This window comes from Oncorhynchus nerka, unplaced genomic scaffold, assembly GCF_034236695.1.
Source record: "Oncorhynchus nerka isolate Pitt River unplaced genomic scaffold, Oner_Uvic_2.0 unplaced_scaffold_4___fragment_4___debris, whole genome shotgun sequence".
In the NCBI taxonomy this organism is placed as follows: domain Eukaryota; kingdom Metazoa; phylum Chordata; class Actinopteri; order Salmoniformes; family Salmonidae; genus Oncorhynchus; species Oncorhynchus nerka.
Window position 1 is genome coordinate 1 of NW_027039947.1, and position 72,089 is coordinate 72,089.

The 72,089-nt window shown below is 45.3% G+C and overlaps 2 protein-coding genes across 3 annotated transcripts; both read right to left on the minus strand.

The window, feature by feature from the left end:
* Positions 1–11: 11 nt before the first annotated feature.
* Positions 12–45,819, minus strand: si:ch211-106h4.4 (MAM and LDL-receptor class A domain-containing protein 1). 2 transcript variants are annotated; one of them, XM_029642376.2, is made up of 50 exons: positions 45,666–45,819; positions 45,094–45,222; positions 44,567–44,695; positions 44,259–44,358; positions 43,689–43,824; positions 43,427–43,569; positions 43,237–43,304; positions 41,792–41,923; positions 41,426–41,550; positions 38,751–38,991; positions 38,388–38,656; positions 34,561–34,651; positions 34,232–34,372; positions 33,809–33,943; positions 33,349–33,476; positions 33,035–33,203; positions 32,648–32,767; positions 32,100–32,254; positions 31,519–31,614; positions 30,518–30,608; positions 30,115–30,237; positions 29,755–29,857; positions 29,432–29,582; positions 29,018–29,237; positions 28,591–28,714; positions 28,007–28,136; positions 27,834–27,912; positions 27,495–27,656; positions 26,949–27,074; positions 25,905–26,120; positions 25,519–25,638; positions 25,195–25,356; positions 24,878–24,969; positions 24,531–24,698; positions 22,469–22,769; positions 22,082–22,175; positions 21,722–21,881; positions 21,372–21,477; positions 21,051–21,194; positions 20,495–20,682; positions 20,193–20,358; positions 18,668–18,886; positions 18,129–18,307; positions 4,402–4,639; positions 2,398–2,557; positions 2,147–2,258; positions 1,695–1,812; positions 1,305–1,401; positions 1,038–1,083; positions 12–851 (listed from the first exon to the last, which is right to left on the minus strand). In XM_029642376.2, exons 1-50 carry the CDS (start codon positions 45,691–45,693, stop codon positions 750–752), a joined length of 7,032 nt encoding a protein of 2,343 aa, XP_029498236.2. In that variant the 5' UTR covers positions 45,694–45,819; the 3' UTR covers positions 12–749. The 2 variants fall into 2 exon arrangements, with proteins under 2 accessions (XP_029498236.2, XP_029498235.2); XM_029642375.2 differs by having other exon boundaries at positions 43,689–43,854.
* A 5,065-nt stretch (positions 45,820–50,884) lies between these two features.
* LOC115114276 (actin-related protein 2/3 complex subunit 5-like) lies at positions 50,885–58,184 on the minus strand. The gene is made up of 4 exons (XM_065015572.1): positions 57,915–58,184; positions 57,308–57,379; positions 56,910–57,086; positions 50,885–51,838 (listed from the first exon to the last, which is right to left on the minus strand). Exons 1-4 carry the CDS (start codon positions 58,053–58,055, stop codon positions 51,776–51,778), a joined length of 453 nt encoding a protein of 150 aa, XP_064871644.1. The 5' UTR covers positions 58,056–58,184; the 3' UTR covers positions 50,885–51,775.
* Positions 58,185–72,089: the final 13,905 nt, after the last annotated feature.

The following is a 72,089-nucleotide window of genomic DNA, read 5'->3' on the forward strand; positions in this document are numbered from 1 at the left end:
TCATTCAAGGCTTTTTCTTTATATTGACTATTTTCTACATTGTAAAATAATATTGAAGACACCAAAACTATGAAATAACACATATGGAATCATGTAGTAACCAAAAAAAGTGTTAAACAAATCAAAGTTGCCACCCTTTGCCTTGATTACAGCTTTGCACACTTTTCTCAACCCGCTTCATGAGGTAGTCACCTGGAATGAATTTCAATTAACAGGTGTGCCTTGTTAAAAGTTAATTTGTGGAATTTCTTTCCTTCGTTAATGTGTTTGAGCCAATCAGTCGAATTGTGACAAGGTAGGGGTGGTATACAGAAGATAGCCCTATTTGATAAAAGACCAAGTTCATATTATGGCAAGAACAGCTGAAATAAGAAAAGAGAAACGACAGTCCATCATTACTGTAATCTACAATGTAAAAAAATGAAAAAAATAAAGAAAAAACCTTGAATGAGTAGGTGTCTCCAAACTTTTGACTGGTACTGTATATCAATCAAGCTTTCCTAAGGCTATAATATGAATACTGTTCGATACAAACTGTAGCTTATTCACTTCAGTTGACACTGTACTGAGTAGTGTTTGAGTTTATTACATTTGTTACAGGGATAGTGCACATTAATCAATGTTTCTGTAAAAGGGATGGTTTTAGCCGGCCAGCTAATTTTCAACCGCTCTCCCTAGTGTATATGGCAACTTTGTGTTGTTATGAGCTCATGAGAACAGTTATGAGAACGGTTTAGAGATATTCCTCCTCAAGCATCAGAGTTAACCTCTCTGAACTCTGCAGGGTCTGAAGAGGGATCAAACAAGGTGTTGAAGAATGACAGCTCAGATTCCCTTCCGACTTCTAAACCCTAGAAATAAAAATGGAGTCTCTTCATTACAGTCCTAGACAGAGCACAACTTGGCCAATATGGCTCTCAAACACACGTTTTCACGATGGCATTGACTGTCATAACTTTTAACAGTATAGAATATGATTTTGGGATGATGTTCGCTATTTTATTTTATTTAAAGTAATTTCATGTAATTCTACTTACGCTGCTAAGATCGAAAACGTGGACATTTTCCAGAGGTTCAGGTAGGCTGTGGGGGAGACATCACTGAATTATTTCTACCACTGTTGTGATCAGATATCATTGGATCTGTTTTTACATTGGAATCACAAATACTGCCATTGTCATTGTCATCGTCACTGCTATCATCATCATCAGCAGCAGCAGCAGCAGCAGCAGCATTCTCATCACCACGAAAGACATCACCAACTCATCATTAACAACTTGATCATAATTCTCATCGTGACATACTTGGTGGAGCGTTTCCGTGGGAGGACAAAGAGAACAGCGGTGATGACAGCCACCGCCAGCAGAGAGAGAACCACTCCCAACCACATGGCCCACGAATCTGTCAGCACAGGAACACATTAGAGAGTTCAAAAGTCCGTGAACACTGTAACATTGTGTACATCAGTGTAACACCCTCGTCAAAACGGGGTTGTTAGTAAACTCATTCTAATACCATCCTGCCGACCACACCAAATGTCTAAACCTGGGGGGCTGAGGGACCATTGATCAGACGTTCCAGTCCAGAACAAGTCCAGCCCAGTCCAGTACAGGACAGTACAATACAATACAGCTCAGTGCAGTGTGGTCCAGTCTAGTGCAGTGCAGTCCAGTACAACACAGAGATAGGCCTACTATCTGGATTTGGAGTGTCCGTGGGTACGGTGTTGTAGCAGTGACCAGGATGGATGATGATGTCATCGAGAGCCACGTCACCGCCGGGGGCCCGGCCCCTCCAGTACATGAACACAAACTGTGGAGGGGACAGGACACAGCCTTTATATAAATCACAGACATATAGAGTATAATTAGTGACACATCAGTCTCACATGACCGTGCTTACAAGTCTTGTTAATGATTTGGCTTGGAAGCCTGGGAATTGTGGTTTCTGACACAGGTAGTCACACACTAATACGGTAGTCCAGTGATGTTTAATCAAACCAGGGACAAAACGTACATGGAGAACACAAGTATAAAATGTAAGAAGATCCTTGTATGCTTTCCTGGCCACTACAACGACCGCTTCATATAAAGCCTCCCTGAAGAGTTAAATGAGTTACTTAATACGTATGACTGTAGACACTTACCCAGAATGGCTGTGTATCATCCACGTATACGCTGCCCTTCAACCACACGTCTCCCTGGCTGCCTGACTCCGTCCACAAGACATCAGCAGCACCTCCACTAGCATGCTGTTTCCTGGGGGAATGAAAGAATCAACCAATCAATAAGCCAATCAATCTACCATTCATACACCCCATCCATCAATCTATCCATCCACCCACTGTCCAAACTGTCCGTCCCTCTATCCTTCCGAAGACAACACGATCGTACCCACCTGTCATTGCGGTAGAGGTTGAGGGTCCCGATGTGAGGGCCATACATGTGAAACCAGAAAGTCAGACAGTAGCCCCTGCTGTCCGCCTGCAGTATCTCACTGACCAGCATGGATCTGTCCCCCCATTGGCCAACAGAACTGTCCACATACAGGTAGTAACCTGGGAGGAGACAGGACAGGGAGAAACTAACGGGCCTTTTCTGACCAGCATCCCATTGACAGCCAGACTATCCAAAATATAGAACTGACACTTACCCGGGGCGGCAGGGTAGCCTAGTGGTTAGAGCGTTGGACTAGTAACCGGAAGGCTGCGAGTTCAAACCCCCGAGCTGACAAGGTACAAATCTGTCGTTCTGCCCCTGAACAGGCAGTTAACCCACTGTTCCTAGGCCGTCATTGAAAATAAGAATTTGTTCTTAACTGACTTGCTTGGTTAAATCAAGGTAAAATAAATAAAAACCTTAAAGGGATAGTTTGGGATTTTGGCAAGTTCCATTTATCTACTCCCCAAGAGTCAGATGGCTAGTTAGCATTGGCTTGCGAATCTACGTCCGACTTCCTTTATACTGGAGGCAGATACATAAAAATGGTATTCACTAGTTCGTCTGACTCTTGGGGAAGTAGATAAATGGAACTTGCCAAAATCCCAAACTATCCATTTAATGTTAGGGTTAAGGTAAGTGTCAGTTATATATTTTGGTTAGTCGGGCTGTCCCTTTAACCAAACCCCTAACCTAGGATTGTCAAACTCAATCAGTGAAAAAAAGCCTATTATGTTTGTTAAAAACACATTTTTTTTTAAATCATACAACTATGACCTAAACCGGTCATTGTTCTATTAAAAAATATATGGCCTTTTATAATGTACACAGGATGCTGTATATAGCATATTGGACATGTAAAAAAAAAAAAAGAAGTAATAAATACAATTTGTCTAGCCTTTGCTGCTTGCAGATGTGCATTAGGCTATATGCTGCGACCCTAATCAAAAACAATTGAATAACTCAAAATAACAAAAACATAGCTAGGTTGTTGTAACATTTAAACCTAAAACAAAGTTTTTCCGTTTTTTTGCACTGCATGGATCACCGGTGAGGTTGAATGCAGATTTGCTGTTTGGCAGTGGAGGCTGGTGGGAGGAGCTATAGGAGGACAGGTAATGGTTGTAATGGAATAAATGAAACGGAGTCAAACATGTGGTTTCCATATGTTTGACACTTTTCCATTCCATCCAATATAATAAGCATGTCCTCCTAAAGCTTCTCCCACCAGCCTCCTCTGCTGAATGGTGCACTCAAAGGGCCGGTTTCCCGGACACAGATTAACCCTAGTCCTGGACTAAAGAGTACTTTCAATGGAGATTTTACATTGATCTTGCTTTTTAGTCCAGGATTAGGTTTATTTCTGTACCTAGGAAACCGCCCCATTATGTCTTGTAGTTGTAGGCTACAGAAAAGGGCCCGTTGGAACCCAAACTTGGCATGACCATTTAGCCTACAACAAGTTTACACTTTCAGTCCGGTAAAAGATTCGGTCAGTGCCATTAGTGATGATATGACAGCGCACTGGCTGGCTCGTGTGTAGGTCTGGGAGGAGGGGTGTTGTGTGTGGCCATTTGGCGTGCAGCACATTGGCTGTGACTTGTAGTGCAATGCATCGCGGGCTGTATGGAAGCGGGCCAAAATTAATTGACAACCTAAATCGTTGCGTGGGTCGGATAGAAATGTGTCATGGGCCGGATTCGGCCCGCGGGCCTTGTGTTTCACACGTGCCCTAACCCTAACCGAATTGTAACAAATTATCTAATTAAATAGCTGTTTGCACGTCAGCAACGTCCCCTGTGTTTTCCCCCACAGGACAGGTACACGTAACACAAAAACTTTCAAAATGTTTGGAAAACAGAGACAATCATACCAGAACGTTAACATTAAGAACGCTAATTTGATTTCTCTGTTTGAAAACATTTTGCTACGTTGTGCCCTACTGAACATAACACATGCTCACCTAGGGAGGAGTTGGTGGTGTGGTCCACACTGGGTCCAGTGTTAGGGTTTGGTGAGGCCCCTCTGCCCCTCAGCCAGTCCCCCTCATCCACCCCTGCCATGGCCATGTTGGTCCAGCCACACAGGTTGGTCTGGAAGTCACAGCGTCCAGGGGGAGGACAGGGGCTGTTGGTCACCAGGATGTCATCAAAGGCCATGTCTCCCTCATCACTGCTCCCCTTCACCCCCTCCACAATGATCTGAAACCGCATAATAGCTATGAGAACCACCAGGAACAAAATCACCGTCATGTATAGCGACCTTCAAACGAATCCTTGTGGACCCCCAGATGTTTCAAAATTGTGTTGTGGCCCTGAAATAACTCACCTGGTTCACATATTCAAGAGCTTGATGGTTAAATCAAATCAAATTGTGTTCATCACACACGCTGAATACAACTGGTGTAGACTTTCACAGTGAAATGCACCAGGTCAATGTGGAGCTATTTACAGGGAGTACCAGGTCAATGTGGAGCTATATACAGGGAGTACCAGGTCAATGTGGAGTTATATACAGGGAGTACCAGGTCAATGTGGAGCTATATACAGGGAGTACTACGTCAATGTGGCGCTATATACAGGGAGTACCAGGTCAATGTGGAGGAAATATACAGGAAGTACCAGGTCAATGTGGAGCTATATACAGGAAGTACCAGGTCAATGTGGAGTTATATACAAGGAGTACCAGGTCAATGTGGAGCAATATACAGGGAGTATAAGGTCAATGTGGAGTTAAATACAGGGAGTACCAGGTCAATGTGGAGCTATATACAGGGAGTATAAGGTCATTGTGGAGCTATATACAGGGAGCACCAGGTCAATGTGGAGCTATATACAGGGAGTATCAGCACCAGGTCAATGTGGAGCTATATACAGGGAGTACCAGGTCAATGTGGAGCTATATACAGGGATTACCAGGTCAATGTGGAGTTATATACAGGGAGTACCAGGTCAATGTGGAGCTATATACAGGGAGTACCAGGTCAATGTGGAGCTATATACAGGGAGTACAAGGTCAATGTGGAGCTATATACAGGGATTACCAGTACCAGGTCAATGTGGAGCTTTATACAGGGATTACCAGTACCAGGTCAATGTGGAGCTATATACAGGGATTACCAGTACCAGATCAATGTGGAGCTATATACAGGGAGTACCAGGTCAATGTGGAGCTATATACAGGGATTACCAGGTCAATGTGGAGCTATATGCAGGGAGTACCAGGTCAATGTGGAGCTATATACAGGGAGTATCAGCACCAGGTCAATGTGGAGCTATATACAGGGAGTACCAGGTCAATGTGGAGCTTTATACAGGGAGTACCAGGTCAATGTGGAGCTATATACAGGGAGTACCAGGTCAATGTGGAGCTATGTACAGGGAGTACCAGGTCAATGTGGAGCTATATACAGGGATTACCAGTACCAGGTCAATGTGGAGCTATATACAGGGATTACCAGTACCAGATCAATGTGGAGCTATACACAGGGAGTACCAGGTCAATGTGGAGCTATACACTGGGATTACCAGTACCAGGTCAATGTGGAGCTATACACTGGGATTACCAGTACCAGGTCAATGTGGAGCTATATACTGGGAGTACCAGGTCAATGTGGAGCTATACACTGGGATTACCAGTACCAGATCAATGTTGAGCTATATACAGTGAGTATTAGCACCAGGTCAATGTGGAGCTATATACAGGGAGTATCAGCACCAGGTCAATGTGGAGTTATATACAGTGAGTACCAGGTCAATGTGAGGCTATATACAGGGAGTATCAGCACCAGGTCAATGTGGAGTTATATACAGGGAGTACCACGTCAATGTGGAGCTATATACAGGGAGTACCAGGTCAATGTGGAGTTATATACAGGGAATACCAGGTCAATGTGGAGCAATATACAGGGAGTACCAGGTCAATGTGGAGCTATATACAGGGAGTATAAGGTCATTGTGGAGCTATATACAGGGAGCACCAGGTCAATGTGGAGCTATATACAGGGAGTATCAGCACCAGGTCAATGTGGAGCTATATACAGGGAGTACCAGGTCAATGTGGAGCTATATACAGGGATTACCAGGTCAATGTGGAGTTATATACAGGGAGTACCAGGTCAATGTGGAGCTATATACAGGGAGTACCAGGTCAATGTGGAGCTATATACAGGGAGTACAAGGTCAATGTGGAGCTATATACAGGGATTACCAGTACCAGGTCAATGTGGAGCTTTATACAGGGATTACCAGTACCAGGTCAATGTGGAGCTATATACAGGGATTACCAGTACCAGATCAATGTGGAGCTATATACAGGAGTACCAGGTCAATGTGGAGCTATATACAGGGATTACCAGTACCAGGTCAATGTGGAGCTATATACAGGGAGTACCAGGTCAATGTGGAGCTATATACAGGGAGTACCAGGTCAATGTGGAGCTATATACAGGGAGTACCAGGTCAATGTGGAGCTATATACAGGGAGTATCAGCACCAGGTCAATGTGGAGCTATATACAGGGAGTACCAGGTCAATGTGGAGCTTTATACAGGGAGTACCAGGTCAATGTGGAGCTATATACAGGGAGTACCAGGTCAATGTGGAGCTATATACAGGGAGCACCAGGTCAATGTGGAGTTATGTACAGGGAGTACCAGGTCAATGTGGAGCTATGTACAGGGAGTACCAGGTCAATGTGGAGCTATATACAGGGAGTACCAGGTCAATGTGGAGCTATATACAGGGAGTACAAGGTCAATGTGGAGCTATATACAGGGATTACCAGTACCAGGTCAATGTGGAGCTTTATACAGGGATTACCAGTACCAGGTCAATGTGGAGCTATATACAGGGATTACCAGTACCAGATCAATGTGGAGCTATATACAGGGAGTACCAGGTCAATGTGGAGCTATATACAGGGATTACCAGTACCAGGTCAATGTGGAGCTATATACAGGGAGTACCAGGTCAATGTGGAGCTATATACAGGGAGTACCAGGTCAATGTGGAGCTATATACAGGAGTACCAGGTCAATGTGGAGCTATATACAGGGAGTATCAGCACCAGGTCAATGTGGAGCTATATACAGGAGTACCAGGTCAATGTGGAGCTTTATACAGGGAGTACCAGGTCAATGTGGAGCTATATACAGGGAGTACCAGGTCAATGTGGAGCTATATACAGGGAGCACCAGGTCAATGTGGAGTTATATACAGGGAGTACCAGGTCAATGTGGAGCTATGTACAGGGAGTACCAGGTCAATGTGGAGCTATATACAGGGATTACCAGTACCAGGTCAATGTGGAGCTATATACAGGGATTACCAGTACCAGATCAATGTGGAGCTATACACAGGGAGTACCAGGTCAATGTGGAGCTATATACAGGGAGTACCAGGTCAATGTGGAGCTATATACAGGGAGTATCAGCACCAGGTCAATGTGGAGCTATATACAGGGAGTACAAGGTCAATGTGGAGCTATATACAGGGATTACCAGTACCAGGTCAATGTGGAGCTTTATACAGGGATTACCAGTACCAGGTCAATGTGGAGCTATATACAGGGATTACCAGTACCAGATCAATGTGGAGCTATATACAGGGAGTACCAGGTCAATGTGGAGCTATATACAGGGATTACCAGTACCAGGTCAATGTGGAGCTATATACAGGGAGTACCAGGTCAATGTGGAGCTATATACAGGGAGTACCAGGTCAATGTGGAGCTATATACAGGGAGTACCAGGTCAATGTGGAGCTATATACAGGGAGTATCAGCACCAGGTCAATGTGGAGCTATATACAGGGAGTACCAGGTCAATGTGGAGCTTTATACAGGGAGTACCAGGTCAATGTGGAGCTATATACAGGGAGTACCAGGTCAATGTGGAGCTATATACAGGGAGCACCAGGTCAATGTGGAGTTATATACAGGGAGTACCAGGTCAATGTGGAGCTATGTACAGGGAGTACCAGGTCAATGTGGAGCTATATACAGGGATTACCAGTACCAGGTCAATGTGGAGCTATATACAGGGATTACCAGTACCAGATCAATGTGGAGCTATACACAGGGAGTACCAGGTCAATGTGGAGCTATACACTGGGATTACCAGTACCAGGTCAATGTGGAGCTATACACTGGGATTACCAGTACCAGGTCAATGTGGAGCTATATACTGGGAGTGCCAGGTCAATGTGGAGCTATACACTGGGATTACCAGTACCAGATCAATGTTGAGCTATATACAGTGAGTATTAGCACCAGGTCAATGTGGAGCTATATACAGGGAGTATCAGCACCAGGTCAATGTGGAGTTATATACAGTGAGTACCAGGTCAATGTGGAGCTATATACAGGGAGTATCAGCACCAGGTCAATGTGGAGTTATATACAGGGAGTACCACGTCAATGTGGAGCTATATACAGGGAGTACCAGGTCAATGTGGAGCTATATACAGGGATTACCAGGTCAATGTGGAGTTATATACAGGGAGTACCAGGTCAATGTGGAGCTATATACAGGGAGTACCAGGTCAATGTGGAGCTATATACAGGGAGTACAAGGTCAATGTGGAGCTATATACAGGGATTACCAGTACCAGGTCAATGTGGAGCTTTATACAGGGATTACCAGTACCAGGTCAATGTGGAGCTATATACAGGGATTACCAGTACCAGATCAATGTGGAGCTATATACAGGGAGTACCAGGTCAATGTGGAGCTATATACAGGGATTACCAGTACCAGGTCAATGTGGAGCTATATACAGGGAGTACCAGGTCAATGTGGAGCTATATACAGGGAGTACCAGGTCAATGTGGAGCTATATACAGGGAGTACCAGGTCAATGTGGAGCTATATACAGGGAGTATCAGCACCAGGTCAATGTGGAGCTATATACAGGGAGTACCAGGTCAATGTGGAGCTTTATACAGGGAGTACCAGGTCAATGTGGAGCTATATACAGGAGTACCAGGTCAATGTGGAGCTATATACAGGGAGCACCAGGTCAATGTGGAGTTATGTACAGGGAGTACCAGGTCAATGTGGAGCTATGTACAGGGAGTACCAGGTCAATGTGGAGCTATATACAGGGAGTACCAGGTCAATGTGGAGCTATATACAGGGAGTACAAGGTCAATGTGGAGCTATATACAGGGATTACCAGTACCAGGTCAATGTGGAGCTTTATACAGGGATTACCAGTACCAGGTCAATGTGGAGCTATATACAGGGATTACCAGTACCAGATCAATGTGGAGCTATATACAGGGAGTACCAGGTCAATGTGGAGCTATATACAGGGATTACCAGTACCAGGTCAATGTGGAGCTATATACAGGGAGTACCAGGTCAATGTGGAGCTATATACAGGGAGTACCAGGTCAATGTGGAGCTATATACAGGGAGTACCAGGTCAATGTGGAGCTATATACAGGGAGTATCAGCACCAGGTCAATGTGGAGCTATATACAGGGAGTACCAGGTCAATGTGGAGCTTTATACAGGGAGTACCAGGTCAATGTGGAGCTATATACAGGGAGTACCAGGTCAATGTGGAGCTATATACAGGGAGCACCAGGTCAATGTGGAGTTATATACAGGGAGTACCAGGTCAATGTGGAGCTATGTACAGGGAGTACCAGGTCAATGTGGAGCTATATACAGGGATTACCAGTACCAGGTCAATGTGGAGCTATATACAGGGATTACCAGTACCAGATCAATGTGGAGCTATACACAGGGAGTACCAGGTCAATGTGGAGCTATATACAGGGAGTACCAGGTCAATGTGGAGCTATATACAGGGAGTATCAGCACCAGGTCAATGTGGAGCTATATACAGGGAGTACCAGGTCAATGTGGAGCTTTATACAGGGAGTACCAGGTCAATGTGGAGCTATATACAGGAGTACCAGGTCAATGTGGAGCTATATACAGGAGCACCAGGTCAATGTGGAGCTATATACAGGAGTACCAGGTCAATGTGGAGCTATGTACAGGAGTACCAGGTCAATGTGGAGCTATATACAGGGATTACCAGTACCAGGTCAATGTGGAGCTATATACAGGGATTACCAGTACCAGATCAATGTGGAGCTATACACAGGAGTACCAGGTCAATGTGGAGCTATACACTGGGATTACCAGTACCAGGTCAATGTGGAGCTATACACTGGGATTACCAGTACCAGGTCAATGTGGAGCTATATACTGGGAGTGCCAGGTCAATGTGGAGCTATACACTGGGATTACCAGTACCAGATCAATGTTGAGCTATATACAGTGAGTATTAGCACCAGGTCAATGTGGAGCTATATACAGGGAGTATCAGCACCAGGTCAATGTGGAGTTATATACAGTGAGTACCAGGTCAATGTGGAGCTATATACAGGGAGTATCAGCACCAGGTCAATGTGGAGTTATATACAGGGAGTACCACGTCAATGTGGAGCTATATACAGGGAGTACCAGGTCAATGTGGAGTTATATACAGGGAATACCAGGTCAATGTGGAGCAATATACAGGGAGTACCAGGTCAATGTGGAGCTATATACAGGGAGTATCAGCACCAGGTCAATGTGGAGCTATATACAGGGAGTATCAGCACCAGGTCAATGTGGAGTTATATACAGGGAGTACCACGTCAATGTGGAGCTATATACAGGGAGTACCAGGTCAATGTGGAGTTATATACAGGGAATACCAGGTCAATGTGGAGCAATATACAGGGAGTACCAGGTCAATGTGGAGCTATATACAGGGAGTATCAGCACCAGGTCAATGTGGAGCTATATACAGGGAGTACCAGGTCAATGTGGAGCTATATACAGGGAGTACCAGGTCAATGTGGAGCTATATACAGGGGTTACCAGGTCAATGTGGAGCTATATACAGGGAGTACCAGGTCAATGTGCAGCTATATATAGGGAGTACCAGGTCAATGTGGAGCTATATACAGGGAATACCAGGTCAATGTGGAGCTATATACAGGGAGTAGCAGGTCAATGTGGAGCTATATACAGGGAGTACCAGCACCAGGTCAATGTGAAGCTATATACAGGGAGTACCAGCACCAGGTCAATGTGAAGCTATATACAGGGAGTACCAGCACCAGGTCAATGTGGAGCTATAATCAGGGAGTACCAGGTCAATGTGGAGCTAAATACAGGGAGAACCAGAACCAGGTCAATGTGGAGCTATATACAGGGAGTACCAAGTCAATGTGGAGCTACATACAGGGATTACCAGCACCAGGTCAATGTGGAGCTATATACAGGGATTACCAGTACCAGGTCAATGTGGAGCTATATACAGGGAGTACCAGTACCAGGTCACTGTGGAGCTATATACAGGGATTACCAGTACCAGGTCAATGTGGAGCTATATACAGGGAGTACCAGTACCAGGTCACTGTTGAGCTATATACAGGGAGTACCAGCACCAGGTCAATGTGGAGCTATAAATAGGGAGTCCCAGTACCAGGTCAATGTGGAGCTATATACAGGAGTACCAGTACCAGGTCAATGTGGAGCTATATACAGGGAGTACCAGCACCAGGTCAATGTGGAGCTATATACAGGGAGTACCAGCACCAGGTCAATGTGGAGCTATACAGAGAGTACCAGCACCAGGTCAATGTGGAGCTATATACAGGGAGTACCAGCACCAGGTCAATGTGGAGCTATATACAGGGAGTACCAGTACCAGGTCAATGTGGAGCTATAAATAGGGAGTCCCAGTACCAGGTCAATGTGGAGCTATATACAGGGAGTACCAGCACCAGGTCAATGTGGAGCTATATACAGGGAGTACCAGCACCAGGTCAATGTGGAGCTATACAGAGAGTACCAGCACCAGGTCAATGTGGATCTATATACAGGGAGTACCAGCACCAGGTCAATGTGGAGCTATATACAGGGAGTACCAGTACCAGGTCAATGTGAAGCTATAAATAGGGAGTCCCAGTACCAGGTCAATGTGGAGCTATATACAGGGAGTACCAGCACCAGGTCAATGTGGAGCTATATACAGGGAGTACCAGCACCAGGTCAATGTTGAGCTATATACAGGGAGTATCAGCACCAGGTCAATGTGGAGCTATATACAGTGAGTACCAGGTCAATGTGGAGCTATATACAGGGAGTATCAGCACCAGGTCAATGTGGAGCTATATACAGTGAGTACCAGGTCAATGTGGAGCTATATACAGGGAGTATCAGCACCAGGTCAATGTGGAGTTATATACAGGGAGTACCAGGTCAATGTGGAGTTATATACAGGGAATACCAGGTCAATGTGGAGCAATATATAGGGAGTACCAGGTCAATGTGGAGCTATATACAGGGAGTATCAGCACCAGGTCAATGTGGAGCTATATACAGGGAGTACCAGGTCAATGTGGAGCTATATACAGGGAGTACCAGGTCAATGTGCAGCTATATATAGGGAGTACCAGGTCAATGTGGAGCTATATACAGGGAATACCAGGTCAATGTGGAGCTATATACAGGGATTACCAGGTCAAAGTGGAGCTATATACAGGGAGTAGCAGGTCAATGTGAAGCTATATACAGGGAGTACCAGCACCAGGTCAATGTGAAGCTATATACAGGGAGTACCAGCACCAGGTCAATGTGGAGCTATAATCAGGGAGTACCAGGTCAATGTGGAGCTAAATACAGGGAGAACCAGAACCAGGTCAATGTGGAGCTATATACAGGGAGTACCAAGTCAATGTGGAGCTACATACAGGGATTACCAGCACCAGGTCAATGTGGAGCTATATACAGGGATTACCAGTACCAGGTCAATGTGGAGCTATATACAGGGAGTACCAGTACCAGGTCACTGTGGAGCTATATACAGGGATTACCAGTACCAGGTCAATGTGGAGCTATATACAGGGAGTACCAGTACCAGGTCACTGTTGAGCTATATACAGGGAGTACCAGCACCAGGTCAATGTGGAGCTATAAATAGGGAGTCCCAGTACCAGGTCAATGTGGAGCTATATACAGGGAGTACCAGTACCAGGTCAATGTGGAGCTATATACAGGGAGTACCAGCACCAGGTCAATGTGGAGCTATATACAGGGAGTACCAGCACCAGGTCAATGTGGAGCTATACAGAGAGTACCAGCACCAGGTCAATGTGGAGCTATATACAGGGAGTACCAGCACCAGGTCAATGTGGAGCTATATACAGGGAGTACCAGTACCAGGTCAATGTGGAGCTATAAATAGGGAGTCCCAGTACCAGGTCAATGTGGAGCTATATACAGGGAGTACCAGCACCAGGTCAATGTGGAGCTATATACAGGGAGTACCAGCACCAGGTCAATGTGGAGCTATACAGAGAGTACCAGCACCAGGTCAATGTGGATCTATATACAGGGAGTACCAGCACCAGGTCAATGTGGAGCTATATACAGGGAGTACCAGTACCAGGTCAATGTGAAGCTATAAATAGGGAGTCCCAGTACCAGGTCAATGTGGAGCTATATACAGGGAGTACCAGCACCAGGTCAATGTGGAGCTATATACAGGGAGTACCAGCACCAGGTCAATGTTGAGCTATATACAGGGAGTATCAGCACCAGGTCAATGTGGAGCTATATACAGTGAGTACCAGGTCAATGTGGAGCTATATACAGGGAGTATCAGCACCAGGTCAATGTGGAGCTATATACAGTGAGTACCAGGTCAATGTGGAGCTATATACAGGGAGTATCAGCACCAGGTCAATGTGGAGTTATATACAGGGAGTACCAGGTCAATGTGGAGTTATATACAGGGAATACCAGGTCAATGTGGAGCAATATATAGGGAGTACCAGGTCAATGTGGAGCTATATACAGGGAGTATCAGCACCAGGTCAATGTGGAGCTATATACAGGGAGTACCAGGTCAATGTGGAGTTATATACAGGGAATACCAGGTCAATGTGGAGCTATATACAGGGATTACCAGGTCAAAGTGGAGCTATATACAGGGAGTAGCAGTTCAATGTGGAGCTATATACAGGGAGTACCAGGTCAATGTAGAGCTATATACAGGGAGTACCAGCACCAGGTCAATGTGAAGCTATATACAGGGATTACCAGTACCAGGTGAATGTGGAGCTATAATCAGGGAGTACCTGGTCAATGTGGAGCTATATACAGGGAGTACCAGAACCAGGTCAATGTGGAGCTATATACAGGGAGTACCAAGTCAATGTGGAGCTACATACAGGGATTACCAGCACCAGGTCAATGTGGAGCTATATACAGGGATTACCAGTACCAGGTCAATGTGGAGCTATATACAGGGAGTACCAGTACCAGGTCACTGTGGAGCTATATACAGAGATTACCAGTACCAGGTCAATGTGGAGCTATATACAGGGAGTCCCAGTACCAGGTCAATGTGGAGCTATATACAGGGAGTACCAGCACCAGGTCAATGTGGAGCTATATACAGGGAGTACCAGTACCAGGTCAATGTGGAGCTATATACAGGGAGTACCAGCACCAGGTCAATGTGGACCTATATACAGGGAGTACCAGCACCAGGTCAATGTGGAGCTATCTACAGGGAGTACCAGCACCAGGTCAATGTGGAGCTAAATACAGGGAGTACCAGCACCAGGTCGATATGGAGCTATATACAGGGAGGACCAGCACCAGGTCAATGTGGAGCTATCTACAGAGAGTACCAGCACCAGGTCAATGTGGAGCTATATACAGGGATTACCAGGTCAATGTGGAGCTATATACAGGGATTACCAGGTCAATGTGGAGCTATATACAGGGATTACCAGGTCAATGTGGTGCTATATACAGGGATTACCAGGTCAATGTGGAGCTATATACAGGGATTACCAGGTCAATGTGGAGCTATATACAGGGATTACCAGGTCAATGTGGAGCTATCTACAGGGAGTACCAGCACCAGGTCAATGTGGAGCTATATACAGGGAGTACCTGGTCAATGTGGAGCTATATACAGGGAGTACCAGCACCAGGTCAATGTGGAGCTATATACAGGGAGTACCAGGTCAATGTGGAGCTATATACAGGAAGTACCAGCACCAGGTCAATGTGGAGCTATATACAGGGATTACCAGGTCAATGTGGAGCTATATACAGGGATTACCAGGTCAATGTGGAGCTATATACAGGGATTACCAGGTCAATGTGGTGCTATATACAGGGATTGCCAGGTCAATGTGGAGCTATATACAGGGATTACCAGGTCAATGTGGAGCTATATACAGGGAGTACCATGTCAATGTGGAGCTATATACAGGAAGTACCAGCACCAGGTCAATGTGGAGCTATATACAGGGATTACCAGGTCAATGTGGAGCTATATACAGGGATTACCAGGTCAATGTGGAGCTATATACAGGGATTACCAGGTCAATGTGGTGCTATATACAGGGATTGCCAGGTCAATGTGGAGCTATATACAGGGATTACCAGGTCAATGTGGAGCTATATACAGGAGTACCATGTCAATGTGGAGCTATATACAGGAAGTACCAGCACCAGGTCAATGTGGAGCTATATACAGGGATTACCAGGTCAATGTGGAGCTATATACAGGGATTACCAGGTCAATGTGGAGCTATATACAGGGATTACCAGGTCAATGTGGTGCTATATACAGGGATTGCCAGGTCAATGTGGAGCTATATACAGGGATTACCAGGTCAATGTGGAGCTATATACAGGGATTACCAGGTCAATGTGGAGCTATATACAGGGATTACCAGGTCAATGTGGAGCTACAGTGCCTTGCGAAAGTATTCGGCCCCCTTGAACTTTGCGACCTTTTGCCACATTTCAGGCTTCAAACATAAAGATATAAAACTGTATTTTTTTTGTGAAGAATCAACAACAAGTGGGACACAATCATGAAGTGGAACGACATTTATTGGATATTTTAAAAAACAAAAACAAATCAAAAACTGAAAAATTGGGCGTGCAAATTATTCAGCCCCCTTAAGTTAATACTTTGTAGCGCCACCTTTTGCTGCGATTACAGCTGTAAGTCGCTTGGGGTATGTCTCTATCAGACTATTTTGCAGTTTATTTAGAAGTTGTCTCGGAGACTGTTGGTCCGAGAGCCGATGCTCTGGTACTGTTTGCCAGACGGGCCTTCCTCTGACACCACCTGATATAGAGGTCCTGGATGGCAGGGAGCTCGGCCTCAGTAACGTACTGGGCTGTCCGCACCACCCTTTGTAGCGCTTTACGGTCAAGGGTGGTGAAATGACCATACCAAGCTCTGATGCAGCCAGTCAAGATGCTCTCGATGGTGTCGCTGTAGAACTTTGAGGATCTGAGGGCTCATGCCAAATATTTTCAGACTCCTGAGGGAGAAGATGCACTGCCGTGCCCTCTTCACAACTGAGTGGGTGTGTGCGGATCAAGTTCTTAGTGATGTGGACACCAAGGAACTTAAAGCTCTTGAACCACTCCACAATAGTCCTGTCGATGTGGATGGGGGCCTGCTCTCCCATCTTTCTCCTTTAGTCCACGATTAGCTCCTTGGTCTTACTTTGTGGGAGAGGTTGTTGTCCTGGCACCACACTGCTAAGTCTCTTACCTCCTCCCTGTGGGCTGACTCATCACCGTCGGTGATCAGACCTACCACCATCGTGTCATCAGAAAACTTGATTTTGGTGTTGGAGTCGTGCGCGGCCACACAGTCATGGGTGAACAGGGAATAGAGGAGAGGACTAAGCACACCCCTGAAGAGCCCTCGTGTTGAGGGCCAGCATGGCAGGGGTGTTGTTGCCTAACCTCACCACCTGGGGCTGACCCATCAGGAAGTCCAGGATCCAGTTGCAGGTGGAGGGGTTGAGTCCCAGGGTCCCTAACTTGGTGATAAACTTGGAGGGGACTATGATGTTGAACGCTGAGCTGTAGTCTATGAACAGCATTCTCACATAGTTATTTCCCCTTTTGTACAAGTGGGAGAGGGCAGCGTGAAATGTAATTTCGATTGCGTCATCTGTGGATCTTCTGTGGAGGTATGCAAATTGGAATGGGTACAGGGTGTCAGGGATGATGGTGTTGATGTGTGTCATGACCAGCCTTTCAGAGTACTTCATAATTACATTTAGGCTGATTACCTTGGAGCTCTTGGGAACAGGGACAATGGTGGTCAGTTTGAAACATGTTGGGATTACAGACTGGGACAAGGAGAGATTGAAAATGTCTGAAGATACCTACCATCTGGTCTGCACATGCTGTGAGAACGCGCCCTGATATTCCATCTGTCCTGGCAGCCTTGTGATTGTTAACCTGTTTAAACATTTAGCTCACATTGGCCACAGAGAGCGGTATCATATAGTTATCCGGAAAAGCATGGGCTTTCGCGCGAGGCACAGTGTTATATTCCTCGAAGCGAGCATAAAAGACATTCAGCTCGTTTGGGAGTTCTGTGTTGCAGGGCAGCTCATGGCTGGGTTTCCCTTTGTAATCCGTTATCGTCTGAAAGCCCTACCACACAAGACAAGTGTAGAACAAGTAGTAGGATTCCACCTTAAACAGGATTATTTACAGTAAATGTTAGGCTGGAGAAGTATGGGAATAGAAACTAAAAACATTGGGTTTCGACACATAGCAATCATCAGTGTGTTTGGTCTAGGACGGCTTCCCACAGCGTCAAGACAGTGGCTCACCCTGTAATCGTCCCTGTCCAGCTGCAGCGTTGCCTGGGCAAACCTCCACAGAGCCCCCTGGTCCCCTGAGCGGGACAGCAGCATTACCAGGGCCCCTTGTTCACTCCACTGGTACACATTCAGCGTCCCCATGCCCCTCCCGGACATGTGGTACCACAGCTGAAGACACACCCCTTTACCTGCGCCACAAACAGACACGTAACAAATATTCTTATTAGTTTTTTTTAGGATCTGCTCAAAAGTAGTACACTATATGCAAGTGAAATAATTGGCTATCATTTAAGACTGAACCTCTGTCATCTCTAGGAGATGGTTGCCAGTCTATGATTGCGTTCTGATTCTCTCAGTGTGCACTGATTCTCTCAGTGTGCACAAGTGTGCACTTGTCCACTCTTCCCCACGCAATGAACAGCATTGGGGATGGCATGGGTTCATACCAATCTTCCACCAGCCCTTTCCTTTTAATTCCATGAAGGGAAGTGAACAAGTGCACATAGAGCAGAAGGGTAGAGCAATGGGACGCAGAATATCCCTTTCACCTGCAGGGAAAAGTGGGGAGGCCATCCTGGCTGTCTGTCCAGGCTGGTCAACCCCCGATGAGGGCAGGTAGAAGTAGTGTCCAGTGGCGGTGTTGGTGGTGTGGTCGTAGTCCGGACCGGTGTTAGGGTTAGGTGTGGACCCGGACCCCCTGACCCAGTCACCGTCATCATCAGTCTGCTGAAGCCAGTTACAACTGCTCTCCTCAAAGTCACACAGGTCTAAAAGCAAAAAAATATTTTAAGACATACAAAATATACACAAAATATGCAAAGGTATGTGGACGTCAAATTAGTGGATTTAGCTATTTTAGCCACACACAGCCATGCAGTCTCCATAGACAAACATTGTCATTAGAATGGTGTTACTGAAGAGCTCAATGACTTTCAATGTGGCAGCGTCATAGGATGCCACCTGTCCAACAAGTCAGTTGGTCAAATTGCAAAGTGGTAGGCCACACAAGGTCACAGAACGGGACCGCCGAGTGTTGAAGCGCGAAGTGCGTAAATATCTTCTGTCCTCGGTTGCAACACTTAATACTGAATTCCAAACTGCCTCTGGAAGCAACGTCAGCACAAGAACTGTGAGTTGGGAGATCATGAAATGTGTTTCAATGGCCGAGCAGCCGCACACAAGCCTAAGATAACCATGCCAATGCCATGCATCGGTTAGTGGTTTAAAGCTCACCGCCATTGGACTCTGGAGCAGTGGAAATTAGTTCTCTGGAGTGATGAATCATGCTTCACCATCTGGTAGTCCAACGGACGAATCTGGGTTTGGCGGATGCCAGGAGAATGCTACATGCCCGAATGCATACTGCCAACTGTAATGTTTGGCGGAGGGAGGAGGAATAATGGTCTGGGGATGTTTTTCATAGTTCGGGCTAGGCCCCTTAGTACCAGTGAAGGGAAATCTTAACACTATAGAATACCATGACACTCTAGATTCTGTGCTTCCAACTTTGTGGCAACAGTTTGGGAAAGGCCCTTTCCTGTTAAGCATGACAATGCCCCCCCCCATGTACAAAGTGAGGTCCATACAGAAATGGTTTGTTGAGATCGGTGTGGAAGAACTTGACTGGCCTGCACAGAGTCCTGACCTTAACTCCATCGAACACCTTTGGGATGAATTGGAACACTGACTGCGAGCCAGGCCTAATCTCCCAATATCAGTGCCCGACCTCACGAATGCTCTTGTGGCTGAATGGAATCAAGTCCCCGCAGCAATGTTCCAACATCTAGTGGAAAGCCTTTCCAGAATAGTGGAGGGTGTTATAACAGCAAAGGTGGGACCAAGTCCATATTAATGCCCATGATTTTGGAATGAGATGTTAGACGAGCAGGTGTCCACATACTTTAGGTCATGTAGTGTATTAACATATAATTAATGATATACGGAAATATACAGGTATATTAACATATACAGACATACATAAAAACGAACAAATGCATGCTAGGACTTGTATCAGAGTACACCATTAAGAAGAGTTATACTAAGTGTACAGAATGAAGTTATGATGAAGGGTACCTGATGGGGCACAGGGTCCCGCGGTGAAGGTGATGTCATCGATGGCGATGTCCCCCGCCTCCCCGCCCACCGAGGCCTCCAATACCACCAAGTGGACTTCTTGTAAGGTCACATGACTCTGGGCCAGCCGCCACTCATCCCCCTGAGTGCGACCCCTGTACCACACCTATAGATAAAGAGAGGAGAGCAGGTAGATGATATAGATCACTGATCTAGTGTCAGATATTACCTATAGGTCATAGGTAAAGACAGGGGGAGATTTAGATGTTACTCCTAATCTCTGATCCAGGTTCTGTTCTTACCAGTGTTCCTAGCCGGGACTGTGTGGTGTGTAGCACCATCCTGAGTGATCCTACTGTGGGCCCAAACATGTGGTACCAGAAAGAGAGGCAGTACCCCTGGGGCCCTGCAGGGGGCAGCAACTGGGACTTCAGCTGAGCAACACTACCAACAATGCTGGGAGCAGAGCTCTCGATGTACAGGTAATACCCTAGGAATTAAACAACACACTGATTAACATTGAGGAAACCATTGAATTATGCAACAGGGTGGAACCATTGAAGAAATTGAAAGCACCCTGCTGACTATGCCAACATTTAAAAAATGTCAACAGTTCCATAATATTACATTATATTGTCCAGATTTGATGTAATCATGATCATTGGTTACACTACCCCTTTAAAGTACCAGAAACAGTGAGGGAAGAACCACAGCCTACTATATCGCTAGCATCAAACATTGAGAGATGCTTTTATGTTGCAATAAAATATCAAATTAAAACAGGGTGTGTTTTAATGTACATCATCATGAAATGAGTACATTGAGTGGTGATGTGATGCAACTGTGGGACTGACTGACCAGTGGTGGTTGTGTGGTCCCCAGCAGGCCCAGTGTTTGGGGTGTCTGTAGGACCAGACTTCACCTGCCAGTCCTGTTCCTCCTCTGCCCCCCGCATCCAGCCACACAGGTCCCTCTCGAAGGAACAGTCATATGCAGACAGGGCTGGGGAGTCAAATAAGTCAAATAGTGACCCAGTGACATGATGTGGCCTCGGCCTGTATTCATAAAGCTTCTCAAAGCACTGATCTAGGATCAGGTCTAGGATCAGCCCCCCCCCCTGTCTACCTCGTCTTATTCCTTATGATCTAAAAGGCTAAACTGATCCAATCCTAGCCCTACCTGGTGGCTGGTAGGATGTGTCACAGTTGAGGAAGGAGATATCGTCCAGAGCAACAGCACGGGAGACATCTGAGAGGCTCTCCCCGGCTAAGCTTCTGAACACTACCTGAGAGGACAGACAATTACGTCAGTACAGTCAACTAGCATGATCGCCTGACCTGAGAACAGAATAATCTCGGCCTAGTAGAGTCGAGTAGCGACCAGAGTTTTTCCTGGTCTAGTAACATGATTGGTCAAAAAGGACTCCTGGACCTAAACACGTGGTTTTATGGCTCCACTGTATGGCTTCACTGTATGGCCCAATGGAGTCATATCAACAAAGCTAGTAAAGGGTATATGGGAACACACACCTTGTAGGGCTGCAGATGTTGACCTAGGGGCAGGTGCTCTGGTCTCCACTGGGGGGCGGTGGTGAGTGTGCGTGACCATAGTGCTACCTCTTTGCCCTCAGCCTCCTGCAGAAGAACAGTCAGAGACCCTACACTTTTACCACGCATCTGGAAGTGAAACCTGAGTGAGTGAGAGAGTGAGAGAGAGAAGGGTGGGGTAAATAGAGAGAAAGAGAGGGGGGGCAGAGAGAGATGCTAATACATGGTCCGTGAGTCTATAATATAAAATATTGTTGAATAAAACGGAGGTCAAAATCCACAGGTAGACATCGAAGGCGGGCTCGTGGCATCAGCCTACTAGCTGTCCTGTCTGTCACTCACAGTATCTGGCAGTAGGGGGACAAAGATGGGAGGGCGGGACTCTGGAGACGAGCCTCGATTTGGGACTGGCTGAAATTGACTGCCATGTAGTAGCCTATACACAAAGTAGGAGGGAGAAGGAAAAAGCCTAAAACATGCAATCTGTAACTTTCATTTCCTGTCAAAAGTGCTGCTGCTGCACTTGCTTTTTAAACTGTGTTGAGGAACGTAACCATCTGTTTTTTTCTTGGCTGATTGTGTTAATAGTACCGATCAAGTTGTTACTGGTGAAATGAAAATAAATGAACACACCTTTATGTTAAATGGCTTTACATGTGCTGTTGCGTTGTCATTGGTAGGTGGTTGTGGCCATGTGTATGGTCGGTGTGTGTGGTCCATTGTAGTTACCTGTGCCAGTCGTGTGGTCTGTCTCTGGTACTGTGTGGTTTCCGGCTTCCTGTCTCTGCCATCTGTTGACGCCCTCGCTGGTGTCACTCCACAGACACTGGTCACTCTCAAACGTACAGGGACTGGTGGTGGGAGGGACTAAGGGAGTGGGTGTGGCTGGATTAGTTGGAGGGACAGAGGAAGGTGGGTTGACTGGCAGCTGGCTGTTGTTAGGGTCGTGGACACACTCCTTGAAGAAGGAAACGTCATCAACTGCAACCAGACCAATGTGGTTATCTCCTCTCTTATACTGGAATACAATCTGCAGACACACAAGCATACGTGCACACACACACACACCAAGTGAGCCGATGTGAGCCAGATGGATTACCAGGACATGTGATCAGAGCATGTGCTGACCAACTGGCAAGTGTCTTCACTGACATCTTCAACCTCTCCCTGACCGAGTCTGTAATACCTACATGTTTCAAGCAAACCACCATAGTCCCTGTGCCCAAGAAAGCTAAGGTAACCTGCCTAAATGACTATCGCCCGTAGCACTCACGTCGGTAGCCATGAAGGGCTTTGAAAGGCTGGTCATGGCTCACATCAACACCATCATTCCAGAAACCCTAGACCCACTTCAATTCACATACCGCCCAACAGATCGACAGATGACACAATCTCAATCGCACTCCACACTTCCGTTTCCCACCTGGACAAAAGGAACACCTATTTGAGAATGTTGTTCATTGACTACAGCTCAGCGTTCAACGCCAGAGTGCCCACAAACTCATCACTAAGCTAATGACCCTGGATCCTGGACTTCCTGATGGGCCGACCCTAGGTGGTAAGGGTAGGGAACAACACATCTTCCACGCTGATCCTCAACATGGAGGCCCCTCAGGAGTGTGTGCTTAGTCCCCACCTGTACTCCCTGTTCACCCACGACTGCGTGGCCAAGCACCACTCCAACACCATCATTAAGTTTGCCGACGATACAACGGTGGTAGGCCTGATCACCCGACAACGATGAGACAGCCTATAGGGAGGAGGTCAGAGACCTTGCAGTGTGGTGCCAGGACAACAACCTCTCACTCAATGTGAGCAAGACAAAGGAGCTGATCGTGGACTACAGGAAAAGGAAGGCCGAACAGGCCTCCATTAACATCGACGGGGCTGTAGTGGAGCAGGTTGAGAACTTCGAGTTCCTTGGTGTCCACATCACCAAAAAACTATCATGGTCCAAACACACCAAGAAAGTTGTGAAGAGGGCTCCACCACATCTTTTCCCCTCAGGAGACTGAAAAGATTTGGCATGGGTCCCCAGATCCTCAACAGTTCTACAGCTGCACCATTAAGAGCATCCTGAACGGTTGCATCACCGCCTGGTATGGCAACTGCTCGGCATCCAGATGTAAGGCACTACAGTAGGTAGTGCGTACAGCCCAGTACATCACTGGGGCCAAGCTTCCTGCCATCCAGGACCTATATACTAGGCGGTGTCAGAGGAAGGCCCAAAGAACTGTCAAAGACTACAGTCACCCAAGTCATAGACTGTTCTCTCTGCTACCGCGCGGCAAGCGGTACCGGAGTGCCAAGTCTAGGTCCAAAAGGCTCCTTAACAGCTTCTACCCTCAAGGCATAAGACTGCTGAACAATTAATCATATGGACCACCCGGACTATTTACATTTACATTGCCACCCCTCCTCCCTTTGTTTTTACACTGCTGCTACTCGCTGTTTGTTATCTATGCATAGTCACTTAACCCCTACCTACATATTACCTCTAACCTGTACCGGTACAGGTACCCCTTGTATTTAACCTCATTACTGTTTTTTTCCCCCTTTAGTTTATCTAGTAAATGTTTTCGTTATTAGATTTTCTTGCATCGTTGGTTAAGTAAGCATTTCATGGTAAGTTCTACACCTGTTGTTTTCAGCAACGTGACAAATAAAATTATATTTTAATTTGACACCAATGAGCCATCCAATCTGTTATGCAATACACACTAAATAATCTCCGTGTCACAAATGTCTGTGTGTGTGTGTTTGTATGTGTATGTGTGTTGTCCTCTCTGACCTTGCTGTTGACCGGTATGAACAGTATGACCTCTGCCCTGTGCCAGCTGTAGTCCTGTGATGAGTCTCTGGTCCACGCCACAGTGTCATCAGCCCCATCCTGGTCTGTCCTCAGCTTCATAGTCAGACTGGCCGTCTCCTCATCCTGACTGTAGTAGAAGAACCTCACCTGTAGGGAGAGACAGAGAGCAGCGTCTCACTGAGAGAACTACAGACTAGCTTGAGGAGGCTTTGGCAAGTGGCAAGTGCACCCTCTAGCCAACTCTATGTGCTGGTGTAACATTCATGTTCATTGTGAACCATATAGATAGCGATTGACAGAGTGGTTGTGAACGTAGAGCGACTCACGGTGCAGTTGGAGCTGGGTAGCAGAGTGCTGGAAAGCAGCTCTGATGTCTGGCCCTTCTCAGTCAGGTGGCTCCCGGGAATCACATAGTGCCCTGAAACATAAAGACGACCTCGTTTTATCACAAAGAACCGGCCTGTATCTACACCACCGACAGTAGTGGGGGGACGGTAATCTCAGCACCCTGAAGTAAATCTCTCAGGAGCGTTGCTACTCTATAAGTCTGTGACGAAAGACCACGGGGATGGCCAGAGGGCAATTCTTGAACTCCCTGATCCACACACTATAATCTGTCTCGAAGTGCACCGAATGGACCTACCTGCCCCGTTGTTTTTGGTGTGGTCCCTCGGCGGCCCGTGTTGAGGCCAGGCGCTCTCTCCCTTCTGGAAGGTCCAGTCAGCCCCGGGGGTGTCCACCTCACTCTCCTCCCAGGAGCACAGGCCCTGCTCAAAGCTGCAGTGCCCTTCGTAACCCTGCTTTTCTGGATACATGCGGACAGAGGAAAGGAAACACTCAGGATTTACAACCAACTCGATTAAAGCTCTTTGTTATTATTATGTGACCTGGCCAGGAAAAACTCCAGGTCCTTGTTAAAAGTATGAACTAAGGTTTTCCTGCGTACAAAACGGTCCTTCTCACTCACCACAGTCGGCCTCGTCAGTCCCATCCCCACAGTCGTCGGTGTAGTCACACACTCGGTTCTGCACCACACACACACGGTTAGAGCAGGTGAACAGTCCAGCTGGACAGGAGTCCTGGGGCTCTGAGGGGGAGCGAAAACAGTTCAGCAAAGACTCACTCAACCTGCTTTAAAATCAGCACTGGAGCAAAGTGAGATTCAATCTATATACTGTAGCTCCTGTAATAGACAGGTAGTACTATGCTGTGTTTTGCTATACTATATTTCCCTAAATGCAATTGACCACTTAGGATATTGCCATTGTATTTTATAGTGTAATTGTTTCCCTTCCTCTGCAACACAAGTACCTTAACCCCTGTCTACAGTCACTTTGCGTGTTTGCTGCTCACCAGGCAGACTACAGTTGAGGAAGAGGATGTCGTCGATGGCGATGTCCCCTAGCTGACTGAAGGTCCTGGTCGCCTGGAAGAACAGGGTGAACACATGGGGGGTACGACCCACGATCACCTCCCCCCGACGCCACGCGTCCCCTTGGTCCCCCGACCGCCACCACAGAGGAGTGGTCCTGGAACCCTCCTGAAGAAGCACACGGAGTTCCCCTACACCTACATCAACGCAATGCACACACCCATAAACACTACGACGGCCCATACCAAAAATGTAAACATAAGCAGACCAAACTCTTTGGTCCTTTAAAAACCTGCTGTATGTAAAACATTGTGTGCTATAGCTTGGAAAATAAATCAATGTGACTCTGGATGACAACATAATGATGTTTGTTTCCAACATTAGGTCTGTTTTCCTAAAGAAGTTAAATCCGCTTTGTGTTTTGTTTCCTTGCCACGATACTAACGAGTATCACGGTACTGGTATCATCCCGGCCCTAATAAACACGCATAAACGCAAAACGTGCACATACAGGTAAAAAGTATATTGAAAGAAGGTGCTTCCACACAGGTGTAGCTCCTGAGCTAATTAAGCAATTAACAGCCCATCATGCTGGGCAGGCAATTATTTTGGCTACCGTGGCTATGTTCCTATAGGACGACAATGCTCCCCATCCACGGAGCACGAGTGGTCCCTGAATGGTTTGATGAGCATGAAAACGATGTCAATCCTACGCCATGGCCGTCTCAGTCACCAGAGCTCAACCCAGTTGAACCCTTAAGGGAGATCCTGGAGCGCCGCCTGAGACACCGTTTTCCACCACCAACAACAAAACACCAAAGGATGAAATGTATATGGAGTTCCAGACACTTGTAGAATCTATAGCGATGTACGGAAGCTGTTCTCATGGCTCGCGGTGGCCCATCGCACTATCAAAACACTTTATGTTGGCGTTCCCTTTATTTGGGCAGTTACCCATACGTGCAAGCACGCACAAACACACAGCACTTGTTACGCACACGTGCAGATGTGTTGGAGCATCTTACCTGTTCCATACATGTGGTAGTAGAACTCCAGCAAGCACACAGCACTGGCCTGCTTCATGGTGGGACTCTGCAGCGCTGCAAAGCTGTCCACATCCCCACGGCTAGACTCCACCGCCATGTACCAGCCTGGAGGAATACAGGGCAAACAGAGGGGAGTTCAAGTAGAACTACAAGGGTGGTGTGTGTCTTAAATGTGTGTGTCTTAAATGTGTGTGTCTTAAGTGTGTGTGTGTCTTAAGTGTGTGTGTCTTAAGTGTGTGTGTCTTAAGTGTGTGTGTGTGTGTCTTGTGTCTTGTGTGTGTCTTGTGTGTGTCTTGTGTCTTGTGTGTGTGTCTTGTGTCTTGTGTCTTGTGTGTGTGTCTTGTGTCTTGTGTCTTGTGTCTTGTGTGTGTGTCTTGTGTCTTGTGTGTGTGTCTTGTGTCTTGTGTGTGTGTCTTGTGTCTTGTGTGTGTGTCTTGTGTGTGTGTCTTGTGTGTGTGTCTTGTGTGTGTGTCTTGTGTCTTGTGTCTTGTGTCTTGTGTCTGTGTGTGTGTGTGTGTGTCTTACCCAGCTCAGTGCCCAGGGTGTGGTCTAGTGACGGACCAGTGTTTTCCGCGGTAGTGCCATTCCTGCCCCGCTGCCAGGTAAACTGGCCCACACTGACATCCGCCCAATCACAGGTGCCGTTCTCAAAGGAGCACCCCACAAAGTCGCCGCTGGTCCCATTGTCTGTCGGGACAGGTGAACGTGGGATGGAAGGACATGGAATAGGGTATGGGGGGACCGAAACAGGTGTAGGGGACAAGGGCCGACAGAGGACAGGGGCAGTTAGCCTTGCTGTTTTGATTTTCCCATAACCAGTCTACAACTATAGTTATAAAGCCTTCCACATGGTTTGTACTGTACCTGGACAAAGCCCTGGCGTTACAATGATGTCATCAACAGCAATAAATCCACGGTCTCCAGATTCTGCGTCTATCAGCACCTAGACAGACAGGGGTTAGAAAGTACACTCAGATGAGCAGGACCAGTGTGTGAGCTGCTTACAAAGCGTTAAACCAGTCACTCAGTCACTGTACCTGGAATGGGCCAGACTTTTCCACAGAGCCAGAAAAACGGGTCCAGTTGGATCCCTCAGACTGGGTCTCAAACAGTAACTCTTGTTTGGTTGGACCAGAGCGCTCAAACACGCGCAGGGACCCAGACTCACTGCACAATAAGGAACACATAAAGGGTGGGCCGATAATTATTCTATTAGAGAAATGTTTAATCCTACCACACTTTACCAATATAGAGCCTGCTATCCCAATAGTAGTAGTTCATATACAGGTCATTACAATAGTAACGTTCCATACGGTGGCAGGTAGCCTAGTGGTTAAGAGCGTTGGGCCAGTAACCAAAAAGTCGCTGGTTCGAATCCCCAAGCCGACTAGATGAAGAAAAAACATCTGTTGATGTGCCCTCGAGCAAGGCACTGAACCTTAAACTGCTTCTCGATAAGTGTCTGCTAAATTACTAAAACGTAAATGACTCCAACCAGAGGGTGGGTGTGTATGTCTTGTTTTTGAATGTATGTAACTTGTGTGGTTTTAATGTACCGGACACCACACAAAATAACTTCCCCTCTAAGAAAAGTCAAGTCCCAGTAAGTCTAGGCTCTGACCTGCCATTCATGTGGTACCAGATGGTAAGGCAGGTGGCTTCAGTCTGAGACTGGATCCACTCGGAGACCACCACGGCCCGACTGCTCTGGTTCTGTGGCAGGGCCGGGCTCAGCAAAAACCTCCCTGATAGGAGAACAGATCACAATATAGGTATACATCAGTCATCATCATAAGGCAGCAACTATCATTTCAGCTTGAGTATCTGATGCACAGGAAAATGGGCTTTGATGTCTGGCTGCACCACATTAACCTACTAAAACGATGTGTGTACAATCTCCGTGTTAATTTACCGTTATTTTACTAGGTAAGTTGACTGAGAGCATCTTCTCTTTCACAGGTCTAATTGGAAGGGAATCCTATTCTAGCATGATTTTCGACGTGTTTCTCTTTGTAACTGCCTGCGGTGCCTGTGGTCCAAGCTCTCACCCTCTGGTGTCTGACTGGTGTGGTCAGTGTCTGGGCCATGGAAGCGTCCGTCTGCCTGTACCCAGTCGTGTCCGCCTGTCCGGGCCTCGTTGACCCAGGTACACTGGCCAGACTCAAAGTCACAGCTGCCCGTGGGAGTACAGGCTCCTTCCCTCATAGACACGTCATCAATCTGCACCGTCCAATCAGAGCCCGGCGCGTGTTCTGCTCTGAAAACTACCTGAGAGTGTGTGCGGTGTGTGGGGTGAGGGGATGGGAGGTTTGTGGGCGTGTGAAGTCAGAAGAAAGTGGAAAGATATCCATCAGTCACTCACCATTCCACTTTCCAATGAGGATACCTGGTCATAGGAATGGCTGGTATCACAGCCAATTAGAATGCGTACAGTGTTGCGGTAGCTAGCTAGCGGAGCTAACCTTAAAGGTGTTAGGGGCGGACACAGTGAGTTCTGCCACCTCCCAGCCTGTAGAGGGAGCTCCAGAACGCTGCCACAGAGCCAGGCCCTGCTCCTCGCTCCTCAGGACATGCACTGACAGACGGTCAGTGGAGCCAGCAGGCAGCCAGTACCTAGAGGCGAGGAGTGAGAGATCAGGGCAGAGGTGAAATGAGAAGATTGTGGGGTGAGGTTTTTAGTAGGAGAGTGAGGTGAGAAACGAGGCTAAGGGGTGAGAGGGGAAAAGAAAGGTGAGGAGAGGTGAGTTGGGAGGAGAGGGAGGTAACAGCGAGGGACTGAGCTCACCAGAAACGAACACACATCCCTGTGGTAGAGCTTAGCTCTGAAGAAAGCAACTGAGCCACCTCGATCTCCTCGGAGTTCCGTTTCAACACGGTCAGATAGAAACCTACAGGACACAGACAATCGATAATTGCCATTATAATAGATTGGATTTACGTAGCACTTTAACGGGTGCTCAAATCCCGCTTTTGCACCAGCTAAATTCGCAGCCAAACAATGCCATGAATGACTACTGTTTGACCTGCTTCCTGACGGCCAGGTGGGACTTCCTGGTTAGATAAGGTTCAACAAAAAAAAGATGTATCCCTTCCTTTTCTATCACCCTTCCCAAACACAATGATATTGGGCCATAATAGCACTCACCGTTCTCAGTTCTGTAGGTGTGGTCCAGTCGGTCCTTGCTGCCTCTCAAACGGCCCCAGCGCCCCTTGTGACTCACGTCTACCTCAAAGTCACACCAGGAGTCTACCTCAAATCCACACGGATCTGTATGAAGCAAACACTTATTACCCTGATGCTTCCCCATTCTCTCCCGATTTAGAATATCCTCATAGTCTCAAATCAGTGAGGAAATATATTGCCTACATGATGGGTTTGATATGGTGTAACCCCACCGAATGAAATGGAACTCTAGTAAGTGATATGATCGACATAGGTTATACTATGTGCATTAGTGGCAATATAATAACAACAATTATATACACTTTCAGTGTTAAAAAAATGCTTCACAGGGCAGTGTGTTTATAGAGCCATTATGATCTCTTACGTTGATCTTTGCAGGCCCCTTCCTTGACTGTGACATCATCGATGGCTATAAACCCACTGCCAGAGGTATTCCTGCTTCCAGAGAACTGAAACTAGACCACAGATCATACATGTACATTTATTATGGATCCCCATTAGCCAAGGCAGCAGCTACTCTTCCTGGGGTCCAGCAAAAATAAGGCAGTTTATACCATTTTCAAAACATTACAATACATTCACAGATTTCACAACACATTGTGTGCCCTCGGGATTCTACTCCACCACTACCACATATCTACAGTACAAAATCCATGTGCACGTGTATGTATGTTATCGTGTGTGTGTGTGTGTCTGTGTGTGTGTGTGTGTGTGTGTGTGTGTGTCTGTGTGTGTGTGTGTGTCTGTGTGTGTGTGTGTGTGTGTGTGTGTGTGTGTGTGTGTGTGTGTGTGTGTGTGTGTGTGTGTATGCATGTGTCTGTGCCTATGTTTGTGTTACTTCACAGTCACCGATGTTCAATAAGGTGTATTTTTATCTGTTTTTTAAAATATAATTCACTGCTTGCATCAGTTACTTGATATGGAATAGAGTTCCATGTAGTCATGGCTCTATGTAGCAGTGTGCACCTCCCATAGTCTGTTCTGGACTTGGAGACTGTGAAGAGACCTCGTGGCATGTCTTGTGGGGTATGCATGGGTGTCCGAGCTGCGCGCCAGTAGTTCAAACAGACAGCTCGGTGCATTCAACATGTCAATGTGCACGTGTGTGTACCATCAGGTAAACCTCTCACATATACAAGTATTGATGAAGTCAATATCTTCCTCTACTTTGAACCAGGAGAGATTGACATGCATATTATTAATATTAGCTCTCTGTGTACATCCAAGGGCCAGCCGTGCTGCCCTGTTCTGAGCCCTCATTACCACTGTGTGTGTGTGTGTGTGTGTGTGTGTGTGTGTGTGTGTGTGTGTGTGTGTGTGTGTGTGTGTGTGTGTGTGTGTGTGTGTGTGTGTGTGGGGGCATACCTCCTGTGTGTCTGCTATGCCAAGTTGAACCTGTGCATTCATCCACTCTGAATCCTGGCTGCCTTGGCGAGTCCACACCACAGTTCTTGATGTTTTCTACCATGAAGAGAATGATTATAGTTCCATGTAATAAAATATTAGTGTTACAGTATTCTTGTAGGTGACGCATTGAAAAAAACTGACCTATTAGATGAGTAGGTAGTTATGTGCAAGTTAGAGGACAATGACATAAAAGCTTGGTGATGAAAGGCACTTGTTCAACCGTCAATTCAACCAACTGTAGAAGGCTGTTACTCTAAACCCCCTCGCCACTAATACATATATTGACAATGATTTGGGCAATAGCAGTCATCAGGGAATTCTGTATGTTTATTATAACGTAACTAAGGCCCAGAGTTGTAAAACTCCTTATAAAACATCCGTGTAAAAATATACGGCCAGGACAGAGATTAAGCCTAGTCCCGGACTAAAAAACAAGCTCAATTTGTATTCTGAATTTAAAGTACTTCTTAGTCCAAGACCCGGTTGAGTCTGTGTCTGGGAAAGCAGCCCATACTGTAGTAGCTGTCTACTGTACATACCGTCTGCACTAAGAGGTCCAGGTTGGACACAGATGGTCCCAACATGTAATACCAGAAGCCAACGCAGAGGTCCGTGGTTTGGAACGTAAGAGGAACAGAGACGACTGCGGTCTCACCGTCCACGCTACCAGACATATTCACCATCAGGTAAAACCCTGTCACACACACAGGACACAAAGCAGCCATTTTTTAAACGACAGTTTTCGCCACTTTGAGTGAAACTTGTGGCAGATGCACAAGGTGACATGACCCCCTCCTTTGGACCATCTGGCAGAACGGCCAGAATATGTAGGAGACGGTGCCAGACGCATGACGGAACCAACCCTATGAACTATGCCTATGTAACGTGTAACCAGTATATAAAGAGATCTAACGAGACTTACCCCGTGGGGGAAGCTCACTTCAGACCGGTACTTTATGCATCTAAGTTTGACAGTGACCTCTCCAGCATGCTGATAATAAACAATGATTGATTTAAAAATTTATTTGGAATGTCCCTGTGTAAAATGTCCATGACAGTAGCTAGCTCTTCAGGTCCAGAACAGTACCTTTGTCATTTCCGACCGTGTGGTCGTACAGCGGTCCATTCCATGGCTGGTCCACCTGCAGGCCTTGGGAGTGGACCCAGTCGAAGGCGTCGTCGGTCTCCTGGACACAGTTACACAGGCCTGATGGGGAAAGACAGGAACATTTTCATCTCATGTAGTTTTCCCATCTTCTCTTTTACAGGCGTATGTTATTGCTTCCTTCACAGTGCTCCTTTATGAAGCTGAACCCTCCCCGCAACTCATTCTTAATGCCAATCAGACCTAAGTAAATCTTCTTGGAATTCTTCCGCAATTCCAGGAGACTTCAGGCTAAACTAGGAGGGGTTGGCAAACAGATCTGGGACCAGGTTGATGTATTTCCTAGCAAGCCTCTTCTCTGTGCCTCACCATGTTCAAAGGTGCAGTCCATAGGAGTGGCTGGAGGGGTGGTGGGTACTGTGGTGGGGGCTGAAGTGGTTGGGATCAGCTCTGCACAGGTCAGGTTCATCCTAATGTGGATGTCATCCAGGGCTATGCCTCCGTCTTCCCTGCCGGGGCGCCTGGTAGAAAATATGATCTGCAACAAAACACATGGTCCAACAATGTCTACTTGAATGCTCACTGGTACATTGGTTGACCGCTGTCTGATTGGTTGACATTTAACATAACATTTAACATTTACGGTCAACGGTCAACCCTATAGTGGTTGACCGTTGTCTGACCTGGTGTGGTCCTGTAGCGTTGTAGTCCACCATGGCCTGATACCAGATTTGGTCGAGTTGACCAAATCTGCTCCATATCGAACGTAGAACACCTGTCTCGTTCACATAGACTGTCAGCTCCATCCGGTCTGGGGAGGGAAGGAAACACTAAATGCACACTTTTGTTTTGGTATGTATGACACCAGTAGGCCCTATAGTGGCATGGTATTACACGCACAGGAGGCTGCTGTGGGGAAGACAACTCATAATAATGGCCGGAACAGAGCAAATGGAATGGCATCAAACACCCGGAAACCATGTGTTGGATGTATTTGACACCATTCCACTGACTTCACTCCAGCCATTACCACGAGCCCAATTAAGGCGCCGCCAACCTCCTGTGCGTGCAAGATCGGTTTATTGTTTTGCATTATATCCTTCACCATTTACAGCCATATCAGAGCCAGTTTAGGCTACTTACCCATGGCTCCCCACATGTCCATGAAGTACCAGAACTCTATACATGCATTCTCTACCGCCTCCATAGGTTCACTCTGCAGCTGGGTAATCTCCAGTCCAGAGGAAAATACACCTGTCGTGAAGATGATGTAGTGTCCTGGAGAGGAGAGCCACAACAAACACAAGTAAAGCCATTTTCTTTAGACAACGAAAACCACAGCGGGAAACGCTGTGCCCTGGGTATAAACTTCAGCAGGCTAACGCTGTCTTGTGGCACAGGGCCGACCAGGGCTCAAACCCAATTGGTCACACAGGCTTGAGGACTTGTTAAAGCTCCCCAAGCCTAAAGTTGAGCTAAGACTTTAGCTCAGCGGTCAAATACGATCTTGTGGCACAGACAGAATTGACCTAGGATCAAACCCCTTCAGTCACACCGTCAGCCTACCCTGGCCAGAGTTGGTGGTGTGGTCCACTGTTGGAGAGAAGCGTCCTCCACTGGACCCTGACCACCATTCCCAGTCCACTCCTGACACAGCTGGGGGACTGTTCAGCCAGCCACAGTAGTCCATCTCAAAGTCACAGAACCCTGCAGAACACACACACACACACACACTGATGGACTTACGTGCACACACATATGGATGGACGCATGCACGAACTCAAGAACACACACATAGTAAAAATAGCTTTCAGAGCCTTTCTGGTTTCTGTGTGTATTTTTGAGTTTTTTTTACATTAACATCCCACTGGTCATCGATTCATTGACACACTCACCTTGTGGTGGACAAGGCCCATTAACAAGGGTGAGGTCATCAATGGCAATGTCCCCCTCCCGGTCATCCCCGGCCACAGCCTCAAAGATGACCTGTCAATCAGGAAACACATTGCTGTAATCTTAGTGAGTCTATCTATGAACGGTCTGTGCTTGATTGTATGACAATACGTACAGGGTCCATGCTTCATAAATGTAAATTAGTGGGAAAGTAGATTACAGGGTACAGTAAACATTGGTCCTCAGCTGAAGGTTTCCTCAGCTGAATTCCAGAGTAGAAGTCATACTATATCTAGGGTTTGTCTGAAATGGCACTCTATTCCCTATATAGTGCACCACTGTAGGGCTCTGGTCAAAAGTAGTGCACTATTTAGGGAATAGGGTGCCAATAGGATGCCTTGATATCACCCCGTGCTCTCATTCTGACTCTCTGTGTGTGCTAGTACACCTTTAGTGGTCTACTGAAGGGTTGAAGTGCACAACCTGACTGCAGATTGCACGTCAGCACTCACCAGACTGTTTGCACAAAACGCATCTGATTATGTTGAGGGTATATTTCTGTTTTTTCAGATTATCCAAAGATGATATATCGCAGACCATGGCGGACTTTGTGACAAACTCAACCATGTATGTGCCAGCTGTTTTATCTCCAGAGCAGAAAAGCAAGACTCCTCTCATCTTTATCTTTTCATTGGAAGATGATTTATGACGCTCAATCAGATGTTTAACGGTTCACATGTGATAAAACACTATCGGTGTGGATCTACTTCTAGTGTTAATTCATGTACGACCAAAATGTGTGTTCAGCTTTCACATGCAAACACCACAGTTGGGGTCAATGCGATTTCAATTCAGTTGTGTAGTAAGTCAGTGTTGGGGCAGATTACTTTTAACATGAAAAAATAAAGTAATCAGTAACGTAACCGATTACTTTTGGATTACTTTCGATTCTAACACCCAGGGCATATTTTAACTGCAACTAAAATATAGTAACATGACTATTTCTAATTTGGGGACTGGTGTGAAAGCATACAAATGCTATAATTCACATTATATTTGATATTGTGAGACCATCCACAGGGCTCAAAAGAAACTTTTTTCCTAACGTATTCAATTGGCGGCACAAGCCAACAAATCTGGTCATGCGGGGTCAGGCAATAGAACACACGAGTAGTCTAATGATCTTATCTTAAACCCACTCAAATGACTTAAGTCTAATAGACTACTAAAATGGTATGATTCAATAAATAAATTGTTTAAATTAATTAGCATGTCCGAGCAGGAATGCATGATTCAAGATACTGTGGTGTATAACCTTAACCACGGATTATCATAACATTTGGGTTGGACAATAGGTTCGATAGTTCATGGTTTGAAATGTTGCTCAATTAGAAAGCATTTTCTTCCCCGCTACTCAGAGGTAGAGTGAAAGTGAACTGTAAATACACTACAAGGCAGCAGCTCTATGGAATCCAGACAACTTTCTGATTGACCAGGCCTGTGGTAAATGGTTTGGTAGCCTTACCTATCGATTCAATCAATTGGAACACAAAAGAAGCCACGCGATCAGCAGGACAATAGAATCTTGCCGAGCTGAGGGCATGTGAGAAGTCTTGAGGGTGCACAAAATGACAGCAGTGCTATCAAATGTTCCATTGGATGAAGAAATCCCTTCTTTTTTTATACCTTTATTTAACTAGAACAAATTCTTATTTTCAATAATGGCCTAGGAACAGTGGGTTAACTGTCTGTTCAGGGGCAGAACGACAGATTTGTACCTTGTCAGCTCAGGGGTTTGAACTTGCAACATTCCGGTTACTAGTCCAACGCTCTAACCACTAGGCTACCCTGCCGCCCCAATGTCATTAGCTGTTTAAGAAAGTAACTGTAATCCTGATTAAACATGTTTTTAAGTCGTCCGGGCTGATTACAGTTACCTCATTTTTGTAATTTGATTACTTAATCTCCATGACAAATAATCCATAGGAGCAGCAGTAGTAGTAGTAGCAGTAATAATAGTAGCAGTAGTAGCAGCAGCAGTAGTAGTAGTAGCAGTAGTAATAGTAGCAGTAGTAGCAGCAACAGTAGTAGTAGTAGCACCAGTAGTAGTAGTAGTAATAGTGGTAGTAGTGGTAGCAGTAGCAGCAGCAGCAGTTGTTGCAGTAGTAGCATTAGTAATAGTAATAGTAGTGGTAGAAGAGGCAGAAGCAGCAGTAGTAGTAAGAGTAATAGAAGTAGAAGTAGCACCAGTAGTAGTATCAGCACCAGTAGTAGTATCAGCACCAGTAGTAGTATCAGCACCAATAGTAGTAGTAGCAGCAGCAGTAGTAGTAGCAGTAGCAGCATCAGTAGTAGCACCAGTAGTAGTAGTACCAGTAGGAGGAGTACCAGTAGGAGCAGCATCAGTAGTAGCACCAGTAGTAGTAGTACCAGTAGGAGGAGTACCAGTAGTAGTAGCAGTAGTAGTAGCACCAGTAGTAGCACCAGTTGTAGTAGTAGTAGTAGTAGTAGCAGTAGTAGTACCAGTAGTATTAGTAGCAGTAGTAGTAGTACCAGTAGTAATAGCACCAGTAGTAGTAGCACCTGTAGTAGTAGCAGTAGTAGTAATAGTAGTAGTAGCACCAGTAGTAGTAGCACCAGTAGTAGTAGCAGCACCAGTAGTAGCAGCACCAGTAGTAGTAGCACCAGTAGTAGTAGCACCAGTAGTAGTAGCAGCACCAGTAGTAGCAGCACCAGTAGTAGTAGCACCAGTAGTAGTAGCAGCACCAGTAGTAGCAGCACCAGTAGTAGTAGCACCAGTAGTAGTAGCACCAGTAGTAGTAGCAGCACCAGTAGTAGCAGCACCAGTAGTAGTAGCACCAGTAGTAGTAGCACCAGTAGTAGTAGCACCAGTAGTAGTAGCAGCACCAGTAGTAGCAGCACCAGTAGTAGTAGCACCAGTAGTAGTAGCAGCACCAGTAGTAGCAGCACCAGTAGTAGTAGCACCAGTAGTAGTAGCACCAGTAGTAGTAGCAGCACCAGTAGTAGCAGCACCAGTAGTAGTAGCACCAGTAGTAGTAGCACCAGTAGTAGTAGCAGCACCAGTAGTAGCAGCACCAGTAGTAGTAGCACCAGTAGTAGTAGCAGCACCAGTAGTAGCAGCACCAGTAGTAGTAGCACCAGTAGTAGTAGTAGCACCAGTAGTAGTAGCAGCACCAGTAGTAGCAGCACCAGTAGTAGTAGCACCAGTAGTAGTAGCACCAGTAGTAGTAGCACCAGTAGTAGTAGCACCAGTAGTAGTAGCACCAGTAGTAGTAGCACCAGTAGTAGTAGCACCAGTAGTAGCAGCACCAGTAGTAGCAGCACCAGTAGTAGTAGCACCAGTAGTAGCAGCACCAGTAGTAGCAGCACCAGTAGTAGTAGCACCAGTAGTAGTAGCACCAGTAGTAGTAGCACCAGTAGTAGTAGCACCAGTAGTAGCAGCACCAGTAGTAGTAGCACCAGTAGTAGTAGCACCAGTAGTAGTAGCACCAGTAGTAGTAGCAGCACCAGTAGTAGTAGCACCAGTAGTAGTAGCACCAGTAGTAGCAGCACCAGTAGTAGTAGCACCAGTAGTAGCAGCACCAGTAGTAGTAGCACCAGTAGTAGCAGCACCAGTAGTAGTAGCACCAGTAGTAGCAGCACCAGTAGTAGTAGCACCAGTAGTAGTAGCACCAGTAGTAGTAGCACCAGTAGTAGTAGCACCAGTAGTAGCAGCACCAGTAGTAGCAGCACCAGTAGTAGCAGCACCAGTAGTAGTAGCACCAGTAGCAGCAGCAGTAAAAGCAGTGCCAGTAGTGTCTGCATGTACCTGGTAAGGTATATCAGGGCTGAGGACCGTAGTTCGGCCGTGTCTCCAGCGATCTCCCTGGTCTCCAGTCCTGCTCCACAGTAGGGTCTGGGTCCTGGAGCCTGGGAAGGGCTGCAGATAGATGTTGAGCTCCCCTGAGGCCCTGCCCTCCATGTGGTACCAAAACATCCAGCACTCTCCACTGCGAGGGGTGGCATCGTTCACCCCCGTTATCATACGCCCCCTGCTACCCACGTGATGGTTCCACAGCTGGGCACTCAGGTAGTATCCTGAGCAAAAACATACCATCATATACAGGATGAGTGTGTGTGTGTACACGAGTGCCTGCTTGTGTGCGTGCGTGTGCGTGCGTGTCTCTCTCACCCAGTTCAGTACCCAGAGTGTGATCCAGCGCTGGGCTGGAGGTGTTGGCTCCCAGGGCCCCGGTGGTTCTGTTCCAGGTGAAGTCTCCAGACATCTCCACCTGCAGGCCACACAGGGACCCCTGGAAGGTGCACTCTCTCTCCGCCGGACAGGAGCCATTCACATTGCTGCTGCTGCTCACTACCATGTCGTCTATGTCAATGCTACCTTGCTTACCACCCACCACAGCCTCCAATATGAACTGAAAAACACACGTTTTGTGGTCAAAATACAATACATTGCAAAATACAGATGGTATATGGTCAAAATGTAGAGACGGCGCATTTGCCGTACCAGGCGGTGATACAGCCCGACAGGATGCTTTCAATGGTGCGGAACGCTTGTCAAATAGATACTGTAAGTCGCCCGTAGTCTGTTAAAAAAAGGACTAAGTTGTTCTGACCAGAGGGCAAGCGTATCATGAAGGACTTTGGTTGCAAGAAGGACTAAGACAAAGAGGAAGAGGCAAAGCGAGAGGGCTCACTCTCACCAAAATCCGTCCAGAATAAGACCAATGCGTTTCTGTGGGCTTAGTAATATGCAGGCCTAAACTTGATGCCTGCGATTCCTGCTTTTGGGACAACGACTCCCATTGTTAGGTTGGAGACATGAGCATCTCATCATTATACACAGATCTCTGACTAAGGTAACACCAACATCATCTTTTAGGGAGCGGAAATGAGGTTTAACAAGACATCAACTGGCGATCATCTTGTGCCATCGGCGGTTGCAATAGACCCCTAGTTTTTTAAATTATATTACAATAAACTACATTCTGACGGCTACCCGTTAGCCTATCCATTGCCACATAACGAAAGATGTGAAAACCAATAATAGGCTACTGTTTGTTTCCCTGGCTGAGTGGATGAGCTGATTTGGGCCCTCAGCTGATTGATTTGGGTCCTCCAGTGTGGATGCTCGCCCACGTTTTCTAGTTAGGCTACGTATAATTTGCAGAGGTGGGTAAAGTACTGAACATCTGTACTTTAGTAAAAGTAGATTGTAATTTACTCAATTAAGAAACTACTCAAGCAGCTCCTCCAGTAAGAGTAAACAAAGTATCCAGCCAGAAGTACTAGTTACACATATAGTTTGGTCATTTTTTTTTTTTACACCTTATGGTAAACTGTGACAGCAAACAAAAAAGACAACTACTTAGTCTTAACTGATTTGACATGAATTTATTATTTAACCCTGCCAGCAGCATCTTGCAGATGTCCTCCAGCACAGGTAGTCTTCAGTGGAGACTGACACCAAACAAAGTCTGTAGCCTGTCGTTTTTTTTCTGCCTAAATTGGTCATTACAGTCACGTCCCATCGCTGCAACTCCTGTACGGACTTGGGAGACGCGAAAGTCGAGAACCACAAAAAATTACCCTGCCAAGCTGCACTGTTTCTTGACACACTGCTCGCTTAACCTGGAAGCCAGCCGCGCCAATGTGTCAGGGGAAACACCGTGCAACCCGGCCGCCAAACCCTCCCCGAACCCGGGCGACGCTGGGCCATTTTTGACATATATATATTCTATTACAGACACCTTAATGCAGACTTTTCAATTATACTATGTGAGCTAAACATTCAAATGAAAAAAATATGTAAAACATTTTCCTTATAGTATTATTTTTTGAGATTACTAATGATACTGTCCCGACTACAACAAAAAAATACTTTTAATGTAATTTAATTTTGTCCTTGAAAATGTTTACTGAAATACTATTCATTACTGCATTAGTGGTGTGGGGGCTGTGCTTTGGCAAAGTGGGCGGGGTTATATCCTTCCTGTTTGGCCCTGTCCGGGGGTGTCCTCGGATGGGGCCACAGTGTCTCCTGACCCCTCCTGTCTCAGCCTCCAGTATTTATGCTGCAGTAGTGTATGTGTCGGGGGGCTAGGGTCAGTTTGTTTTAAGTGTGCTCTCTCTAATTCTCTCCTTCTCTCTTTCTTTCTCTCTCTCGGAGGACCTGAGCCCTAGGACCATGCCTCAGGACTACCTGACATGATGACTCCTTGCTGTCCCCAGTCTACCTGGCCGTGCTGCTGCTCCAGTTTCAACTGTTCTGCCTTATTATTATTCAACCATGCTGGTCATTTATGAACATTTGAACATCTTGGCCATGTTCTGTTATAATCTCCACCCGGCACAGCCAGAAGAGGACTGGCCACCCCACATAGCCTGGTTCCTCTCTAGGTTTCTTCCTAGGTTTTGGCCGTTCTAGGGAGTTTTTCCTAGCAACCGTGCTTCTACACCTGCATTGCTTGCTGTTTGGGGTTTTAGGCTGGGTTTCTGTACAGCACTTTGAGATATCAGCTGATGTACGAAGGGCTATATAAATAAATTTGATTGGATTTGATCCAGGGTTTAAATACATTACTGATTCAAACCCATGCCGACTCCGGCATAAGTGAGCCGGGTCAGCGGCTGTAACCACTGGATCACACAGGCACTGAGGCAACCAATCATTTATTTGGCCTATTGTTTGCCTTGAACAATTTATTATAACAAAAAAATACATCTACCCTCTACAAATATGTCAATTTATTCTAAATATTAAACGTCCATTCAAACCCTTCTGCTGCAGGATTATTTCTTCTCCTGCGACGAAAGGGGTCAAATTAAGATCCGACATACGGCATGTACCTGTAGTGGGGTGTCAGTGGTGAAGGTAAGGTCTGTAAAGCGCCACTTGTTCCCCTGAGTCCCATGTCTCATCCACACAACAGTCTCTGGCTCTCTGGTTGACTTGGTGAGGAACCTCACGGAGCCTGGAGTAGAACCAGATAGGGGTCATGTCTGTTCAACTGTGACAATAGGCACCATTTGGTCTGCTTTGATCCCCCTTGGCCTCCTCAGAGTCTGATGTCAGAGTTATCATGCCTATTGACACTCCCCACGCAATTGTATCTTTATTGGGCCGGGGAAAAAATTACTAATTGCCGTTTGCAAATAATGAATTCAAAGATATTGAGTTTGGCCATCAGTGGCGCCTAAAATAAATATCCTTACCAATATCACTGCCGTACATGCGATACCAGAAGCTAACACAGATGACTGTGCCTGCTGGCTGAGGGTAGCTGATGAGTCTGGCTGTTGATGAGGGGTCCAGCTTACTGCCGGGGTTAATGGACATGAAATAACCTGTTAACACACGCACACGCACAGTTGAGAACGATCTTGTACTCTAACCAGGTTTCCATCCAACTGTTTTATGTAAGTAAAATATGGATTTTAAAAAATGGAACAGTCTTTGGTAAAAAAAATAAAATAATAATTCACTAGGTGGCATCTTTTTGTTTCAGTAAAATGAATTATGTGAGAAATAGTGGTGGAAACGCATTCATGAACACATTGATATAATAACCATCATTCGTGTGAGCCTCCTACTACGACTCGGGAAAGCATGCAGTTTATTAGACTACAGATTAAATACATTATGATGAACTTCACATGGAGATGAAAGTGCAAGGTGATGAGTTTGATGCTCCTTTCCAATAAATAGCGATGGTCTTATTCTGGTGACATGATGATCCATTCACACCGATCTCAACAAATCATTTCTGTATGGACTTCACTTTGTGCACGGTGGCATTGTCATGCTGAAACAGGAAAGAGCCGTCCAAACTGTTGCCACAAACTTGGAAGCACAGAATTGTCTAGCATGTCATTGCGTGCTGTAGCGTCTGTCGGACTGCCAGATGGTGAAACGTGATTAAACACTGCAGAGAACGCATTTCCACTGCACCAGAGGCCAATGGAGGTGAACTTTACACCACTCCAGCTGACGCTTGGCATTGTGCATGGTGATCTTAGACCTGTGTGCGGATACTTGGCCATGGAAAGCCATTTCACTAAGCTCCCAACTAACAGTTATTGTGCTGATCTTGCTTCCAGAGGCAGTTTGGAACTTGGTAGTGAGTGTTGCAACCGAGGACAGGCAATTATTATGCACTACGTGCTTCAGCACTCAGCGGTCCTGTTCTGTGAGCTTGTGTGGCCTCCCACTTTGCTGAGCTGTTGTTGCTCCTAAACGTTTCCACTTCACAATAACAACACTTACAGTTGACCCGGGAAGCTCTAGCAGGGCAGAAATTTGACAAACTGACTTGTTGGAAAGGTGGCATCCTGTGACGGTCCACGTCGACAGTCACTGAGCTCTTCAGTAAGGCCATTTTACTGCCAATGTTTGTCTATGGAGATTGCTTGGCTGTGTGTTTCATTTTATACACATGTCAGCAACAGTTGTGGCTGAACTGGCCAAATCCACTCATTCGAAGGGGTGTCCACATACTGTTGCATGTGTAGTGTAGTCAACATCCCAAATATACATCAAATAAACAAAACCACACACCAAGAGAATAATCCTGTTTACATTTCCTGACTAAAACACCTCTCCTTCCATCTCTCCATCTAGGATATGATCTAGTCTGTGGTTTGGCAAACCCTTGACTTACCACTGCCAGTAGTGTGGTCTATTCCTCTTGCTCTCTTCCACAGAAGGGAAACAGTGTGGTCTGGGTACCTTTAAACATCACCAGGAATAATGTTATTTTAAGGAGGATGATGATGATGATGATGAGTATGATTATGAGGATTGGAGATTATATTGATTCTTATTATGGTTGTTATTGTTATTGTCATTACCAGGCACAGGTGTCCTTCTCAAAGTCACAGGTGAGGAGTTGGGAGCCTGCAGGTATGTCCCCTTCCCCACAGCTCTCAAAGCTGATATCATCCAGCATGATGTCCTGAGCTCCAAGGAATGAGGGGTCCACAGAAAACTCCAACTAAAGGGGGGAGGAAAATAGAGAGAGAGCAAGAGAGAAAGAGTGTGCATGTGTGAGAGTGTGTGTGTGTGTGTGTGTGTGTGTGTGTGTGTGTGTGTGTGTGTGTGTCCAATGCCAACCTTGAAACCTCCTGGTTGATTACCGATGAAGGCCGTAGCATTCTCCCATCCTCTATCCTGCTGTGGCTTGGAGATCATCAGTAATTCGGTGCTCCCAGTGTTTCGGAGCATCTTCAGATACATCCGAGTGGACACACTAAAGTCATCATAGAGGTGGTACCAGAAGCTAAAAATATCAGAGCATCCTTAGTACAACAGCTACTGTAGCGACCTCAACAAAGAGGCTTGGACCTCTTGGCTAAGGTGTAATGGCTAAGGCCAATTACCTCTGACCATGTCTGGCTAAGAACCCACAAATATTATTTTAAACTCTTTCTTGATATAATAGTAAATGAGCTCTAGCTACCACATAGAAAAGCATTTGTTTGTATTTTAGTAAATAGCTGTTTCAATACACCATCAGGTTATTAAATACTTTTAAGAAGACACAAAACAAACTTTTTCCCAGATGAAAAACTATGACTTCATACCTCACAAACTCTCCCTCCTCCTCTTTTTGTTACGCAATGATTAAAACCGTAAAGCCGCAAATCAAAGGGAAACGCTGACTAGTACAGAATTTCTCCTTACCTTATATGGCATCCCAAAGCCATTGGTTTGTCAACGGAATGCAACAACACGGCCTTGCCAAAGTGTGTTGCTGAGTCTCCTTCCACATGCATTACATGACCTGGGACATATAAACACACACATCAAGCAGGCAGCACAGATACTGTACAAAGACGCACATGGACAACACAGCAGTCATAACAATGGAGCTATGTGACCATTCTATTCCCTAGGGCTGGGTTTCCCTTAAAGCAACGCAGCACTGAGATCATCTTTCGTCCATTTCAATGGAATGAAGATGAACTTAGTGTGTGTATTGAGACATATACCCCAGGGTGATCCCGTGGTGTGGTCCTGTCCAGGAATCAGGCTGATGTTAGCCATCTCCAGCCTCCAGCGGTACACTCCCACACTGCTGTCGTTCCATCCACAGGAGTGGCGCTCAAAATCACACGGCCCTGAGAGGGGACACCAGGGTCGTATTCATTGGGCACAAATCAGAAGATAACAGGCGGACACAGGGATGGACTACCTGAACTTGTCCAATAGAAACGCTTGTTTTTGTTTGTTTGTTGTTGCACGGTGTGCCCTAATGAATATGACGCAGCAAACAGTCTGAGACGCGCTAGAGAAACACTAAGACTAAAACTAAAAGGGATAGAAAGTGTTTGATTGTTAGACAGAATGGTGTTTGTTTGTTTTTTTTATCAAAGGAAGAAACAACTGGTTCCCACAGCCTCTGTCGGGCATTTTGAACGAGAAGAACGAAGAGTTTTGAGCAGAGAGAAGAGAATAATAGCTCTCTAGAGCTGAAGAGTACGCAGAGAAGCCGAAGGAAGATTTCAGATTGACGTACCACAGAACTCCTCATCGGAACCATCGTCACAGTCGTCCTTGAAATCACAGACATCATCAACTGGGACACATTTGCCAGACGCACACAGGAAGTCGCTCTCAGGACAACAGGAAACTAGGATCAAAAAGACTGAAAAAGAAAAAATCCTATTAGACGAGTTCCTTGACCTCTCGGATCTGATCATTCTATATTTTGAATGACAACATTACATTGGCAAACTGCAATTAATAGAATTCAGGAGGTGTGTGTCTACTGAAATGAGAAAGGGAGAAACAAATGAAGAAATATGTAGAGTATTTTCATTCTGAATAGCACTGCTGTTGATCATTGTCTGCCGTGCTGGACTCATATTCACAAAGCGAATTCACCGTTCAGGAAGGTTGATTACAACGGCAACCATTTGAATATAACGGTTACCGACGGCCTCTGACGACCATTCCATTCCCTCTAGGTATCACTGTTGCGCCACACGTGACACCACCTTGACTGTCCTGCTTATACACTCATCCAAGATACAAACACAGTCGTGCACATAGGATCATGCGAAGTCATTATGTGTAAGGTAAACTCACCTGATAGCAGAACCAATAATCTTCTCATGTTGAACAAACCATGGAAACAATACAATGAATACAGAAAAGAAAGAAAAGGAATGTGAGGCTTCAGAAAACTGCCTGACTGGTATAAACTTTATCATCCCATCCAAGGAACTGATTGAACTGATCGTTTTCATAAAAGATTCCATTATCTCAACCGTTTGGTCTTATCAATAGCATGTGCTTAAAGTCCACACAGCGCACTCATTAAACTCACATCACATTCCCTCTGCCTAGTCTTTATGGCCCACCGTGTATTTCAGGGCCAGTATTCATTAAGAGAGTCTCAGAGTAGGAGTGCTGATCTAGGATCAGTTTAGCCTTTTAGATGATAACGAAGAAGATTGTATTACAGGGGGAGGGGGGGCTGATCCTAGATCAGAACTCCTAATCTGAGATGCTTTTTGAAAACGGGCCTTGAACCCTATCACTCTGTCTGTCTGGCACAGCACAGCTGAGCTCTGGACTACCTGATCTAGAGAGAGAGTTAATATGGTTCTGCCCCCTGAACCCTCACTGTGTTCCTATCTTTGCCAGCTTTCCTAGAGATTGTAAGGCGGTGGGAGTTGAGGCAACCAAAATCAAGTGTGCTTGTAACCAACTGGCAGTGAACCTAGTCGTCAGTGTTGAGAGTGGGAACAGTACACCGATGTTAAACGTCAAACGACTGTACAGTTCACCTATCAGTGTATGGGTGACAGTTGCATTTGAGGTCTGGAAATCAAAGTCAGTGATAAGCTACTGTGTGATCAACATTCTAATCGACACGGACACAAAAGTGACGTGATTGGGACATATTTTTTTTTTTTACATTTAAATAAAAGTTTATACAAATGATTTACCATAGTAACATTCATTGGGTTATTGATTGATGGACTTCTAAATAATGCAAATAATATGTTACTATGGTAGTCAGACTATGGAAATGTGATGTGGAACCTCCTCTGTGACATCATATTGTGTCCAAGTACAGTCGCCATAGACATTATGACATCATGAACAGTCATCTGTGGTTTATTGTGACATCACCATCCCTCTGTATCCATTTGAGGACAACAAAGTCAGTGGGTCATGAGGTATGGCATCTTGGAGGTTGTCAAATCCATCAACTGCCCCTGGTATGTTCAGATAATTATTTGAAAATAAATATTGCATTACAATATCATTGGTTATTACAATATATAGAACATGCCAATAGTTTGAATTATGCATTTACTTTGTAGATTCATATGGTTACTCTTACAGAATATTAGTAAGGTCAACCCTGTCTGGATTAACAGTTTCTTTAAGATGCCATTAAAGAGGCGAGGGCTACAAATCTTATAGATTATAGTGGTAAAACATACGGTAACAGGCTACTGTAGGTGGTTGTTTCTGTCTGAGAAAACTTAGTGGTACTCTGTTTCCCTGCCAGTTTGTGGGAGGCGTAGGGGGCTCAGGAGACCTCTCTCCATGGCCAGAGACTCACTGAAAGTACTGAGGAGAGGGAGAGAGGGGAGAGGGAAGCGTGGGACTCCGGCTTGCCCCTGCCCACCAGGAGCCTCTGAGCCAACAGAGCGGAGAGACTCTCCCCAGCCACAGTGCAGGAGAGTGGACGCCAACTCTGTGAGAAGGCGCAGGCCTCCAGTAATCGGCTCTAGAGATGGGATGAAACACTTTCCCCGTAAGAGGCTGGAGGCCGACTCTGTGAGGAAGAGCAGGAGGTTAGACAACCCTATCAGGAGACACAGGTCCCAGATCGAGAGGGACCAATCTCCTGGGAGCTGCAGAGAGAGGAAGGGAGTGAGTGATGAGAGTAAGGAAGAAGAGGAAGGTAGCAGCAGCAGCTCTGGCTCTGCCAGTGAGAGTGAGACATCTGGAAAGAGTGAAAGAGAAAGACAGGAGAGAGAAAGTAGAAGAGTGATGAAGCAGGCTGCTTGTCTGTTTGAAGAGATATCAGGGCTGAGGGTCAGGGAGAGTCACACCCAGGAGACAGAGAGTGAGGAAGAACAACAACAAGCATTCCCTTATTTGTTGAGAGTAAGGACCAACAGAACACCCAACCATTTACCAGTAGAGAACGCTAGAGGCCGAGCCAGACCCAAACCAAGTAGGAGCGAACCCACCAACAACGACTCTCCCGGCCCATCCCGAGCCAAGAACCCACGCATGAGGCCCAACATGATCAAACTGAAGTCCAGAGAGAGAGTCAAAGCCAAGGACATGGGGGAGGAATCGCTCCTGAGCCGACGCAGAAGTCGAAGTGAGACATCCAGCAGAAGTCCTTCTTCTCAGAGTGAGACAGTAGGAAGACGGGTCACTCCAGCCTTAACGTACACTTACAGACTAAGGCCCAGAGCCCCAGCTCCAGCTCCACATAGGCAGGCCGAGCTTGAGAGAGAAGCTGCTGCCATTAGAGAGAGGGGGAGGAAGAGAAAAGAGGAAACCCTGAGAGGACAGAACGAAGTCCAGGAGGAAGAGGAAGACGAGGAGGAGGAGGGAAAGGAGAGCGCAGCTCTTTCCTGCTCGGGACTGAAGGGAGGGAGAGGAGGGTTGGTGAACAATGGTAAGGGACTAAACCTGAGATGGCGTGATGACAACACCAAACGGAAGAGAAGAAAGAGGGCCAGAGAGGAGGAGGAGAGCAGTGAGGAGTTGGTGGAGAGGGTGTGGTCCAGGGAGGGCTGGAAGAGGAATAAGAACAATAGAAACACTAGTCCGGAGATACCCATCGTTATCCACTATCTAACCCGACAAAGGAGAGGCCAGTTGAAGAACCCACTACCCAACGATAGAGGATCATCCTCTTCTTCTTCATCCTCAGACTCCAGTATCTTTAATCTTGGACCCAACCCCAGTAAGACCGGACTACACGTAGTATCAATTCAGCAGAAGAAGAATTAGCCTGGTCCCAGATGTGTTAGTGCTGTCTTGCCATGGGCCTGACAATGACCACAGGAGCTGGCAAGCACAAAGACATCTGGAACCAGGCTAAAGAAGAACGAGTATTTGGATATGACATGAAACAGTATCTAATCTTGAGTTTGTTATTTCTAATCTGTGATGATTTGGGCATTATCTCATGCGTAACTTTGTTGCAGGTAGCTTTGAGTCTCTCTTCACACTGGGGAGCATGCTGGGTAAAGGAGGATGTGGGGCGGTCTACGCCGCCATGCGCAAAAGTGACGGCCAACAGGTGAAGCTTTTAACAGTTGGTTAAAGAATTCTAATTCTGGTCGTAGTAAGTTAACAGATAGGAGTAAACATTAGAATGTTCATCTATCAATATTCACATAACGCAAGAAGTGAAAGCACACTACTATATGAATATATCATGTTGCTTTTACCCCGTCAGGTGGCCATAAAGTATGTGAACAGAGGAATGGCCGAGCCATACGTAAAGCTTGTAAGTAGCCTGTTTTAGTCGACGCAATGGCAAGTACTGTAAGTCTAAGAAGACAAGAACACTCCTACTGGGTTTTGGTCTGGGTTTGGCTCGCCCTCTTGCGTTCTCCGTTGGGAAACAGTTGGGTGTTCTGTTTGTCCTTACGCTCAAGAAAGGGAACGCGTGTTGTTGTTGTTCTTCACTCGCCTTCTCACCTGTGGAGAACACCTCATCTAATGGCAACCCCCCTCTCAACCTTTCAATCCCATCTCTCCTCCTCACCTTTCCAACTTCCCCACCCCTCTCACCTCCAGCCCGGAGAGAGGAGTGCCTTGCCCCTGGAGGTGGCCCTGATGCAGATCGTCTCACGGCCCCCGTCCTGCTGCTATGTGCTGGGCCTGCTGGACTGGTTCGAGGAGGGCGAGCGTTTCATCCTGGTGCTGGAGAGACCCTATCCGTGCATGGACCTGTTTGATTTCATCGAGGAGCTGGGAGGCCGGGTGGACGAGTGTCTGGCCAGGATCATCATGATACAGGTGATGGGTCGAGACCTGTGTGGCGCAGTTGGTAAAAGCGTGGCGCTAGAAACGCTAAGGTTGTGTGTTCATTTCCCACAGGGATCACATACACAAATATCTCTAGTCACTCCTAAGTCACACTTTACTTAATCACCGTTTTTTAAAGAGGCATACATTATGTTATTGCAGGTGGTACTGGCAGTTCGGCATTGCCGCGACCGAGGGGTCCTGCACCGAGACGTCAAGGCTGAGAACCTGCTGGTGCAGACGGACAACCTGCGGGTTAAGCTCATCGACTTTGGCTGCGGAGACCTTCTGAGAGAATCCTCCTACAGAGACTACTCAGGTAGGACACAACAGGAGAATGGCTGGTCAGGGTTATCGTGTTCAGTAGGCACGGAATGCAAGGAAACGCTCTGAAACCGAGGGAAATGGGGAGGTACTATCTAAACTCGTCCAATAAGAAGTGCTCATTACCGTAAAAAAAAACATTTTGTCAGTGTGCCCTAATGGACATGACTAGTGGTAAAGATAAATCAAAAATTATAATGTTTCACCCCTCAGGCACAGAGGAGTACTGTCCTCCAGAGTGGGTGCTGAGCGGTGTGTACCAGGGCCGCCACGCCACCATCTGGTCACTGGGGGTACTGCTCTACGGCCTGGTGTGCGGCCGTCTGCCCTTCAACAAGGAGGCTGATATCATTGCTGGGCGCCTGCGCTTCAAAAAGGGCCTGACTAAAGGTGAGCGGGAGGGAGGCAAGTGCAATAGACCATTTGAGAGAGAAAATAAAGAGTTTGTGTTGGTAAACGTGGGTATGCATTTAGATGTGGTTATGGATACATAAAATGGTGCTCAATGACAAAAAATATATATAAAATAGGGACCCAAAGGCAAACTCACCATCCTATCATTTTTTTTCCCTTTATGGTACAGAGTGTAAGGAGTTGATCAACTGCTGTCTGCAGCAGGATCCCACCAAGAGGCCTGTTCTAGAGCAGATCCTTCTTCATGACTGGATGGCAGACGGACCGGTGATCTAGGACGAACTTTATGAGACTGGGTGATCTACCACCTGGGTCAGCTGTGGTCGGCTCGCAGGTTACCGTGACAACAACGATCAGGGAAGAAACGCAAAATGAACCTTTGCAAGATACCAGTATATGAATAAAGAGAAGAACGCAATCACAACACATCGAGTGGCATGTCAGGGTTTTTTCTGCAGTTTTTTCATAGACATTTTCCATTGTCTTGTTTTTCCATAGAGAAACTTTAGTGTTTGAAATTTAAGAAATGTGAACATTTAAAAAAAAACAATTGTAAGATGTTTGTTTATTAAATCCAGAAATGTCCTTTACAGCATATATATAAAAAATGAATATTTCAATAAGGCATTTTGGTCATTTGATTCAGAATGTCTACACTTGTTCTAAAGGAACGTGATATTCCCTCAATAACTCTACCAAGACATTCGGATATTTTTCTATACTTGTAAATAGGCTATAGAAAAGATGAGGCCCTCTGAGACAAGTGTCCAGGATCATAGTGATAACGTCACTCCATCACTACATTCCAAAGGGCTCGTTCCTAGCTTGGCCCTAGATCTGTTTGTGCTGTATATTATTAATGCCCAGTGGAGTTGGCTATAGATGACAAACAGATCTGGGACCAGGTTAACTTGTTCCAGCGTAATCGCACACAAACTGGTCTCTGCATTAGAGGGCATGAAAGCTTACTTGACGGTGCCATCCTACCCACCATGACGATAGCACAATATTTATCTAGGAAAATGACACAATAGCACATGTCATCTTTACGACGTTACGATGACGTGAATCTTACAATATAAGTATTTCTCAACTTCGTTGACAACAACAACAACATTTTGACAAACGTTGGATTCCGATGGAATATCGTTAAGCATTTTAGGACTACGAAGGGGCCGTTTGAGACAGGCTGTCCGATGTCTGCGAGCTTCCTTCAAGCGTAGAGAGAAAACCAGTTCCGGGAGGTGCACATTCATAAAGCGTCTCAAGAGCGTCCGTGTATTCTTACTCATTAGGATCTAAAAGGACAGACTGATCCTAGGTCAGTGCTCCTGCTTTGAGACGCGTTATGAACACACGCCCCCTGGGGGGTTTCCAGTGCCAGCACATCCCCTGAGTGAGTGGTCCCAGCAGTCAGTCAGTCAGGTCCAGTACAAGCCCTACACAGTTTTCCTGGCCGTGAGCACTCTCACGATGGAGCCCACTCCTCCTGCAGAGAGAGCCTAGAACACACACAGAAAAGACACACAGTATGAACACAGTGAATGCAAAGAACAGCATTATATCAGCAGCTTGCGGGACACCCACTGGAGAGGTTTGTCATCACTCAATGTAATTCCTCTCTCCTGCTAATCAAATAGCCTGTGTGTTTATCTGGTCAGCTTTTGGTGTCTCTGGATAGACTGACAACGTTCTCAAAATAACGTGTTATAGGGTGCGGTTTTTGGAGGCACTTGCTTTCTGGACCGTTACTGACGTCTGTGAGATGTGCGACATGCCCACTCGCTGCCGCGTGTGTAGGTGTCGCATGTTTTGACATGAATAACATGGGTTCGTGGTAGGCCTATCTATTTAAAAACAGAAGCCTAGAATGTAATGACTATAGTGATGCATAATTGCAATGCAGTTCACCCCCGTCTGCAAATAACAAATGCGTTCATCTGTTCAGGTTTTTGGTCTCTGGATATAGAAAAAACCTCCCACAGGTCAGTTTTTTGAGGCCAATGTGTTTATATATTTTGTCCGGGGGGGCATTGCAGGTACAATGTTTAAATTAATATCAATTCATATTCCTCCCATGGGCCTATTTCCCTTGGGATCGTGGCACTTCTATTTACAATTAAATGTTTTGATAGGCATTTTTACATTTAGGTCATTTTGCAGACGCTCTTATCAAAAGCGACTTACAAAAAAATAAAAGGATAGTGATCCACTTTAAAATGACAGCTGGTGGGGACTTGGTGGGACACAAACACAGGATGTCATTCAACCAACCGCGTCGTTGTCTGGTGTCAGGGGGTCAAAGGTGAGCAATGGTGGTGAGTGCACACATCTTCATACTTTTCTCTCGTACTGGTCCCCCGTGGGAATCGAAACTACAAGCCTGGAGTTGCAAGCGCCATGCTCTTACCAACTGAGCCACACGGGAACAAATGAGCCTACCCATGAGCCTTCCAACTGCACCTACCATGAACCCATCTCATCCGTATCTATTTAAAAAAAAGCACCATAGGCCTGTAGGTTAGGGATGGTCCTGCATGTCCGATGCGCAGGACTCACATCAAAACTGGGAGTGTAAATCCCCCCCTCTCCCATGTAGGCTGACTAATCTACCAGCTCACGTTTGTTGCTTATGTTTTAGGCCTAGTGCTCGTTTGACTCATTATGTACCTTGCTCTAATTGACGGCGTTACTTGAAAGGATTTGAAGCTTAGTTTAACAGTTGGGGAAAACAGGGCAGCGGGTCATGTGATCTGCTGACTGCTGTTGAAGATTTGACGCACAGGCCCGCCATAGACTATAAGGGCAGCGGCGCAGTTGATAGGATGCTGTACCTTGGATACTGCGGATCGCTGGCTGCATATTCATATTACGACGCATAATTGCCATGGTAATTTGGAATGTTCAGTCAATTAGCATATCTATTAGGGATCCCCATGGCAGCAGCTACTCTTCCTGGGGCCTGGCAAAAAATTAAGGCAGTTATACAATACCGAATTCACAACACACTAAGTGAGTGCCCTCAGGCCCATACTCCACTACCACATATCTACAACACAAAATCCATGTGTACGTGTGTATTCCATGTTTGTTAATTCCATGTGTAACTCCATGTTGTTGTTTGTTTCGCACTGCTTAGCTTTATCTTGGCCAGGTCGCAGTTGTAAATGAGAACTTGTTCTCAACTAGCCTACCTGGTTAAATAAAGGTGAAATAAAAAATTGATTAAAAAATTTGTGCATATGTTATCGTGTGTGTGTGTATGCACGTGTCTGTGCTTGTTGCTTCACAGTCTCCGCTGTTCCACAAGGTGTATTTTTATCTGCTTTTTCAATCTGATTCTAGAGTAGAGTAGAGTTCCATGTAGTCATGGCTCTATGTAGTACTGTGCGCCTCCCATAGTCTGTTCTAGACTTGGGGACTGTGAAGAGACCTCTGGTGGCATGTGTTGTGGGGTATGCGTGGGTGTCCGAGCTGTGTGCTAGTATTTTAAAAACAGACAGCTCTGTACCTTCAGCTTGTCAACACCTCTTACAAAAACAAGTAATGAGGAAGTCAGTCTCTCTTCACTTTGAGCCAGGAGAGATTGACATGCATGTCATTAATGTTAGCTCTCCGTGTACTTTTAAGGGCCAGCCGTGCTGCCATGTTCTGAGCCAACTACAATTTTCAGAGGCCCCTCTTTGTGGCACCTGACCACACGACTGAACAGTAGTCCAGGTGCTACAAAACTGGGGCCTGCAGGACCTGCATTGTTGATAGTGTTAAGGCAGAGCATCACTTTATTATGGACAGACTTCTCCCCATCTTAGCTACTGTTGTTTCAATATGTTTTGACCATGACAGTTTACAATCCAGGGTTACTCCAAGCAATTTAGTCACCTCAACTTGCTCAATTTCCACATTATTCGTTATGATATGTAGTTGAGGTTTACGGTTTAGGGATTGATTGATTTGTCCCAAATATAATGCTTTTAGTCTTGGAAATATTTAGGACTAACTTATTCCTTGCTACCCATACCGAAACTAACCGCAGCTCTTTGTTAAGTGTTGCAGTCATTTAGCTGACGTGTATAGCGTGGAGTCATCCGCATACATAGATATAATGGCCTTACTCAAAGCATGTCGCTAGTAAAGATTGAAAAAAGCAAGTGGCCTAAACAGCTACCCTGGGGAATTCCTGCTTCTACCTGGATTATGTTTGAGAGGCTTCCATTAAAGAACACCCTCTGTGAACACCCTCTGTTAGACAAGTAACTCTTATCCACATTATAGCAGGGGGTGTAAAGCCATAACACATACATTTTTCCAGCAGCAGACTATGATCGATAATGTCAAAAGCTGCACTGAAGTCTAACAAAATAGCCCCCACAATCATTTTATCATCAATTTCTCTCAGCCAATCATCAGTCATTTGTGTAAGTGCCGTGCTTGTTGAGTGGCCTTCCGTATAAGCACAATGAAAATCTGTTGTCAATTTATTTACTGTGAAATAGTATTGTATCTGGTCTAACACTCTTTTTTCCAGAAGTTTACTAAGGGTTGGTAACAGGCTGATTGGTCAGCTATTTGAGACAGTAAATGGGGCTTTACTATTCTTGGGTAGTGGAATGACTTTAGCTTCCCTCCAGGACTGAGGGCACACACTTTCTAGTAGTCTGAAATTGAAGATGTGGCAAAAAGGAGTGGCAATATCATCCGCAATTAACATCAGTAATTTTCCATCCAGATTGTCAGACCCCGGTGGCTTGTCATTGTTGATAGACAACAATCATTTTGTCACCTCTTCCAAACTGACTTTACAGAATTCAAAAGTACAATTCTTGCCTTTCATAATTTGGTCAGATACACTTGGATGTGTAGTGTCAGCATTTGTTGACGTTTATCTTGCCAATGAAAAAGTCATTAAATAAGATGGCAATATCAGTGGGTTTTGTGATAAATAAGCCATCTGACTCAATGAATGATGGAGCCGTGTTGTCTTGTTTCCCCAAAACGTCATTTAAGGTGCCCCAAAGCTTTTTTACTATCTATCTTTATATCATTTATTTATGTCTCATAGTACAGTTTATTTGTATTTGTATTCAGCTTTGTCACATGACTTCTTAATTTGCAGTACTATTGCCAATCAGTCGGGCTGCCAGACTTATTTGCCATACCTTTTGCCTCATCCCACTAAACCATACAATTTTCAATTCCTCATCAATTCAAGGGGACTTAACAGTTTTTACAGTCATTTTCTTAACGGGTGCGTCCTTATTATTAACTGGAATAAGACATTTCATAAATGTGTCAAGTGCAGCGTCAGGTTGCTCCTCATTACACACCCCAGACCAGAAAATATTCTTTACATCATCAACATATGAATCCCTACAAAACATCTTGTATGACCTCTTATACACTATATTAGGCCCAGCCTTTGGAACTTTGGTTTTCCTAGATATGGCTATTATATTGTGATCACTACATCCTATGGATTTGGATACATGTTGAAGATTTCATTCCTGTGCTGTTTGTAAATACCCTGGCAGGTTGACTGATAACCTGAACCAGAACCAGTTTACAAGACCTGGCTACAGTTTGAAGTTTTTTCTTGAGTGGGCAGCTTGATGATAGCCAGTCAACATTTAAAATCACACAGAAAATATACTTCTCTGTTGATATCACATACAGTATCAAGCATATTATCCAGATACTGACTGTTAGCACTTGGTGGTCTATAGCAGCTTCCCACAAGAATACAGTTGAAGTCAGAAGTTTACATACACTAACTTGACTGTGCCTTTAAACAGCTTGGAAAATTCCAGAAAATGATGTCATGACTTTAGAAGCTTCTGATAGGCTAATTGACATCATTTGAGTCCCTTAGAGGGGTACCTGTGGATGTATTTGAAGGCCTACCTTCAAACTACCTACCTTCCTATGTTTGATATCATGGGAAAATAAAAATAAATCAGCCAAAACCTCAGAAAGAAAATTGTAGACCTCCACAAGTCTGGTTCATACTTGGGAGCCATTTCCAAACGCATGAAGGTCCCACGTTCATCTGTACAAACAATAATACGCAAGTATAAACACCATGAGACCACACAGCCGTCATACCGCTCAGGAAGGAGACGCCTTCGGTCTCCGAGAGATGAACATTTCATGAGCTCTGTCAGAAGGAATGGGCCAAAATTCACCCAACTTATTGTGGGAAGCTTGTGGAAGGCTACCTGACACATTTGACCCAAGTTAAACAATTTAAAGTCAATGCTACCAAATACTAATTGAGTGTATGTAAACTTCTGACCCACTGGGATGTGATGAAAGAAATAAAAGCTTAAATAAATAATTCTCTCTACTATTATTCAGACATTTCACATTCTTGAAATGAAGTGGTGATCCTGACTGACCTAAGACAGTGAATTTTTTACTAGGATTAAATGTCAGGAATTGTGAAAAACTGAGTTTAATGTATTTGGCTAAGGTGTATGTAAACTTCCGACTTCAACTGTATCATCAGTCCGGCTTTAGCATGCCCACACACCCTGTAAGTGCTTCCAGCCATTCACCAATAAGGAGAATTCTTACCTTTTCGTGCCACAGCAGCAGTGTAGCACTGCTGTTTTCAGAAGGCTTCTCAAAACCCTTGTAGATATACTTCATGAGCAGGTCAACGCCGTTCTTATCCAGAGACTGAACAGCCTTCTCAATGTCACTACTCTTGAAGGCGCTCAGCACTTTAAGCACCAGGGCCTCAGCACGATCCTATAAACACACACTTTAGTATCTTCTGCTAAGGAAGTACACACTTTCACATGCCTCGACTCTGTATGATGTCATGATGTGTGAACCGCAGACTATACAGTTCAGTTTTGAGGAGATGGAAGCTCAAAGTGTATGTTGAGGAACACAGAGGCAAGTTGTGTTTAACATTGGGCTGTTATTAATGCTCAAAACGGATCTATTGTGTTGTAATGAAGACTCACCTTAACATTTTGGTTTTTGGTGTTGATTGGAGGATTCTTCAGCACAGCCTGCAGAGCTTCCATCAGGTTGCCTGTGCATCACAGTGTTAAGGAACACAGACAGAGAGACAACACACAACACAGTTTAACACTGATGAGACAGTCATGGTCGGCTTGATTCACCTCTTCAAATCAAGTTGCTTTTATGTTTCAGAAACTCAATGACTAACTGACTTGTGGAATCCACTTCCTACCCCCCAATTTGTCAGAACCTGCTTTGAGGTAATAAACAGAACCTGCTTCAGGTAATAAACTAAATATTAGGCTTACCACCACCACTACACTTCTACTGAATAAAACACCAAATCTGACTGCACAACGTGTATTGTATTTTCTCCTCAAATATATATATATATATATATATATATATAACGATTAAAATAAATAAGAGCACCACGCCCTGACTTGAAGTGACACGCGCAAAGGCATATACTTGATTCTGCAAAATCATACCACGACTTGTCAGATGGTCTGTGCATTGCAACATTTGAGAAAATCTGTATCGGCTTCACGCCACCTTATCAAATGTAAATGTGCACGTATTAAATCAAATCAATGTAAAAGGATATTGTCTGATCAGCGAATCCACTTCTGCTTCATCTGGACCGACCTGACTCTCTCCATTATCCTCATCATCCACAAATTTGTTCTCGTCGTACTCGTCAACGTCCACCTTCCTGAATTGGTTCGAATCAGTATTTTTCGACATTTTGACGATATGTTTTGTTGTTTAAAGAAGAATACTGCAATCTGTCTGTGCTCCTTTTACAGTAAAATAATTCCTGGTTTAATTTCCTGTCTCGCACTGACAGCTTCACTTCCGCATAGAGGGCGCTTTCTAGTGGTTGATGTATGATTTGTATAGTTGGAGCAGTACTCATAAATAACAGTAGATGGTGGTAGAGGTCAAGAAAACACTATCTCTCTGCCTAAGTGAAAAGCTAGGCTGAAACGCCTGAATTTTGGAGCTGCCTTACTCAAGAAAGAAAAAAAGAGACCATGTTTGTATTCGGCTTTTTAATTAAAAAAAAACTTTGTATGCAAACTGATATGTGACACGTATTAATGCCAAAATAGTATGCAAAACAGACAACGAAAAAGTATATATACAGTGGGGCAAAAAAGTATTTAGTCAGCCACCAATTGTGCAAGTTCTCCCACTTAAAAAGATGAGAGAGGCCTGTAATTTTCATCATATGTACACTTCAACTATGACAGAAAAAATGAGGGAAAAAATGCAGAAAATCACATTGTAGGATTTTTAAATGAATTTATTTGCAAATTATGGTGGAAAATAAGTATTTGGTCACCGACAAACAAGCACGATTTCTGTAACTTTAAGAGGCTCCTCTGTCCTCCACTCGTTACCTGTATAAATGGCACCTGTTTGAATTTGTTATCAGTATAAAAGACACCTGTCCACAACCTCAAACAGTCACACTCCAAACTCCACTATGGCCAAGACCAAAGAGCTGTCAAAGGACACCAGAAACAAAATTGTAGACCTGCACCAGGCTGGCAAGACTGAATCTGCAATAGGTAAGCAGCTTGGTTTGAAGAAATCAACTGTGGGAGCAATTATTAGGAAATGGAAGACATACAAGACCACTGATAATCTCCCTCGATCTGGGGCATCACGCAAGATCTCCCCCCATGGGGTCAAAATGATCACAAGAACGGTAAAGAAAAATCCCAGAACCACACGGGGGGACCTAGTGAATTACCTGCAGAGAGCTGGGACCAAAGTAACAAAGCCTACCATCAGTAACACACTACGCCACCAGGGACTCAAATCCTGCAGTGCCAGATGTGTCCCTCTGCTTAAGCCAGTACATGTCCAAGCCGTCTGAAGTTTGCTAGAGAGCATTTTGATGATCCAGAAGAAGATTGGAAGAATGTCATATGGTCAGATGAAACCAAAATAGAACTTTTTGGTAAAAACTCAACTCGTCGTGTTTGGAGAACAAAGAATGCTAGGTTCCATCCAAAGAACACCATACCTACTGTGAAGCATGGGGGTGGAAACATCATGCTTTGGGGCTGTTTTTCTGCAAAGGGACCAGGACGACTGATCCGTGTAAAGGAAAGAATGAATGGGGCCATGTATCGTGAGATTTTGAGTGAAAACCTCCTTCCATCAGCAAGGGCATTGAAGATGAAACGTGGCTGGGTCTTTCAGCATGACAATGAACCCAAACACACCGCCCGGGCAACGAAGGAGTGGCTTCGTAAGAAGCATTTCAAGGTCCTGGAGTGGCCTAGCCAGTCTCCAGATCTAAACCACATAGAAAATCTTTGGAGGGAGTTGAAAGTCTGTGTTGCCCAGCAACAGCCCCAAAACACCACTGCTCTAGAGGAGATCTGCATGGAGGAATGGGACAAAATACCAGCAACAGTATGTGAAAACATTGTGAAGACTTACAGAAAACGTTTGACCTCTGTCATTGCCAACAAAGGGTATTTAACAAAGTATTGAGATAAACTTTTGTTATTGACCAAATACTTATTTTCCACCATAATTTGCAAATAAATTCATTACAAATCCTACAATGTGATTTTCTGCATTTTTTCCCTCATTTTTTCTGTCATAGTTGAAGTGTACCTATGATGAAAATTACAGGCCTCTCTCATCTTTTTAAGTGGGAGAACTTGCACAATTGGTGGCTGACTAAATACTTTTTGCCCCACTGTATATACAGTACCAGTCAAAAGTTTGGACACACCTACTCATTCAAGGGTTTTTCTTTCTTTTTACTATTTTCTACATTGTAGAATAATAGTGAAGACATCAAAACTATGAAATACACACATGGAGTCATGTAGTAACCAAAAAAGTATTAAACCAATTAAAATATATTTGAGATTCTTCAAAGTAGCCACCCTTTGCCTTGATGACAGCTTTGCACACTCTTGGCATTCTCTCAACCAGCTTCTTGAGGTAGTCACCTGGAATGCATTTCAATTAACAGGAGTGCCTTGTTAAAAGTTCATTTGTGGAATTTCTTTCCTCGTTAATGTGTTTGAGCCAATCAGTTGTTTTGTGACAAGGTAGGGGTGGTATACAGAAGATAACCCTATTTGTTAAAAGACCATGTCCATATTATGGCTTTTTGGATTCCTTTCTCTGCAAGTTGAACGAGTGGATAACTCAATTCGATGGCGCCAACTAAACTGACTTTTTGGGATATAAAGAACGATTTTATCTTACAAAACGACCATGCATGTTGTAGCTGGGACCCTGTGGATTGCAAATCAGAGGAAGATTTTCAAAAAGTAAATGAATATTTAATCGCTATTTGTGATGTCAGGTGTTGGTTGAAAAATATTTTGATGTGGGGCGCCGTCCTCAAACAATCGCATGGCATGCTTTCGCTGTCAAGCCTATTGTAAATCGGACAATGCAGTTAGATGTACAAGACTTTAAGCTTTTAACCGATGTAAGACACTTGTATGTACCTAAATGTTTAATATACATCATTTTTATGATTATTTATTTGAATTGCGCATCCTCCAATTTCACCGGAAGATGCCGACAGGTGTCCCGCTGATAGGACGCCTAGCCCTAAGAAGTTCAGTCAATCCGGAAAATTTCAAGAGCAAAAACCATCAAGCGCAATGATGAAACTGGCTCTCATGAGGACCGGCACAGGAAAGTAAGATCCAAAGATACCTCTGCTGCAGAGGATAAGTTCATTAGAGTTAACTGCACCTCAGATTGCAGCCCAAATAAATGCTTCACAGAGTTCAAATAACAGACACATCTCAACATCAATTATTCAGAGGAGACTGCGTGACTCAGGCCTTCATGGTCGAATTTCTGCAAATAAACCACCACTAAAGGACACCAATAAGAAGAAGAGACTTGCTTGGGGCAAGAAACACGAGCAATGAACATCAGACCGGTGGCAATCTGTCCTTTGGTGTGGAGTCCAAATTTGAGATGTTTGGTTCCAACCTCTGGGTCTTTGTGAGACGCAGAGTAGGTGAACGGATGATCTCCATATGTGTGGTTCCCACCGTGGAGGAAGAGGTGTGATGGTGTGGGGGTGCTTTGCTGGTGACTTCGCTTAGTGGGACTGTCCTTTGTTTTTCAACTGGACAATGACCGAACACACCTCCAGTCTGTGTAAGGTCTATTTGACCAAGCAGGAGATTGATGGAGTGCTGCGTCAGATGACCTGGCCTCCACAATCACCCAACGTCAACCCAATTGACATGGCTTGGGATGAGTTGGACCACAGAGTGAAGGAAAAACAGCCAACAAGTGCTCAGCATACAGTATGTGAGAACTCCTACAAGACTGTTGTGAAAGCATTCCAGGTGAAGCTGGTTGAGAGAATGCCAAGAGTGTGCAAAGCTGTCATCAAGGCAAAGGGTGGCTACTTTGAAGAATCTCAAATTTAAAATATATTTAGATTTAACACATTTTTGGTTACTACATGATTCCATATGTATTATTTCATGGTTTTGATGTCTTCACTTTTATTCTACAATGTAGAAAATAGTAAAAAAAAATTAAGGAAAACCCTTGAGTAGGTGGGAGTAGGTGTGTCCAAACTTATGACTGGGACTGTATATATATATTTTTTTGCTAAACAGGTGTACCAATAAAACGTTATGAATGCGTTTAGACAGGCAGCCCACTTCTGATCTTTTTTTCACTCATTGGTTTTATGACCAGTCACATAAGATCTTTTCACAGCAGCTCTTTTTCAGAGCTGATCTGAATGGTCAAAAGACCAATTAGTGGAAAAAAATATCAGAAATTAGCTGCCCGTCTGAACGCAGCCTATGAGCCACAATAAATAAAAGTATTATTGAGGTTGCATAGTGACCATTTGAGAATAATAATAAACAAGGTATCGTTGTATATTAGACAAAATCCATGTGAATAATTTTGGGGCGGCAGGTAGGCTAGTGTTTAGAGCTTTAGGCCAGTAACCGAAAGGTCGCTAGATTGAATCTCTGAGCCGACAACGTAAAAATCTGTCCGTTCTGCCCTTGAACAAGGCAGTTAACCCACTGTTCCTAGGCTGTCATTGTAAGTAAGAATTTGTTCTTAACGGACTTTTCTAGATAGGTAAAGGTTAAGTAATAAAAAAATATGCAAAAAATATGCTGTGTCAGATCAAATGTATTGAGTGTACTGTCTCTCTAAGGTTAGATTTGACTGTGCTTTATTTCAGTTTCATAGCCATTGGTAGGGTTACTGAAGTTGGTGGGTACTTTTATTTGTCCTGTTACACACTTGTACAAGTGTGTAATGCAAATGTGTTTTTTGCATATCCCAACTCCCCCCGAGACACCTGCAGAGAGTGGCTTCACAGACAGGGTCACCATTTTGCAGCACCCCTGGAGCAATTGGGGTTAAGTGCCTTGCTCAACTGCATTGCAACAGATTTTTTAACTTTGTCAGCTCTATAATTCGAACCAGCAGAATTTTGGTTACTGGCCTAACGCTCTAACCCGGAAACTACGGTGTGAGAGAGAAGAGGGAACTTCCCTCTCAATTATAGGTGAGGAATGACGAAATTCCCAGGTAGCCTATTGAAACACATTGCTTAAATGAGGAATGACGAAATTCCCAGGTAGCCTATCAAAACGCATTGCTTAAATGAGGAATGACGAAATTCCCAGGTAGCCTATTGAAACACATTGCTTAAATGAGGAATGACGAAATTCCCAGGTAGCCTATCGAAACGCATTGCTTAAATGAGGAATGACGAAATTCCCAGGTAGCCTATCGAAACGCATTGCTTAAATGAGGAATGACGAAATTCCGATGTAGCCTATCGAAACACATTGCTTAAATGAGGAATGACGAAATTCCGATGTAGCCTATTGAAACACATTGCTTAAATGAGGAATGACGAAATTCCGATGTAGCCTATTGAAATGTATTGCTTAAATGAGGAATGACGAAATTCCCGGGTAGCCTATCGAAACGCATTGCTTAAATGAGGAATGACGAAATTCCGATGTAGCCTATCGAAACGCATTGCTTAAATGAGGAATGACGAAATTCCGATGTAGCCTATTGAAACACATTGCTTAAATGAGGAATGACGAAATTCCGATGTAGCCTATTGAAACACATTGCTTAAATGAGGAATGACGAAATTCCGATGTAGCCTATTGAAATGTATTGCTTAAATGAGGAATGACGAAATTCCCGGGTAGCCTATCGAAACGCATTGCTTAAATGAGGAATGACGAAATTCCCGGGTAGCCTATCGAAACGCATTGCTTAAATGAGGAATGACGAAATTCCCGGGTAGCCTATCGAAACACGTTGCTTAAATGTGGGTTCCTAGCAAGAGGTAGGACGTTCTATGACTCCTGTATGCCATACCACTGCCATAAGCCTACCCCTAACCTCTTTCAATACAGCGAGGACCCTGCTAACCATCAGCGGACAACGAAGTATGCTAAGTTGAGAGCCTAGTCAGCCTAGTCAACTAGGTTAACAGAGGGTACTGTGACATAACATGAGTCAACTAACACATTCCTGCTCCAGTTTATTCCAGTTTATGAATGGAATAGATACTGAGTGTTTAGGTGATTCACTTAAGTGTTAGTAGTATGTGTTATTAAATATACCTTTGAAAACCAGGAAATAGGGGTGAAACAGTGAGTCAGCATTCACTTTCTACAGTAGATGACAAGTGTGTGAGTCTTTGAAGTTTTTACTAGGGGAAATGCAGGAGCATATGTCTAGACAGCTGGTTCACAGACAAAAAGGTCTTAGAGCTGAGTCATTGTTTTTGTAATGATCTCCTTTTCCTGTAGTCCACGATCAGCTCCTTTGTCTTGCTCACATTGAGTGAGAGGTTGTTGTCCTGGCACCACACTGCAAGGTCTCTGACCTCCTCCCTATAGGCTGTCTCATCGTTGTCGGTGATCAGGCCTACCACTGTTGTATCGTCGGCAAACTTAATGATGGTGTTGGAGTTGTGCTTGGCCACGCAGTTGTGGGTGAACAGGGAGTACAGGAGGGGACTAAGCACACACTCAATGTTCTACTGCAGATCTTAATTTCTTGACGATATTAGTGCATCAAGAATGACAATGCAATTTACGTGGGCTTATTCTGTCAAAAGTTTGAGTTACTACACACATAGGACTAATTTAAAAGGCAAATAGCAGTTTCATTTGTCATGTAAATAAACATTGACCATCGCACACATATTGTCCAGTCCTTGTGATGCCCATTTCTTTATTGGTATTTGATACTTGTAAACAACATTTGTCTACCTGTGAAACAGGAACCCATAACTTTAATTTACATGAAACATTACTACACTACCGGTTCACAAAGACAGATTTTTAAACACATTCAAACCATTAATGAATCATTGCATCTCCTGGCCCACTTTTTTGAATATATCTCTGTATTGGCAACAGGGCAGTATACTATTTGTTATCTATTATATACAAATAAGTGGTTAACCATTCCACAGGTATAGGTTCACTTTGTTGCATGATATGGCCAGTGGCAGAGTAGCTAAAAGCAACCCAAAGGAAGAGGTTCCTTAGTGAGACACCATCAATGGAATAGGGCCATCCCAATGTGGAATGTGTGTATAATAAGCTTATGGTGTGTTGCCAATCCATTTCAGCCTGCCAGCCTGCCAGCCTCTGAGAAATAAAATAGAGGTTTGCTCAACTTTCCACACAACCACATTTCTTTTCACCCTCACATCACGCCACTCAGTCAGCCATCCCCTGCTTCTCTCCCACTGGGTAGAACAGGGGAAGGGGAGGGGAGCTCTAACATTCCCCCCAACCCCTTTCTCTGCTTCTCTTCCGCAGTGTAGGGGATGGAGAAGGAGGGCCGAAGGAACTGAGCAACTGTGTGAGCGCTGTGAATAGTGAGTGAGGTTGCGTAGGGAGAGTGTGGGTTCGGGCCAATGGAATTTCACTGATTGACTCACATAAGGAGTGGTGGCGCTGTGGAAAGGCAGGCATGTGCTCCTCATTAGTATAGTGAGTGGTCAGTATCCCCGCCTGCCACGGGTGGGCCAGTCGTGTATAGCCGTAGCACAATTTTGGTGACCTTATGACCTTTTTTAAGACACGGTTTGATCCCACCCAGGAACACATGATTATTTACAATACTTGTCACAGCGTACTTAATAAAAACATGAATCATATGATAACGTTTACTCTGTTGATAGGGATCAATGGCGGACTATAGACAACAGAGCAGAATGCCTCAAGATAAAAACCTCATATTCAATATCTGACTAAATATTAGCATTTCACTCCACATACTCGTATACTGGTGGGAAATAACCTTCAATCTGGATAACACAAAACAAATGATAAGACTATAGATATGTATCAACCAATATTACCAATACATTCAACACCAAAACATGTTGAAGAATAAGCACAGAGAACCAATCCCCAAAAGAAAACTAGACTCCTCGACTGGCACAAACGAGGTATGCTTTTCACCACCAGGAAAAGAAACCAACTTGCTAAAGTCGATCAATTATATTGGGCTTACTTGAACTTGAGATGAGTGACGAAAAAGACGCGACAATAGAGAAAGAAAGAAAGAAACAAGCTTAAAGGTGCAGTCAGTACTATTGAAACGGACGTTACTCGGAGAGAAATCTTACTTGAAATACACTTCCGGGTTGGAGCGAGCGGTCGCATCTGCACTTGGTCCGCAGGTAGTATTACATTTCATTATATTTCATTATAGTACAACGGTTTGATTTGTCTAATCTTAGCAATTTCTTCTTAGCTAGCTACATAGCCGTCTTTGTATCATAGATAATTGCGTAATTATCGTATTTCGTCGTCCTAACGCAGTCTACACTGCCCTGCAGCTAGCCAGCTAGCTAACGTCCACCGTTAGCTAGTCCACCGTCTACCGATTAGCAGCACAACTATTACACTCAACTGAACGACTTGATTAGTGTAGTGTTAGCTAGCTACATAGTTGTCTTTGCTGTCTTCATATCCAAGATAATTGTGTAGTTTAGAGTGTGTAGTTTTATGTCGTCCTTAACGTAGGAGACTCTGCTAGCTAGCCAACAGCTAGCCAACGTCTACCGAACAGAACTTCTGCACTCAACAATCCGGTCGCATTTCGCTTCGCACCACAGGTAGTATCACATTTTTCATTTCATTTCATTACAGTACAACGGCTTGATTTGTTTGATCGTAGCTAGCTACATAGCTAGCTACATAGCCGTCTTTGTATCAAAGATAATTGTGTAGTCTAGAGCGATTTCCTAGGTTAGCTAGCCAGCTATTGTCGTTCTTTTAACGCAACGTAACGTAATCAACACTGCTAGCTAGCCAGCTAGCCCCGAATAGCAGCACAGTAGAAACTATTACACTCAACGGAACGACTTGATTAGTGTAGTGTCAACAACGCAGCCAATGCCAGCTAGCCTACATAGTCAACAACGCAGCCTCTGCCAGCTAGCCTACTTCAGCAGTACTGTATCATTTTAATCATTTTAGTCAATAAGATTCTTGCTACGTAAGCTTAACTTTCTGAACACTCGAGACGTGTAGTCCACTTGTCATTCCAATCTCCTTTGCATTAGCGTAGCCTCTTGTGTAGCCTGTCAACTATGTGTCTGTCTATCCCTGTTCTCTCCTCTCTGCACAGACCATACAAACGCTCCACACCGCGTGGCCGCGGCCACCCTAATCTGGTGGTCCCAGCGCGCACGACCCACGTGGAGTTCCAGGTCTCCGGTAGCCTCTGGAACTGCCGATCTGCGGCCAACAAGGCAGAGTTCATCTCAGCCTATGCCTCCCTCCAGTCCCTCGACTTCTTGGCACTGACGGAAACATGGATCACCACAGACAACACTGCTACTCCTACTGCTCTCTCTTCGTCTGCCCACGTGTTCACGCACACCCCGAGAGCTTCTGGTCAGCGGGGTGGTGGCACCGGGATCCTCATCTCTCCCAAGTGGTCATTCTCTCTTTCTCCCCTTACCCATCTGTCTATCGCCTCCTTTGAATTCCATGCTGTCACAGTTACCAGCCCTTTCAAGCTTAACATCCTTATCATTTATCGCCCTCCAGGTTCCCTCGGAGAGTTCATCAATGAGCTTGATGCCTTGATAAGCTCCTTTCCTGAGGACGGCTCACCTCTCACAGTTCTGGGCGACTTTAACCTCCCCACGTCTACCTTTGACTCATTCCTCTCTGCCTCCTTCTTTCCACTCCTCTCCTCTTTTGACCTCACCCTCTCACCTTCCCCCTACTCACAAGGCAGGAAATACGCTCGACCTCATCTTTACTAGATGCTGTTCTTCCACTAACCTCGTTGCAACTCCCCTCCAAGTCTCCGACCACTACCTTGTATCCTTTTCCCTCTCGCTCTCATCCAACACTTCCCACACTGCCCCTACTCGGATGGTATCGCGCCGTCCCAACCTTCGCTCTCTCTCCCCGCTACTCTCTCCTCTTCCATCCTATCATCTCTTCCCTCTGCTCAAACCTTCTCCAACCTATCTCCTGATTCTGCCTCCTCAACCCTCCTCTACTCCCTTTCTGCATCCTTTGACTCTCTATGTCCCCTATCCTCCAGGCCGGCTCGGTCCTCCCCTCCCGCTCCGTGGCTCGACGACTCATTGCGAGCTCACAGAACAGGGCTCCGGGCAGCCGAGCGGAAATGGAGGAAAACTCGCCTCCCTGCGGACCTGACATCCTTTCACTCCCTCCTCTCTACATTTTCCTCTTCTCTCTGCTGCTAAAGCCACTTTCTACCACTCTAAATTCCAAGCATCTGCCTCTAACCCTAGGAAGCTCTTTGCAACCTTCTCCTCCCTCCTGAATCCTCCTCCCCCCCTCCCTCTCTGCAGATGACTTCGTCAACCATTTTGAAAAGAAGGTCGACGACATCCGATCCTCGTTTGCTAAGTCAAACGACACCGCTGGTTCTGCTCACACTGCCCTACCCTGTGCTCTGACCTCTTTCTCCCCTCTCTCTCCAGATGAAATCTCGCGTCTTGTGACGGCCGGCCGCCCAACAACCTGCCCGCTTGACCCTATCCCCTCCTCTCTTCTCCAGACCATTTCCGGAGACCTTCTTCCTTACCTCACCTCGCTCATCAACTCATCCCTGACCGCTGGCTACGTCCCTTCCGTCTTCAAGAGAGCGAGAGTTGCACCCCTTCTGAAAAAACCTACACTCGATCCCTCCGATGTCAACAACTACAGACCAGTATCCCTTCTTTCTTTTCTCTCCAAAACTCTTGAACGTGCCGTCCTTGGCCAGCTCTCCCGCTATCTCTCTCAGAATGACCTTCTTGATCCAAATCAGTCAGGTTTCAAGACTAGTCATTCAACTGAGACTGCTCTTCTCTGTATCACGGAGGCGCTCCGCACTGCTAAAGCTAACTCTCTCTCCTCTGCTCTCATCCTTCTAGACCTATCGGCTGCCTTCGATACTGTGAACCATCAGATCCTCCTCTCCACCCTCTCCGAGTTGGGCATCTCCGGCGCGGCCCACGCTTGGATTGCGTCCTACCTGACAGGTCGCTCCTACCAGGTGGCGTGGCGAGAATCCGTCTCCACACCACGTGCTCTCACCACTGGTGTCCCCCAGGGCTCTGTTCTAGGCCCTCTCCTATTCTCGCTATACACCAAGTCACTTGGCTCTGTCATAACCTCACATGGTCTCTCCTATCATTGCTATGCAGACGACACACAATTAATCTTCTCCTTTCCCCCTTCTGATGACCAGGTGGCGAATCGCATCTCTGCATGTCTGGCAGACATATCAGTGTGGATGACGGATCACCACCTCAAGCTGAACCTCGGCAAGACGGAGCTGCTCTTCCTCCCGGGAAGGACTGCCCGTTCCATGATCTCGCCATCACGGTTGACAACTCCATTGTGTCCTCCTCCCAGAGCGCTAAGAACCTTGGCGTGATCCTGGACAACACCCTGTCGTTCTCAACTAACATCAAGGCGGTGGCCCGTTCCTGTAGGTTCATGCTCTACAACATCCGCAGAGTACGACCCTGCCTCACACAGGAAGCGGCGCAGGTCCTAATCCAGGCACTTGTCATCTCCCGTCTGGATTACTGCAACTCGCTGTTGGCTGGGCTCCCTGCCTGTGCCATTAAACCCCTACAACTCATCCAGAACGCCGCAGCCCGTCTGGTGTTCAACCTTCCCAAGTTCTCTCACGTCACCCCGCTCCTCCGCTCCCTCCACTGGCTTCCAGTTGAAGCTCGCATCCGCTACAAGACCATGGTGCTTGCCTACGGAGCTGTGAGGGGAACGGCACCTCAGTACCTCCAGGCTCTGATCAGGCCCTACACCCAAACAAGGGCACTGCGTTCATCCACCTCTGGCCTGCTCGCCTCCCTACCACTGAGGAAGTACAGTTCCCGCTCAGCCCAGTCAAAACTGTTCGCTGCTCTGGCCCCCCAATGGTGGAACAAACTCCCTCACGACGCCAGGACAGCGGAGTCAATCACCACCTTCCGGAGACACCTGAAACCCCACCTCTTTAAGGAATACCTAGGATAGGATAAAGTAATCCCTCTCACCCCCCCTCCCCCTTAAAAGATTTAGATGCACTACTGTTCCACTGGATGTCATAAGGTGAATGCACCAATTTGTAAGTCGCTCTGGATAAGAGCGTCTGCTAAATGACTTAAATGTAAATGTTAAATGTAGATCTAGGCGGGAAAATATGGTATTTACCGGTATTAAAGTGAATGAGGGTGAAGATCCAGCGAGTGTGGTGAAAGATTTCCTGGTTAAAACGCTACAGATCCCAGGTGATACTGTAGACTAAATCAAACTTTAGCAGGACATAGTTTGAGTCAGATTTGCATTATTTAAGGATAAATAATGGTTAAAAGCCTGAGCAAATGACTTGCTGGCACGAAAATAGACATGAATGATCGGTTCCTGAAGGAAATTGCAAAACGGCACAAAGTTCTCTACCCACTCTTCAAAGTGAGTAGACTAAAATGGAAACGTGTAGCTCTCGAAGTCGATAAAATGTACATTGATAACCAACTCTTCTGAGACACCAAGACTACCTTTAGACAAGTCAGTTAAGAACAAATTCTTATTTTCAATGACGGCCTAGGAACAGTGGGTCAACTGCCTGTTCAGGGGTAGAACGACAGATTTGTACCTTGTCAGCTCGGGGATTTGAACATGAAACCTTTCGGTTACTGGTGCAACGCCCTAAACACTAGGCTACCCTGCGGCCGCATGGATATTTGAAATAATACGACGTTTGAATAATGGAACACCCAATACTATCCATGGTATCCATAATTTAAAAAAAGAGGAAAACAAATCAAATTGCTAAAGACATAAATTACAAATACACTATAGCATTCACGATAGGGAATGTTGTAAAATAATTTATATTTGAATTCATTTTTATAAATGGATAAAAGACAGCATTAGAAGAAGGGACAATTATAGAAATAATACTTTTTTCAAATATAAAGGAACTGGAATACAAAAGTACTCAAAAGCCCGAAATGAGGTGGGAATCAACATGGTAGGGTATAAAAACACAATAAACAGAGGACATAGAGAGCCAGTATGTGGGTATGTGCGGGTGTATATATGGGAGGAGTGTGGTTGTGATTGAATATGGGGTGTGTGTTTTTGTGATTGGAAAAGTGTGGGGAAAAATGGAAAGGGTTGCAAATGCCAGAGCCCATGTGTGTCTGTGAGCAGGAGTTGTGACAGAGTTTTCTATTTTGTGCAGATATGGGATATACATTTGAAAATAAATGACAAATAGGCTATTCATTTATCGTCCTATCATGATGGAACGGTCCCCAACCCTATACCCTAGACACCAACCTGAGCAACCCACACACTAAGAAGAAGTCCTTATCTGTTTTATAGGCCAAGACAGATAGATAAACACGGTCAGAGACCCACTAAAGCAGCACCGCCTCCTCAAGAGGCTGAGCCTGCCTGGCAAGTTTGGTCAAACTAAGCCAAAGCCCCCGGGTGGGTGAGCATTATATACAAGGAATTTCTCAAAGCTGCTAATGAGAAACTTCACAACTTTGTACCAAGCTGGTGGGAATTCTGGTGGAGATACAGTACATCTGATCTGGCAGACTCACTAAACACAAATGCTTCGTTTGTGAATTATGTTGGAGTGTTGGAGTGTGCCCCTGGCTATTCGTCAATAAAACAATTGTGCCGTCTGGTTTGCTTAATATAAGGAATTTTAAATTATATCTGCTTTTACTTTTGATACCTAACTACACTTTTAGCAATTCCATTTACTTTTGATACTTAAGTATTTTTAAAACCAAGTACTTTTAGACTTTTACTCAAGTAGTATTTTACTGGGTGACTTTGACTTTTTCTTCAGTCATTTTATATTAAGGTATTTCTACTTTTACTCAAGTATGACAATTTAGTACTTTTTCCACCACTGCTGTAAAGACAGTTGTACATTTGTCCACATGTCGGCGCCAAATGACGACAAATGCGTCTGACCGTCCATACAGCTCCCACCGTCCATACTGTACATGGTCCGTGCACGTGGTCCGTTTTGACAAAGCTCTTAAAAAGGAAAGAAGAGAACATTTATATTTATTCTACTGTTTTTACTAAACAAATGTCCATGATTTCTATATATATGGTCCATGCCTTACATACTGGTTATTGCTTTGGAAGTTTACCAATAATGCATTTTCAAAGTAAAATAATATTGTGTTAATATGAATGAGAATAAAAATGAAAAAAAAAAACAGCTATA

Bases quoted from the DNA above. Each gene is read 5' to 3' on its own strand.
- si:ch211-106h4.4 (XM_029642375.2), bottom strand. From the start codon at position 45,693: ATGAGAAGATTATTGGTTCTGCTATCAG. The intron at 27,657-27,833 runs GTACAGTACAAA...CTGTCCCGACAG, and splicing joins AACGCCAGGGCTTTGTCCAG to ACAATGGGACCAGCGGCGAC. The intron at 20,683-21,050 runs GTCAGTCAGTCC...TTTAATTCCTAG, and splicing joins GGACCACACAACCACCACTG to GGTATTACCTGTACATCGAG.
- LOC115114276 (XM_065015572.1), bottom strand. From the start codon at position 58,055: ATGTCGAAAAATACTGATTCGAACCAATTCAGGAAGGTGGACGTTGAC. The intron at 57,380-57,914 runs TATCCTTTTACA...CTGTGATGCACA, and splicing joins TGGATTCGCTGATCAGACAA to GGCAACCTGATGGAAGCTCT. The intron at 57,087-57,307 runs GTGAGTCTTCAT...GTGTGTTTATAG, and splicing joins CCAAAAACCAAAATGTTAAG to GATCGTGCTGAGGCCCTGGT.